This window comes from Uloborus diversus, chromosome 6 (assembly GCF_026930045.1).
Source record: "Uloborus diversus isolate 005 chromosome 6, Udiv.v.3.1, whole genome shotgun sequence".
NCBI classification, from domain to species: Eukaryota; Metazoa; Arthropoda; class Arachnida; order Araneae; family Uloboridae; genus Uloborus; species Uloborus diversus.
Window position 1 is genome coordinate 67,849,315 of NC_072736.1, and position 72,089 is coordinate 67,921,403.

Consider the following 72,089-nt stretch of genomic DNA (forward strand, 5'->3'; position numbering starts at 1 on the left):
TGCAAGGAAGTTCAGATTCAGGGGGGGGGGGGGGTGTCCCTCCATATGGACACCTTTGGTTTGACATGATAATAACAAAGTATAAGCTTGAAAACGTTTGGCTGGGAAATGCAAAGCAAAATAACTTTTTTCAGAGCCGCGTGGGTTTCACCATTTTTGAGAAGCAGTTGGTAACTGCTGCGCCAAGTAGTACAATATAGAAATTTAACCTAGTGTTAAATTCCTTCGTGATATTTCATAAAAGATTTTAAAACTGACCTATTGCTGTTATACCTTAGACTATTCTTGGGTTTCATAATCTGCAGATTGCTGAAAAAGATCCTTCTTCATTGAGTGTGTGTTCACTGAAAAGTTACAACAGAGGAATTGATGGAGTACAACACACCAAATCTCTCTGTTATGTAACCATTCGGTATTGTGCATCAGGAGAAACTATATTTCTTCAATTCTTCTTTGGAGAAATTGCAGCTTTTAAACTTGGCAAGTTTGATCATTGGCTAAATTTTTTTTTTTAAAGGTGTATTTGTATTTTTAAAAAAAAAAACATACACAATTTACATGAAATACATCCCTAGAGGTAGATTTTCTACCTCTAGCTCAGTCACTCCTATGCCGGGCTGATGAGTGCTAATAAGCACGAAACTGCAGTCCTCGGCAGGAATGGACTGAGCTGGCAGTGTATTTCATGTATTTCTGCCTTAGCCCTGGCTTATGAGTGGTAATTTACTGAAACACACAATTTATTACTGAAAAAGCAAAAATCTGGGTCTTGTAAGTTGTAAGAAAGAATCCATGCTTCAACAGGGTTCCTACTCTTGCAGCATATTAAAAATAGGGCCTGTACAAGGCCTTAATCTGGAACACTTTTAACTTCATAGGACCACTTTATGCGAGTGATGAAATAAGTTATTTTTAATGGCATTAAGAGTTTCTTTTATAAATACAGTAAAACCCTTCCTAACGGGCACCCCTCTTATGCGGACAATCTTTAATTCCCCAGTTCCAATGCAAATAACATCATTAAACTCTTGTCCAGCGGACACCTCTCTATTGCGGTCAAAAAAGTTTGTCCTGTTAGTGTCCACATTAGAGGGATTTTACTGTTCATACATAAGACACATATATGGGTATACGGGCGAACCTGGTTAAAAGGTCGTTTTTTGGGACTTCCCAAAAGTGACATTATAAGCCGGGTGTCCTCATAACCAGTTCATATGCATTAGTTAATAGATAGGCTTGTCAAGCATGACTTACAACTTAAACATTAAAAAAATGGGAAATGCAGTCAGAGTTTATGCTCAGATAAATTAGCCAAAAACTACTTAGCACTCATACAAAAAAAAAAAAAAAAAAAAAAAATCATGCCATGCAAAATTGAATACCTTGATACATTTTATAAAACTAAATTGATAAAATCATTTAAAAGATTGCAGCTGCTGTGAAAACTGGGATAATACTAATACAGTTGAAATGAAAGTTGTACAAAACACATCTTGCAACAGATCTTACTGACTTCCAATTTCTTTTCCATCAATACTTTGTTTTTAAGCAGATTTTTTCACACTTTTAAGTATTCAGAAGGTTATAAATCATGTGATGAATTAAGTGCAAGGAATTTGCACTGTTAGTGGTTATGATTTTTGTATGCATCAAGGACAAAATAAAAAAACTTGTCAAGAAATATCGAGTACTGGGTAATATCCTATTCAATTTGTTCTAAAAGCATAAATAACCACTCAAATATACAATAAAAATTTAGGTGGAAGTAATTTATTGACAATTAATGATATAAATGCAAACAGAAACGATACTTTAACTGAAACAACAGCAATTAATTGAATGAAACTTTATTTCTGGGACTTTTTCGCCTAGCATCTTACCTTTAGAAACTGTTAGGCACCACCAACATAAAAAGAAATATTACGAGTTCAGATTGAATGATGTGAGAATTTCACTTCTTCAGGATCTGCAATTTATGAATCAAGAACAAAGAAATCCGTGAACATTTCTTTTAACTAACCAAATTTGTAATTGAGTGTTTCCACGTGGTGTTCTAATAACGTCCGTTGCATCGGTGAGCGATAAAAATTCTTGCTTCTAGGCAGAATGAGCTCTGCTTGTTCCAATAGCGGACCTCATTCAGCAACTCTTGGTTCTTTAGTATGCATTCAGGTTCATTATCGGCATCATTGTTGGTACCTGCTTTCAAAAGTAAGTCATCATACAACTATACATTGAAGTGAGAAATTTTTCTGTTGGACGTTTGACCATCAGCCCAGGAAAAAAAATTACATTAATTTGAAACTCGGAACATTTTGATGGTAAATGAAGCGGCAAATGGACTCGACTGAACAACAAGAATATAATTAGTTGGAACAAGAAGATAGAACACATATAAAATTGAGCAGTAAAACAAATTAAAATTAATGCAATTAATGATATAAAACTTCGTTATTGATCCGGGGGAAAACAAATAAAAACTTGACATGTGCAAATTGGCGAGATATCTTGGCGAGGTTGCCGTAATTTAAAGCATTTCCAAATTCATTTCCTCGAACAATCTTATTTACACAGGAAATGGAAACCGCCAAAAGAAACGGAAAGGGTTACCTTTTTGGCCCTTTATCGCGTTCAAGTAAAATTTGTTTATTTTAAAATAAAGGCTACGGATAAAGTTAAATTCTGTGCAAACGGGTTGCAGTTAAAAAAGTAAGAGAAAAATGTTTTTTCTCGCTAATTTTGTATTATTTTCTGTTCGGTAATTTTTTGAATAATATCGAAGCGGTTTCAAAGAAATATATTGAGTATCCGTACCACCTACTATTTTAGAAAAGATTTATTGAGTTTCCATTCCCACTTCTCCACAAGAACGAGATGCACGTCCTCAAAAGCTAGAGCACCCCTTCCAAAATGAAATGAAGACGACTCATGAATTCCTTAATAATCATGCCCTCATGCCCAGTCTGCATCATAATTTCAATTACCGCGATATTACTTATCAAGAAGTTCGAGGGCTTTTATCACTTGCAGATCTTGATATGCATAGATCAAGTCTCTCTCCCCCCTCAAAAAAGAGATGACCGCTTCAATTTTAACAATCCCCCCCCCCCCCCGAAGAGAAACGTGAACTTTTGTAAAAGAGACCAAAATTCGTTTCAAATAGCTGTATTAAAAATTTCAGTGGTTAAGTCTGTCTCATACCCCTCCCCCCCCCCTCACCATGTATGGGCGCCCTTACTTCAGCTGTTAGTGTTAAAACAAATTGCTGAAATATTTACTGATCAGGATTTCCGTAGGCTTTTTTCTATTGCCGATCTTAATATATAGACAATAAAGCTAGGGCTGCCAACCCCCCTAAGTACGATGCAATCCCCCCCCCCCTCCTCAGTTTTAATTTTACTAAACATCCCACCTCAAAAAAACAAGAATAGAAAGAGACTAAAATCCTTTTAATATTCTCTCATTTCTTTACTTTTACGTTCTCTCATAATTTCAATGGTATTGTCAACTTCACCCCCCCCCCTCAAATTGGTTCCCGGTTCTAGCTTTTATCATTCGACTAAATTGCTGGAATATTTGCTTATCAAGATGTTCGTTGACTTTTCTGTATTTCAGATCCTGTAATGTATCTGATGTAGCTAGGGGTGCCTTTCCGTCTCAAGTGCGGTGACTTCCCTCAATTTTATCACCCCTTCCCAAACAAAAAAACGCCACCATCTATTACAGATATTTAAATCCTTATAAAAAAAAATTCTCTAAAAATTTCAATGGCATTGTCTGCCTCGTGATCCAGCCCCCCTTTTTTACAAGGGCCCCTGCTTTTACTATTATTATTCACATAAATTGTTGAAATAATTACCTTCCAAGATGTTCGAAGGCTTTTCTCTATTGCAGATGCTAATAAACAGATGATACACAGCTATAATTGCTCCCCCCCCCCAAATGGGCACGCCTGCTTTAGCTATTATTATTCGAATAAATCGATTAAATATTTACTTATCAAGATGTCTGATTGCGTTTCCCTGTTGCAGATCCTGGTCTGCAGATGATGTAAATACCCAGGTAGCACAAACCATCGGATTTACGTTGGAGAAAGGTTGAAAATGCATCGCAATGGTTGGAAATATGTTTTGGTTAGATATTGGTTTTTTTCATACGCTCATCCGATCATTCGAAGCATCGGAGGATGGTTTAAAACCAACCTATATCCGACTAAACGCATTCCCAACTTATTTCTAACCTTCAAACCTGTTTCACATTTACGCCCATTTATTGCAAGCTCGTTGCTGATTTGCACGTTCAGCGAAGCGTGCGTAATGCGTTCCATAAGCCCCCCCCCCCCCTCTGCAGTTTTGTTAAGACCCCAGGACTTGAAAGGGGTGAGGGAGGGGTGCGCCGGAGCATAGCCATTTTCTTCTTCATTCCAGGGTCTCATACACATTCACACGTGTCGTACTTGCTAACGGCGAGTGTTGAATCCTCGCTAGTACTCAAGTCTTTCAAAGTAAATCAATTCATTTTTCCAACTATTTTTCTTTCTTTCAATAAATTTAAAACTAAGATAAAACATTGTTTTTTTTTTTTTTGTGTGTGTGTGTGTGTGTGTGATTATTAAATGCATTCTACATTTATTTGTTTTCCAAGCACGACAAATCATTGTGGGTGTGCAGGCCCAGATTTTTTCGTTTTAAACTACTTGAATTTTTTCTACAAATTCGTCTTGGCAGGGGTTTTTAGGGGGAGGTTGTTTCTAGGGGTATTTTCTCTTTTTCGGGGGGGGGGGGGGGGTCTCCGATGAATCAAAATTCTTAAAATTTTTGCGCATATTCAAACTGTTTTTTTTTTTTTTTGATAGATGCTGTAACTAGTTTTCTGGAGAATTTTGTGAATGCTTTGAATTCGTTTCAGAATTTCGTGTTGTTCTTTGTTTATAGCTTCGGTAAATTTAAACGCATAATATTTAAAAATAGTTTCCTCATCATACAAATTACATGTGCAATTTACCATAGAAATAAAATTGTATCTTTGAATGAGCTTTTCTCGTTGATGGATAAAATACATTAAAATTCCTTCCCTAATAATTAAAAAAAAAATCAGTGAACATGAACTTTTGAATGAAATGGGAGAGTATAATAGTTCGGCAAAACAATAAAATCAGTACTTTTCATAATATTCAAGTTTCACCCACGTCATTTTAATTGCTATGAAGATTTACTAACTAAATGTTTACGCGTATGTTTTTTCTTTTTTTTTTTTAAATTTTTATTCTTATTTCAGGTCAAAGCAAAATTGAACCTTCAAACAAGCTAGGTTATTTTTCATGGCAGAATTTTAAAGTCAAAAATTTTATTCTGTCTTAAGAATAACCTTGCTGGTAATTAATATTTCCTGAAAAAGAAAAAAAGAAACTAATGTATGCTTATGAAGATAATTTTGGAGTAATTATTCAGAAAAATAAAAGGTAAGAATTATCAATATCTTAATTTTTGTTCATATTTTTTTAAACGTTTGTAAATGATAGGAAAATGATAAATTGTATTAAATTCAGCCATTTTATCATTTTATATTAATATGACTGAAAATTATTCTTTACACTCGTTCTTCTAAGAGCACCTCGTAATACTTATTTTATTAATGAAATGCTACAGTTAAAGTAGATAACATTGGAAGATAGTTGGTTTAGCGTTGAAATTCATAGTGGAATAACGTTAGAAAATGTAGGTTAAGTGTTGTTTTTTTTACATCGAAATTACGTTTGGAAAGTGTTAGTTTACTGTTGTGTTTTACATTGGAACAACATTAGAAAATGTTGGTTAAGTGTTGCTTTTTACATCGAAATTACGTTTTTAAATGGTTAGTTTACTGTTGTATTTTACATTGGAATAACATTGGTTGAACGTTGTATTTTACATCGAAATTACGTTCGTAAATGATTAGTTTACAGTTGTATTTTACATTAGACTAACGTTGGAAACTAACCAATAACCAACCGTTGGATAACCGTTTTCCGACGTACCGTTTTAAGGTACGTTCCGACGTAAGATGCCGACGCTGGTCCAATGTAATATGATAACGTTGGACCAATGTTCGTGTGCTAGCTGGGTAGGGGTACCCATTCCCCCCCAACTGCGATAGCACCCCTCAATTTTAGCAAGCCCGCATTTTCCCCCAAGAATTGCGACCCACTAATAAAAAGACTTAAATTCTTCTAAAGTAGTTCCTCAAAAAGTTACAATAGTATAATCCTCCTCATGGTCCCACCGGACACACACACGAGCATCCTTTCTGCAGCTATTATTATTAGAATAAATTGTTGAAATATTTATTCACCAAGATTGCCGATGGCTTTTCTCTGTTGCAGACACTAGGCATTGTAATTATGCTTTTCACCCCCTCCCCCAATGAAATGTTGAATTTAACGATCTAAATATATCGATATTAAGAGAACGGTATATCGCGGTATTAAAATTCTGATATCGCCTAGCCCAAATTGCAACACAAAAATCTCTGTTATTTGAATCTCCTTTTACTGGCCTTTTTACTGTCGGGCCCTGGGTATTTGTTTACTGGTTAGTCTTCCTTTTCTTAGCAATAACCTTAGCGTTTATGTGTATCATGACGCCTTTCACCGACCCAAAGAAAAAAATTCGTAAGCCCGCAGGCTGATTTTAGTGCTGCATATTCTACATTTCACTGCTGCATTATACATTTAAGGACTTAATGAGCATCATATTAAATGCTTCATTTAAATAAAATGTTATTCGCAACAATTTTTAATCTAAAAAGTGACCTAATAAAACATACATTTAAGCAATTACTAACAGAGTTAAAAAGAAAAAAATACTAAGCACTTTTCATAATGCACTCAAAAGGGTAAAATAATTTTTTAGGTTAGGAAGGACAATATTTAAGTATTCTGTAGTTTATATTTATTCTTAGAAAATGAATCCACCCTCTCTCTCGACATTATTATTATTTTTTTTTTTTTTGCAATCACATTGCTTATTCTTCTCATTTGAATGTTTGGAATACCTATGATTTTATTCACCGCCCTCCCCCCTCCCTCAGCAGCACCACCGTCTACCGTCTCCTCCCGATGCTGCTCCTCTAGCGAAAACCGTCTCCAGGTTGCGTCCGTATGCTACACACACACACACCTACACATACCTACATGCATGCACACATACATGCCTGCTCACAGACACAAACACACACTTACACATACACACACACACATTCGTGCATTCTTAACTCGAAAATTTCTAAACCTGTATTTGCTAATACTGTTAGCCGTTCTGTTAAAGACTTAGTTTCGAATTCTGATCTGGTTGTTACCAAAGCTGACAAGGGTGGCCAAATTGTTGTTCTTGACAAATCATCTTATGTTGATAAAACTAATGATTTGATTTCTTCTGGGCCATATGCTGAAATTTCTAAAGATCCTAGTGATAAAGAGTTAAAAACTATTGCATCTGCTGTTAAGTCTGTTCAGTCTATTCCTTCAAATGTTAAACGCTCTGTTGTTCCATCTATTGCTAATTGTGCTAGATTTTATGCTTTACCTAAGGTGCATAAAGCTGGTATTCCTTTCAGGCCGATTGTTTCCAATATTGGTACGGCTTCGTACAAACTTGCAAAATATTTAGTCTCTGTGTTTTCTCCCCTTAGGAGTCACAATTTATTTACCATTAAAAATTCTGTTGAGTTTGTTAAAAAAATTCATAGTTTCGTTCCAAATAATTCTTTTATGGCTTCTTTTGATGTTAACTCTTTATTTACGAACGTTCCCGTCGAGGGTTCATTGTTATGCCTTCGTAGAAGACTTTCTGAATTTCATTTCACCAATACGGAAATTGAGGATTTAATTTTCCTTACCCGTACTTGTCTTAAACAATGTTCTTTTGTTTTTAATGGGAATTTTTATATTATGTTAGATGGTCTGGCTATGGGTAACCCACTTAGCCCCATTCTTAGTGATATTTACATGCATTATTTTGAGGTTAAGCTGTTCCAAAAACTGCAGTTCCAATTTTATGTTCGGTATGTTGATGATTGTTTTGTTCTAATGAACCAGAATCAGTTTGAGAGTGATGAGGTTTTATCTATTTTAAACTCCATTGATCCTCATATTCAGTTTTCTTGTGAGAAAGAACGGAATAATTGCATTTCATTTCTTGATGTACTTGTTTCTCGTACAGAAATTGGTTTTGAAACTACTGTTTATCGCAAACCTTTTGCTGTCTCTTTACCTCCTCATAGACTATCGTCTCATCCTCCAAATCAAAAATATTCTGCTTTTAATTCTTTTGTTTATCGCGCAATTAATATTTGTTCTTCGTCGGAACTTCTTAAAGTGGAACTTAATTATCTTAAAGCTGTGGCAATTGATAGAGACTATCCGCCAACTTTGATTGATTCCATTTATAAAAAACTTTCAAATAAATCCCAAATTAATGTTCTTAACCGAACCTTCATCAGAAAGAATTTGGTTGTTTTGCCATTCTTTCCATCTGTAAGCTATCAGGTTGCTAAGATTCTAAAACGTTTCCAATTCCAGGTGGTGTTCTCTCCTATTAATAAACTTTCATTCTCTTCTCTTAAAGATCCTATTCACCCTCTTAATTGTTGTGGAATTTATAGAATTAATTGTAGTTGTAAACTTGCCTATATTGGACAGACTCGGCGTGCTTTAAAAATTCGCTTGAAAGAGCATCAAAATTATGTGAAAAAACAACAATTAAATAAGTCTAGTATTGCTCAACATTGTTGGGATTCGAATCACTCTTTTGATTTTACCTCTTTTCAGATTATCCAAAAATGCCCCAATTCATCAGATCTTGACTTTTGGGAATCCTTTCATATTTTGAGGAATTGTTCTAACTTAGTTAACGATCTTAGTGCAGTTCCATATTTTTCTAACATTTGGCTCCCATATCTTTAATACTGTCCTTTCCCCATTCCCCCCCCCTCTTTTTTTTTTTTTTCCCCCACTCATTTTTATCTATCTTTCTTTGTTTATTTTCGCCTTTTTGTCTTGATTGACACCCCCCCCCCCCCAATTTTCTTCTATTTATCTTTATTTTTCCCCTTTTTTCGAATATTTTTTGTTTCTGTTTATCTTTTTTCATGGTTTTCCATTCTGCTTTTCCTTTCTTGCGGTTCACGGTTACTGACAATTTCTTTTCTTTTTGTTTAAGCTTCGGCTTAATCCTTGTCCAATTGAATTCTTTCTTTCTGGGTTCGTACCTAAGCGAAAGCTCCTGACCTTTGCTTGCATTCCTATTGGTTCCTGAAAGGTTTATAACTTTGTCATTGGTGTTTGGCTAATCCGCTGTTTTTATCTTTTAAGCTGCATGCTTATCTGCTCTTGGCTTTTGTCGGATGTCTTTTCATCCATAAGCTCATTATTTTTGCATTGAAAAAGGCGTTCCCTGTAACGCCGAAACACGTGTCTGCTGTAATTTATAAATTTGTGCTTCTACTTACGTTGTTTGGTCTGACTTTACTATTCAGCACAAAGGTATTTATTTATCTTATTTGTGGCTTAAACGGGCCTTACGTTTACATTTTCCGCCTTTTATGCAATTTGTGTTTTTGTTTTTGTTTTCGGAATTTTTGTCTATTGTTGTATTTTGATCGTGATTTTTTACTTCTTGTTTCTTATTCATTCTGTTATTGTTTGATTTTGTTTATTTTCATTTGTTTCGGTTTTGCTTTTGATTATGTCTCAAATCAATAGGTTTGCCAATCTTCGGATTAAGAAATTTCGTTTTTTGAACCATTTAAAATTTCTTCAAGAGTGTAGGCGCAAGAAAATTATTCCGAAGTTTATTTCTTTGAAATGTAATTTACCACGTTCTGTAAAAATTGACAAAGTAATCTTTCGGTCGAAATTGGCTTTACTCAGAGCTTCGATCCAGGAAACTAGGAAACATTTATCGTTTATTGAACGTGAACTTTATGATTTACATCTTGCGGTTTCTAATTCCATTCCGAACTTTAACATTATTGACAGAAATTCTTGGTCTAGAACCCTTCGTTCCTCTGATAAACATCAAATTGTTTTGAAAAAGAAATTAGCTATGCTTTGTAAATCTTCTCATGTCGTTCCTCTTGATAATTTACCTGTTGTTAATAAGAAGGTTGTTGTTAATCTTTCTAGCGTTCCATTAAGTAATTCTCAAATTGAGGCTCTAAAATGTAATGATAATTTTGCTGTGAGTGTTAATCCTTCTTTTTCAAAGCTTATTGCTCCTGTTGAGAAAGCTTTTAAATTTAGTGCCTTAACTTCCTCTCAAAAAGATTCGATTCGGCATCTTATAGCTTCTAATATTGACTTTAACTCGAAAATTTCTAAACCTGTATTTGCTAATACTGTTAGCCGTTCTGTTAAAGACTTAGTTTCGAATTCTGATCTGGTTGTTACCAAAGCTGACAAGGGTGGCCAAATTGTTGTTCTTGACAAATCATCTTATGTTGATAAAACTAATGATTTGATTTCTTCTGGGCCATATGCTGAAATTTCTAAAGATCCTAGTGATAAAGAGTTAAAAACTATTGCATCTGCTGTTAAGTCTGTTCAGTCTATTCCTTCAAATGTTAAACGCTCTGTTGTTCCATCTATTGCTAATTGTGCTAGATTTTATGCTTTACCTAAGGTGCATAAAGCTGGTATTCCTTTCAGGCCGATTGTTTCCAATATTGGTACGGCTTCGTACAAACTTGCAAAATATTTAGTCTCTGTGTTTTCTCCCCTTAGGAGTCACAATTTATTTACCATTAAAAATTCTGTTGAGTTTGTTAAAAAAATTCATAGTTTCGTTCCAAATAATTCTTTTATGGCTTCTTTTGATGTTAACTCTTTATTTACGAACGTTCCCGTCGAGGGTTCATTGTTATGCCTTCGTAGAAGACTTTCTGAATTTCATTTCACCAATACGGAAATTGAGGATTTAATTTTCCTTACCCGTACTTGTCTTAAACAATGTTCTTTTGTTTTTAATGGGAATTTTTATATTATGTTAGATGGTCTGGCTATGGGTAACCCACTTAGCCCCATTCTTAGTGATATTTACATGCATTATTTTGAGGTTAAGCTGTTCCAAAAACTGCAGTTCCAATTTTATGTTCGGTATGTTGATGATTGTTTTGTTCTAATGAACCAGAATCAGTTTGAGAGTGATGAGGTTTTATCTATTTTAAACTCCATTGATCCTCATATTCAGTTTTCTTGTGAGAAAGAACGGAATAATTGCATTTCATTTCTTGATGTACTTGTTTCTCGTACAGAAATTGGTTTTGAAACTACTGTTTATCGCAAACCTTTTGCTGTCTCTTTACCTCCTCATAGACTATCGTCTCATCCTCCAAATCAAAAATATTCTGCTTTTAATTCTTTTGTTTATCGCGCAATTAATATTTGTTCTTCGTCGGAACTTCTTAAAGTGGAACTTAATTATCTTAAAGCTGTGGCAATTGATAGAGACTATCCGCCAACTTTGATTGATTCCATTTATAAAAAACTTTCAAATAAATCCCAAACTAATGTTCTTAACCGAACCTTCATCAGAAAGAATTTGGTTGTTTTGCCATTCTTTCCATCTGTAAGCTATCAGGTTGCTAAGATTCTAAAACGTTTCCAATTCCAGGTGGTGTTCTCTCCTATTAATAAACTTTCATTCTCTTCTCTTAAAGATCCTATTCACCCTCTTAATTGTTGTGGAATTTATAGAATTAATTGTAGTTGTAAACTTGCCTATATTGGACAGACTCGGCGTGCTTTAAAAATTCGCTTGAAAGAGCATCAAAATTATGTGAAAAAACAACAATTAAATAAGTCTAGTATTGCTCAACATTGTTGGGATTCGAATCACTCTTTTGATTTTACCTCTTTTCAGATTATCCAAAAATGCCCCAATTCATCAGATCTTGACTTTTGGGAATCCTTTCATATTTTGAGGAACAGTTCTAACTTAGTTAACGATCTTAGTGCAGTTCCATATTTTTCTAACATTTGGCTCCCATATCTTTAATACTGTCCTTTCCCCATTCCCCCCCCCCCCCCTCTTTTTTTTTTTTTTTTTTTTTTTTTTTTTTTTTTTTCCCCACTCATTTTTATCTATCTTTCTTTGTTTATTTTCGCCTTTTTGTCTTGATTGACACCCCCCCCCCCAATTTTCTTCTATTTATCTTTATTTTTCCCCTTTTTTCGAATATTTTTTGTTTCTGTTTATCTTTTTTCATGGTTTTCCATTCTGCTTTTCCTTTCTTGCGGTTCACGGTTACTGACAATTTCTTTTCTTTTTGTTTAAGCTTCGGCTTAATCCTTGTCCAATTGAATTCTTTCTTTCTGGGTTCGTACCTAAGCGAAAGCTCCTGACCTTTGCTTGCATTCCTATTGGTTCCTGAAAGGTTTATAACTTAGTCATTGGTGTTTGGCTAATCCGCTGTTTTTATCTTTTAAGCTGCATGCTTATCTGCTCTTGGCTTTTGTCGGATGTCTTTTCATCCATAAGCTCATTATTTTTGCATTGAAAAAGGCGTTCCCTGTAACGCCGAAACACGTGTCTGCTGTAATTTATAAATTTGTGCTTCTACTTACGTTGTTTGGTCTGACTTTACTATTTAGCACAAAGGTATTTATTTATCTTAATTTACCATTGTTTACGTGTATATTAATGTTTCTGTAATACCTTTTTCTTTAACTGTAGCCTATTAATAATATATCTTAGCTGTATCCGTAACATCTCTTTCAGAATTATTTAAAAGTGATATAATGTCGCCAATCTAGCAACCTTCTGGCAACCTTTCTCGTTTCCAACTCCATTTCCACTTCCTGTAATCTGTCACGTTTTTTATGTCGAGGTCTGCATACTAGTGCCTTGCCTCCATTATTTTATATACCGATAGATGGCAGCACCATCACCGGATCGAACAGTTAATGAGAATTTAGAACTAGTCCAAGAGCTAATAGCTACCTGGTACTAGCACCCCCAGAGGTATCGTTTCACTTGGAGGACATTGAGACCACGAGCATATTTAACGTCGCCCAGTCCCCTTTAATGACGACGGTGGGTCTTCGACCAGCGGGGATCGAACCCGAGCCCCTCCGGCCCCGAGTCCAATGCCCTACCGATCAGGCTACCACGGCCTAGAGTCCCTATATGAAAACGTAGTTTTCAGAGTTGCGACAACGCGGCATCATTTTCCTATTGGTCGAAGACCGCCTGAGGCAGTGTTTCTTCTTCTCCCGTAGGATTAACATGGAGCGTATGACAGTGCTGTGGAAAAACCCAGAATCTGGAAAATTAAAGGTGAGTCCAAGATTTTAATGCTCATATTACTGTTCTACAATGTTCAAATTATACGTATGTAGCTTTACTTGAGTGAGTCCATTCCTATTTCTTTACCTAATGCGTAATTATATCAAGAACATGTGTTCCGGTGTGCTAAAATTCCCTTCTGACACTTTATTTCGGTCTTTTATAGTTAGTTTTCCTGTTAAATCGATTATTCCAATCACAACGTTATTGAAAAACAACACTTTAAGACAAGGCAAAAGTTTAAATTGTGTAAATTAAATTTTTTTAACGATAGATCTCTGTATTCGGTTTGGCGCGATCAATTTCGTGCTTGGCGACGAGTGGAAGTAAACAAAACACACACTTGTGATGTACGTGAGGATGTCTTAACATGTGATTTGTATTATAAATGCTGTATGTTGCAGAATTTTTTTTTTTTTTAAATAAATGTGACTTGATATTAAAACCCATTTTAACTTATGTTTTAATGTTAGGGCTTTTATTTTTGCCGATCATTGACAAAAATTGACTTATATATCGTTTTTAATATTCCATCAAGCTATAAAACTCCAAGTTAAATCTTCTCTTTATGCAACGTAAGTATTTACAGTGTCAAATTTTTGTTTTTTGAAAGGAGATGCAGAGGAAATAAAATGCTTATAAATTATAGAACTTCCAATGCTTGCTGGCAGTATCTTGTAATAACATTTAGATTTAAGGAAAAACGATTTGTTATCATTTTCTGCCAAATATTTATTAGTTAAAAATTGTGAAAAAAAAGTCAATTTAATTATGAAATTAATGTCACCACATGAATTTGCCAAAGCGTTTGAGGTGGATATGAAGTAGAACACTTGCTTGACACACGGCAGTTTTTATCGATTTTTTAGTTTGAGCGAGCCAATTTAAAATGTACTATTTTATTAAAAGTTTAATGAATTGTAGGCAGTTTTGGTTATTTTGGTAATTTACTCTTTTTTATTCAACAAGCATGTCACTCTTTGTGTGTTCCATCATAAACAGAAAACTGAGATGTTCTAAGTTCGTTTCAAGTAGTGTGTTGGTACTTTTTATTATGCTTTAATTAGGGTTACTAATTTTTAGGTTGCCTTGTTATTTCCTTTACATGCTACTCTTTCTTTATCACCTGAAGAATAAAGTGCATGCTATCACCCCACTTCAGGTTAGTAAAAATTTCTATTTTTATTGAGAAAATGTTTTTTAAATAATTATGGCCATGATTGATACATAATTAAGTTTTAACAAGGGTTGAATTTCCTTTAAGATCAGGACCGTTATCATGGGCTTTTGAGATTGTAAAAGTCCTCCCAGCCACAGCTCTTGTTTGTCAGAAATTAGGTACATTTAAAGTTTTGCATGTTGAAATATCAATACTTTTATGATAAAATGCTGAATCAAAGATTTTTTAAGTGAAACTTTTTATGCAAGGGCTTTGAAGTTATGATCCAATCTTTTTGTGTGACGAAAAGTGGTGGGGATAAGCAATGTCGGTTAGAAGGAAAGCAGTGGCTTGCTTGCCTTCAGGTATTGGAGAAAAGTGAGACATTACACTCTTCTCGCTTCCTTTCTCATTGTGTGTGGTTGCATGTACTGCGTTCAGGCAGCACGGATATCAATATGTACATTTGTCGTAAACAGATCATTTCTCTTCTTAAGAAGGAAGAAGATGATCATTATCAGTGGACACATGTATATAATTTTATGTAAAAATATGAATAAGAAACACAATCTGTTCAAAAGTGTTTGATGAATAGTTAAAATGTTTCACATCTATCGTGTGTCATTATGACACAACCTGTTTCTTGGAATCAAACTTTAGAAGAATTCTACTCTTCTAGATCAGCAGAAAAATAAAGTACATGAAGCTCTCACCCCACATCAAGTTCGTAAAAATTTCGATATTTGGGGGGAAAATGATTTTTAAATAATCCTATCTCGATTAATGTGGAGTTAAATTTTAATTAGTGTATAATTGCATTTTAAAATAAAGACTCATCGTGGGGTTTTGAGATTATCTGTAAAGATCAGGGTTCGAAAATATTCGATATTTTGATATACAGTCGAGTCCCGACTTACGCGAGGGATGCGTTCTAAGACCCCTCGCCAGGGTTGGGTTTTGGACTGTCCAAAACTGGTTTAGGACCGGACAGGTGGTTTTTACCGTCCAAAACTGTCTTAAACTGTCCAAATCTAAAGTGGTGTAATATAATCAATTTGTTTTGATGCAATATTCGTAATACATAGATATTAATGAAGTTTAATTAATGAGTATTCAATAATATTTTTCTAGAAATGTTCATTTAAAAAATATTTTACTTAAAGAAATGCCATTAACTAGTACATAAAAACTTCCTTAGTTAGTAGAGTTATGAAAAGAAATACACAACACTGCCAAGATAACTAATTTCAGTTCCATTTATTTATAACTCAAAGGAATGCTATTAAATGTGCAATAAATATTGAGGTGAAAAAAAAAAGTTTAATTTTTTTTAGAGACGTACCGAGTAGCACTTTGGCCGAGTACCGAGTACTCGGCCTTTTACTACTCGGCCGAGTACCGAGTTACCGAGTAACTCGGCCTTTCACTACTCGGCCGAGTTTCCCAGTACCAATTTTGTTGAAAGAAGGACCACCGACACACACCGATGAATTTTGAACTTATTGAAATAGTAGAATAGACCTCCTTGTCCATATAATAGTTTTTAAACTAAATTCCTGCTGAAATTTAACTACAAAATTTTGCAAAAATAATATCTTTTAAATTAAAAATGAATAAATAAAAGGTATGACTTATCGAGTTGGAATTAAAACAAATTATACAAATTTATTCATTATAAGTCTAGTTCGCTAAACATAAATAATTTTTAAAAGCAAAAAACAAATGTGCAGGAACACTACAGACACCTTTTTCTGTGTTGCAAGGTTCGTCTTTTCAGTGCATAACATGTGAACTAAAGAATGTAAAGGCATACGTCAAAAAATTCGACTTTTGCCGGATGCCTTTAAATCAACGAGCTCACATTTTGTACATTGAAAAAGAAATTCCTCGTAACGCCAAAACACGTGTCTGCAGTGATCCTGCACTGTGCTTCTAACCCTGTTTTATTTCCTTTTATTTTTAAAGCTAAGGTATTTTTATATATCTTATAACTAATTTTAGTTTGTGTAGCAAAAATTCCATATTTGCACAATTTTTAACAAAAAAGTTTTATTAACTTTCGAGACATTCAAACCAAGATTTATTCCATTGAAGTATTTCAAACTTCATTATTCTCAAAATTTAAATTTGAATTGTAAATGGTAGCAGAAAATTATATATGTTTGAGCTTTTTTGTAAATTTTATTTTATATTCAATTTTTTGCAACTACTCGGTATTGGCCGAGTATCTGATCAAAATTTGGCCGAGTACCGAGTACTCGGCATAGTGGCCGAGTAGGCCGAGTACCGAGTAGTTACTGAGTACTCGGTACGTCTCTAATTTTTTTTAATCGTTTTTGCAAATAATTTTTAAGTAATGTTTTTAAAAAAATCACTTTTTTAATCATAGATTAAAGAACAAGAAATTGATGATTAAACACTTAATTATAAAATTCTTGTGCTATTCTTTTTTTAGTTCATATTTTTAATATAATACATTCTGTAACTACAAAAATTTGTAATTTATTGCATTTAAGTCAATTATTGAACTATATTTTGAACACTTTCTTTTGCACATATGCATAAATGTGGAAAAATTTGGTTAATGAAGAAAAAAACTCCTGCATACAAATTGAAATTTTTATTGAAGAATTTAATTTCTACATAACTAGATTAAAATCAGCTGCATAAATAAGTTAAATATTTATACTTGAATATCCACATTGAATAAATGTATTAAATATTCCAAAAAATAGTTTTGGCACATTTTGTTCTGTTTTTGATATTTTCTCACAAAATAGTTTCTCAAAAAATAGTTTTAGACACTTTCGGACACAAGGGTTTTGAACAGGATGGTTAAAACCTTGCCAATCCTGCATTCATTTGCACACATGCATAAACATAGGGAAATTTGGTTACTATTATCAAAAAATAAAAAATAACATAGACTCATGCATACAAATTGAAATTGTAATCAAGAATTCAACTTTTCACAAAATACAATTTTTCTAAAAACATAGTTTTGGACACTTTTAGACAGTTTTGGACACAAGGGTTTTAGACAGGACGGTAAAAACCAGGGTTTTTACCGTAGTGTCCAAAACCTTGCCAACCCTGCCCCTCGCGTAAGTCGAAATTTCGCGTTGTGGAAAATATGTATGTGTAAAAACTTTTATAAACGTAACCAATCATTTTAGACACGTGTAAACACAACCTTAAACAGTTAAAAACCTTTTCTTAACCATACCTTACTGTTTCTTACATAAAGAACTAAATTTTTATTTGTATTTAAAATAAAAGCCGTTTTATTCAACATAAAATACTGCTATGATGCACAAAAACAATGATCAATGGGAAAGAAAGACATAAAATAAACCAGTACTGTACGTATGGCATGAACAAATGCCCTATAGTTGTACCATACAGTTGATTCAGTAATGATATTTGCAATTTAAAAAAATGTGAAAATGATAATTTATGCTGCAATTATTCTAATACATTTTTTAATACAGTTGTTTCATTGGTTCTTTTATAAAGTTTCCATCTATGGCATTACTCCTCTTCCTGGTTTCTTTAATTTACAATAAAAAACAGCTTCCATTTTCATAATTTTTGCATTTTGCTTGGATACTGTTACTCGGTGAACTTTTATGGATTTCCTTTTCTTGACCTTTAATTGTACGTATGGAAGATTCACTCATACCGTCATACCTAATTGTTGTGCTACCGTTCGAAGCATTTTTTGGTTCAGCTTCAGCTTTTCAAGAAGCTTTACCTTTTCTTTAATTGTCAGAAACGTTCTCTTTTCTTTCTATTTTCACCAACTTTAGATAAAGCAGCGCTCCTAGGTGTCGTTGTATTTCGTTAAATTTCGCATTTAGAATGAAAAAAAAAAAAAAATCGAAAATGAGAAGTTTTTATTTATATAAGCGATAAAAGACTCGTACAGTGTGGGTACTTCTGCTCTCAGTGATTCTAAAGGGATGAAGGTCCGTTTACGAAAATTTTCATGTTGCGGGCGAGGAATTCGCGCTAGCTCAAAAATTCTTTACTGTTGAAAAAATCGTGTTATAGCCATTTCGCGTAAGTCGGATCGCTTTGTAGCGGGAGTCGACTGTATATTGGATATTTTGATATTCATCCGATGTTTTCAACCAATGCAAAATAAAGTGTTTAGTAACTGCTTCCTTAAATCAAAGTTATTTATTTTCTAATAATATTATTATAATGCATCAACTTTAAAAGTAATTTTTCTTTCATTATTTATATTCATTTATGACATGTTCATTATTTTGCCTCACCCACTCAAAAAGTAATTCGATTGCATCCGAGTTCATTTCAACCACTCATAAAAATAAATATATAAATAAATAAATATTCAATTTATCAGAGCTTATCTTAATTTGTTGAAGTCTTTAGAAAATCAATACTTTTGTCACAAAATAGAACATTGAAATAAAGGGGAATTCAAATGCTCTAAAACAGTGGTGGCTTTCAAAACTGATTCATGTGGCCAGCTGAAATATCAGGTACAGATAAATGAATTTACTAAAAAATGTGGCTTTATTTTAAAGAATTTAAATTCAAGCATAAGTATATTGCATTCTCTATATTTTTACTTCACTTAAATTTACATATTAAAAACAAACAAAAACAGTTTATAATTAATTTCTTTAGTATGCACTCACATTTTTTCAATCACAATCACAAGTAAGCGCTTTGATGAGGTAGTGGCATTCACGTAATAGTTTAAGACAGGAGTTCAATTTTTTTTCCCGCAATCTTGACTAAAACCATTAAAAAAATAAATTCATAGTTTTCTGAAAAGTACTCAGGACTGCTGAAATAACACTTTCTGGAATAAAATTTGTTCAATATAACTGTACCATGTGATTTCATTATAGGATTTGTAGGACCATAGGAGCTATTTGTGGATCAAAAAATAAAATAAAAAATATTAATATTATTCAAATAATTGGAACCCGTACAACATGTCCCTTTGTCCAACGTGCCCCACCTCCCTCTACAATTTTGTTGTGAATATTCCTAAGTGAGGTGCAGAAAAAACAAGCAAGTTTTCTCACGTTTCCTAAAAAATTTAGAATCACGAACGTTCATTACTTATTTTAGTCATCATAAACTGATGATTTCTCTTCTTAAAGGCAAAGATGATGCACAGTAACAAATATGTACATAATTTTATATACATAATTAAATGAAAAACAATCTATGCTAGTCAAAAGAGACTGATAAATTATGTAAAATATTCCCCTGTAATATGTGTTTTACTTTTTCAAGTGTTTTTAAAACACATCCTGTTATTTGAAATTAAATTTTACAACACACTTAATGCAAAGTAATTGAAATACAGCTCTATTTCAATTAAAGTGTGTTTATTTATTTTCCAGTTATAATTTTATGAACTAGTTTAAAAAAACATTCCTGCCAATTTGTGTTCAGCTGTATTGATGATTTAGCACATTTGAAGAGTTTTACTTCTGCTTTTAAATTTATTTGCCCTTAATGTTTTTTTTAGTTTCTTCCAGATATTCTGCAACTTGAAGAAAGCTCAACTACTAGCTGAACTATAGCCCTGATGCAGATGTTCTAGAAAACTCATGATAGTATTGTACTGTTCGCTTAAAGAATTGCATAATAGAATGATCTCCAATATTTAGTTTACAAGGATGTCCAGAAATCATTTTCCAAGTTTTCTTAGCATGACAGCTTTATCAAAGCTAATGAAGTTGTTTAAAAATAATAATAAACTTCAATACATAATATGCCATTCATGTTTGTTATGCTTCTTATTATGCTGATGACTTCAGGAAATTTGTTGCTAAAATGGTCTTTGGACTTTCAGCAATGACATGCAAACCAACAAAAATTCTGTGTTTAAATGCTAAATAGTGTAATTAAATGAAATTTTGATCTTCTTCATACAAACAGTGCTGTATTTCTGATTTGTCACGCTTATTATCATATTTATTATCATTCATTTGTATAATAATATTGAAATGTAAAGAGGTAAAACAAACAATAATTTTGCTACAGAAATTGAGAAATAGCTGGAATTCTGTTTTGAGTCTCTAAATTTAGAGTTTTGAATTTGTTTTTTAAAACAAATGCGTTAAGGTTTATGCTTGTTTGTCATGTAAAAATATTGTTTTCAATTTAGATTTTTAATAAATTTTTCGGTATTCAATACAAGGCTAAAAAATTCAGGTATACATAAAATTATGAAAGATGTATTTAGGTTTGTTTATTTCAGCATTAAATGAACAGTTTATTGATGCTTATTCTCTTTGTGTAGTTATCCAGAAATCCCCCCCCCCCTCTCAAGAAGAGATTTTTCTCCCCACTTAAACTACAGGACAGGATTTGAATAGCTGCAAACAACTCCAATTTTGAAAAGGATAGGTAGCAACTGTTATCTTAGTCCACTTCCGACTGTCAATGCACCTTCTCTGTTTCTGACTAAATTCTGGAAGCATTTTTCAGGATGTTGGATGGTTTCATCCATCCATGATACAGGGTAATGAATGGAATTGCAATCTATATGAAAAAATGTGAACAAAAATTCAATTTATTTCAATCAAGGGTTTTTTTTTTCACAAACATTCACTTCACAAATAGTATAAAAGAAAATAAATTACAAGCATCAGTATATTTTGCCCTGTCTAATCGAAACTCCCTAATTGAGTAGATGGGAGTAAAGCCTATAACAAAATTTATTTTCTTTATTTTTCTATGCTTATAAACGACTGAAATTTTTGATTAAACTTGTGTTTTGTCCATAGTTATTAGTTTTAGGAAATGATACTTTGTAGTAAAGAATTTTTAAAAATTTGATAATAATAACCACATTTTGAACATGTGAATATTTTAAAGTTACGTTGCATTTCAGAAAACACAAAGATTAATCTTTGCTTATTTTGTTACTTAAGCAGTTATTGACAATAATAGTTTGCCCCAAAATCTATAAAAACTACAAATTCTGTTTTAGTACCCTGAATTTGATTTTAATTGCCTCATTGAGAAAAATGTCTTTGTTTTCTCTTTTTTTTTTTTTTTTTTTTGTGTGTGTGTGTAAAAATGTTAGAAATTCTATGTTTGTAATAAAGTTTACAGATGTAACCACATCAAAAAATAAATTGAGCATTAGAGACTTTTGTTGTAATCTTTATGTGGTAATGACCTGAACTGTTAGTATGGAATGAATGAGTTTTCTTCATGCTAAGTTGTATTTAAAATCTCTGTCAAAATTAAATGTAAACATTGCTTTTCCACAAACATTGAAAATAAGTACAAGTCCTCTACTGGTGCTGGGAATGATTTTTTTCTTTGTTTCACTAAGAAACTGTCTACTTTCTTTTCTTTATAATATTTTTTTGATTTGAAAATATTGTTCAAAATGTAAGTAATACATGCATGATGTGATGCAGAGAAATAAATAAATAACAATAGATACATTTGTTTCTTATTCATATGAGTTGAAAATAAGTCATGTTTCAAATTACACCCCCTCAACTCCTCAATTTATTTCTGAATATTTCTATCTACATCAAATTAAAGTAATAATTTTCAACTTTATTCAAATTAATATTTTAACCAAGAGTGTGTACTGAACCACTAAAATATTTAGAGGTTCTTGGTATACTTTCTTTCTTTTTTTTTTTTTGGGGGGGGGGGGGGAAGCTGTTACCCTCGTTTTGACCATCTACCTATTTCTAGTATTGAACTTTCAAATTTTCCTTCGCATATTTTTCTTTCAAATTTTTAATTTAATGTTTAACTTAATCACATTTAAATCAGAAAATTGTACAGCGTAAACTTAAACATGCAATTTTAATTAGCATTTTTTTTAATAGCAAACCATTTTAATTAGTGATATTGCTTTTTAGATGGTTACAGGAAATATTTTTAGATTTAAAACTCTTTACAACGTTTGCCTTTCCGAAACAAAAACAAGCAATTTCTAATGTGCATTATCTGTCGTTCATTTATTTATTTTCATTTTCTTACCTTTTTTTTATCTCTTTATTTATTTTGAATCAATTAAATTCTAACACATGGAGGTGAGAATTCACATGCTGCGAACCAAAAAAAAGAAAAATTATTACAAAAAAAAAAAAAAAAACTGTCGGCAGATTTAAATGGATATATTTTTGCTGAAATTAAAAAATAATAAATTATTTCTTTCTTTTAACTGTAAAAGGCATGCGACAGCAAAGTTGCACTTTTTGAAGATTAGCCCATTAGTGACTGAAGTTTTTAATTAAACTAATGTTTTCTTTTTCAAATGAAAATGCTGAAAATTTTGTGTTTTAAATAAAGTTTATAGATACAATAACACCAAAAAGTAAATTGAACAACAGAGATCTATGTTGTTTACAACAACAACAAGATTACAACAATAAGATCATGCTATTGATCAGAAAACTTGCATGAAATAAATGAGTTTTCCTCATGCTAAATTGTTTTCAATTTTTAGTTTTTGCTTTGTCATAAAAATTCAAAATAAGTACAAGTCCTTTTTTGGTGCTCTGAATTGTTTTAATTTTGTTTCATTAAAAAAATGTCTACTATCTAACTACCTTTCATTCTAGTATTGTTTTGGTATAAAAATGTTGTTGAAAATTTTAAATAATAGATAGTGTACTTTCAAGAAATAAATATAAAATAATGGAGACATCTGTTTCTTATGCATATAAGAATGTTGAAAAAATATGTCAAAATACACCCCTCCCCCCTCCTTAACTTCCCAATTTATTTCTGAATATTTCTATCTGCATCTAGTTTCAAATAAAAATGACATCTGATTAATATAATTTCAGTTTTCAACTTTATACAAATTAATCTATTAACTAGGTGTGCCCACTAAACCATTAAAATATTCAGAGGTTCTTAATCTCTTTTTTTTTTTGGAGTGGGTTGGGGCGAGATAGGATCCCCGCAGTGTGGGGTGCCCCACGTCTTAAAGGGGTCCAACGGCCTATGAAATTAAAGAAAAAAATTGAAAAAACCTAGCACTAAGACTTATTTACCTTTACAAGTATACACTGATGGCCTCTGGGGAGGGGCTATACAGATTTTGTTGCAGGGAGGCCTAAAATGTATAGATCCTGGCCTGGATAGGATACCTTGTTTTAAGCTTCTACATATATTTCTTTTATTACTCTTTCAAACTTTCCTTTGCATATACATGGGTGCCACACCCCTAACAGCACCCCCCCCCCCGTAGGTGAGCATCCTAGGCATATATTTCCTTTCGGAATTTTTAAGGTAATGCTAAACTTTGTTCCATTTAAATCAGAAAAGTTTTTTTTTTTTCCTTTTATAGAAAAAAAATAAGTAATGCTTTTGATATCAGTACAAGAAATATTTCTATGTTCAAAAATCTTTATAAAGCTTAATTTAATGTAGCAAAAATAAGCAATTTTTTTATGTTCGTTATTTGTTGCTTATTTATTTATTTTAATTTTCTTAATCAGTTTTTATTCTTTCATTCATTTTGAATCAATTAAAATTATAATATAATTTTCGTTGTCTCGGAATCTTTTGATTAATTTAAAATTGATCGTATTAAGAGAATAAGGTTTAAGAAAAAAAATCTGCTCTTAATTTTGCTAACACAGGGCCATTTTGTCTTTTTTTAATGTTTGAATCAAAATCGAGCGTTTCATTTATTGACTGCATGCATTTTCGCATCCGCGTGCTTACATCCTTCAGAACCCGTTTCAGCCACTCTTCCCGCTCCCGCGTGTGACTATTTTTTGTAACGAAACTCGAAAGCGAACAAGGAGCCAATCTTGCAGCTCGGCGGCAACCCTATCTTCCCCCTGTAACCGGTTGCGTTTTCCGAGCGTAGCTGTTGTCGCAACTCTGAAAACTACGTTTTCATATAGGGACTCTACCACGGCCCTACTTCTGCTTTCCGAGATTGTTATTGCCAAAGTCGATTAAAAAAAATGAATTCATTTGAATTATGGACACACAACTGCAGTGTAAATTTAATACCAACTCGAGACTTTAATTGAGCTTTATTATTTTATGGAAAAAAACTCAGTGGAAATGTTCTCGTATTATTTAATGTTTTTCAACAAAAAGGTGTTTTGTGACAGTTAATCTAATCTTTGCCTGTGACTGTAAATTTGATGTTTGGCTTTGGCACAAAACGTGTGTGTGTTTCTCCACTTCACCGAGTTATCTGAAGGCGCAATTAATTCTATATTTATGTAAAATTAGTTTGCAAAAATGGAAAAAGTTGTGTAAGTACATAGAGTTTCTTTGCAACTCAAAACTGTACATATGTTTAAAGCTTCAGATCCTTTTGGAAATTCGGGAAAAAGATTCCTGTAAAAGTTACGTAGTTCCTTTTTTTTTTTTTCTCTTTTAGCAAACCTAGAACTCGTCCTGGAAAAAGATTTTTGGAAAATCGGGAGCCAAAATTGATTGAAAATGACAAAAGAACTCTCTTCATTCGAGGTGCTAATGCAAATAATAACGTTCTTCAAGCTTTAAAAGATTTTGTAAGTATTATGTTAAGATGTGGTCGAATTGTTTTGCGTCGCTTGCACTCAATTCCCATTTTATTAACAAAGAAGAGTTTATTTTAAATTAAACATTTGTCTCAAATACTGCAAAACGTTTGGGTATATTTGTCTGCAGTAAAAAGTATTTCAACCGTAAATTCCTGCAGCACATCTTATCTATTTTTCCTAAGACATCATATTTTTCCAAATATTTAATTGTTTCCATTTTTGTTCAACATTTTTTTTTTCATAATAAAGTTCAAAAGAAAAAAAAAGTTTCCAAAATCATAAAGGTTTTTAAAACGATTAATTAATTAAAAAACTATTTAATTAACCAGTAACAGTGAAGGTAAAAAATAAGGTCATAATAAGAGATGTGAGGTTTTGGAGATGATGTTACTTTCTTACTTTAAAAATAATGTAACCAAGATACGATTAGCATCTTAATCAACCCCTGTTTAGTGAATGCATTTATTGCTACATTATATTTGTTAAGTAATACAGTTACAGCAAAAAAATCACCCAATTTTTTAAAGTGTGTGTTGAATTTCACATTGGAAAACAATTAAGAAAATATAATATGTGTTATTTAAAAATTTGCTGAGTTGTATATAAAAATATTTTATTTTGTTTTGTAGGCTGCTTTAAAGAAACCAAATGCAGTTTTCTTCAATAGGTAAAGTTATTTTTATCTAATTAATTTCTCTTTTAATTTTTTAACATGTTTCCTCTATACTATTCAGAGCCGTGTCCAGGGGGGGGGGGTTAGGGGTTAAACCTCTCCCATTGAAGAAAAAATAATAAACCATTTACAAGAAAATGTGTAGTTGAGTTTTATGAAGTTTGTGTGAAGCGCCCGGCTTTTAAAAATTTCTCTGAAGGTTTTCTGCAATTTAAGACTGTTAGAGCTTTACCAACTGAAATAACGTTTTAGAAAAACTATTAGGGAAGAACCACTGAATGATTTGTCAGCACAAAACAACCTCAGTTGCTTAAGGAGGTAATGATGAATTCGGTATTGGGTAAGGTAGGGTAGGTTGTACCGTGTGACGCAATGGATCGATTTCAATCATTTTAATGCTATAAATATTTTTTATTTTATTTTATGACCAACAAATAGCACCTATGGTCCTACTAATCCTTTTATGAAATCACATGGTACAGTTATATGGAACAAATTTTATTCCAGAAAGTGTTATTTCAGTAGTCCTGAGTAATTTTCAGAAAACTATAACTATTTTTCTTTAATGGTTTTCATCAAGATTGCGGAAAAAAATTAAACTCCTTTCTTGTTGTAAGTTCTTTTAGTTCATAATAATTGGCAATTTTTTCATTTTCTGTCAAAAAGAGAAACATTTTTACGTCACTTTCCGACCAAGAGGATTGGGTAGGTTGGTCCGCTCTTTGTGGGCCACGTTGAACCCGACCAACCTACCTCACATAATTTTAAAACTTTTTTTTCCATTAAATCTATAATTATAACAATATTCTAAGTGTTTGTATATTTTGTATTCATTTCATTTCATGTTACACATGTTTCAAAATAATTAAAAAACTTAGGGAAAAAAATGACTTATATCCTTTAAAAACCTAGACCAATAAAAGTGCTATTTCCAAAGCTCTGAAAGTAACACTTTTCTGTTCCAAGATATCATTTAACATATCTTTGGTTAATTTTAATCTGCATTAATTGTCTCCTGAGTACTCAATAATTGATTTTTAAAAAATAATTGTGTACTAATGATGAATGCTGATTGCTGTTCTTAATTAAAGATGATTTGTCAATTAAAATCAATTTACTATGTTATATTTTTCACTCTACGCACAAAAGGGAATAAGGTAGTTACAACAATTGATAGTATTTATCACTAAAATTATTACAAATATTGTTTGAGTTATGCAGTCCAAGGTGCCTCACCAGGTGGACCAATGTACCCTACCTGTGGGGCACATTGGTTCCATTAAAAAATTAATGTAAAATAAGTATGAATTCAACATTTCCAAAAAATCTGTGGTGTTGAGAAGTGTTTAGTGAAACTTACTGTAGAAAATGAAACTGCTCATAAAATCTTTTGATGAGATAACAATTGATAAGTAAAAAAGCGGACCAATGTGCCCCCCCCCCCTTATGTTGCAGCTATGAAGAAGCTATGATTGTGTTTGGAAATTGTAATTTGCCTCTACAATAAGCTTTTTTTTTTTTGTTTAGTTTATTAAGCATTAGTTCAGAATATGAAGCCTAATTAATATACACGTGCTACATTTTAAAAGAATCTCTGGGCAATTTTTAATACTTATTGCAATATACGGCATAGTAAACAGACTCGATCAAAAAAGAAAAAATAAGTTTTGATGAAAAAGAAAATATATAAAATTAAGGAATACTGCTGCTATTTGCACAGCCAGAATCATTCTGGGGGGGAGGGGGGTAGTACAGCACAGTTCTTAATGAGGTCTATAAATGCCATGCTGGGATTGGCAATTTAAAGCAAAACGAAAGTTTGGTGGATTAAACTCTCCCCCCCCCGGAAAGCAGGGGCGTAGCTAAGGGGGGGGGGGGTTTGGGGACAAACCCCCCCCCCCCGAAAAGTTAGTCTCAAAAAAAAAGAAAAAGAAGAGAGAAGAGAAAGAAAAAAAAAAGAAGAAAAGGAAAAAATTCCAAGCGATTATATATATATATATATTATATATATATAAAAGAAGTAACCCCCCCCCCCCCCGAAAGTTGGGTCTAGCTACGCCACTGCCGGAAAGGGTGTAGAAGCCCTCCCTTTATGAAAACTTGGACATGGGCCTGATCCTATTATATATAAAAATAGTATGTATGTTCTGCAAGAGCGCCCATATGCAAAATTGTTAGTAGGAGCTCAGATACTTTCCTCATGGTTTAGCTGGATATTTTCCCCATGGAAATCGATTTTAGGATAGATTCAAGTCATAAAAATTTGAAATTTTTAATAACTTATTCATTAATGACTGGAGAAGAAATATTTTTACATTTTTAAAATGAAAAAAGTACTAAAAGCAAGGATGTTCTAATTTCTAAGGGGGGGGGGGGGCTTGTCCCCCCTTGCTCCCCTATATGGACACCCTTGATGTTCTGGGTGGTTCAGAAAAACATCGACAAAATGATACAGCAGACTAGTCTTAAAACAAAAATAAAAGATTGCATAGGAACAGCTGGTTAAAACGCCAAACAAGAGGGCTTTGCAATTCATTCAAGCTGTGAATGTGTTAGGGGTAACATGTGGCTAGTTATAGTTACATGCACTACAAAATGGCTGACATGCATTTAATTTACAGTATGGCCAACTACGTTGGGCAAGACTGTATCGTGAGAAATATCCTGGTAGAAAGTTACCTTGTTGCTCATTGTTTGCTTCTTTGCATTAACAGTTATGTGAAACCGGCTCGTTAGACATTTGGCTTGCATTACTCACCTGTGAGTGAGTAATTGTCAATAAAATTATATGTACTGGTTTTATTTCTTCTCTTTGTGTTATATATTATTTTAGATGTCTCAAGCAACTCTAAATCGTATAGCAGTTGCGACCCTCTGTTCCCATGCAGTTTTTGATTCTTGTTGCATGATTGATCTGCCATGTCATTTGGTCCACATTTTTCCCAATTCACCCTGTATAGAATAGCTAGATGCACGCTGTGTGCACATACATTTGATGCTGTAGCTGTGCAAATGCATTTGCACAGCATTGGCTGAAATATGTGCTTTGGCTGAAAATTGGTATTAAATCCAGATTAAACACCGACTATCTTCAAAATTTGAAGATAAATTAATGAAAAATGTTCATTATTGCTTTTCCGAATGCATGATTGAAAGCAAAAGGCATTTTCTTCCTAAAAATCTTACTTTGCCACTGCTTGTTCATTTTCATTCCTGCGGATAGTTTTGAGCGTTGTGCACAGATACTTAAAATTTTTATCTTACTATGTTGTATAGATATGTATAATTGACAAACATATTAAAAACCCCTATAGGTTAAAAGAAACATTGCTATTAGGCCTTATGTGCACTTGCCAACTTTAAGATGTTGTATGTTCCATTCTTGGCTACATTTTTTGACACTAAAAGAAGAAGAAGAAGAAAAAAAAACACAAGTGTAGTTGTGGGACATCTGTTCTAAGCTAGATAAAGTGTAGGAATGGATAAGACATATGGTAGAGAATATTTTTGTTTCGCATTTACTTAATTGTATGTGTTGGAAAAATTGATTGAATGAATTTTACTGTAATTTCTATTGACTTAAAGCACTATTATTTGTTGCAAAGAACTTTAAATTTTCTTGTTTAAAATTTTTCCACTTCTTTTTAATAGGAAAAATGAAATGAAACCTATTGAAGATTCATCAAAACTGGTTAGTAGAATTCTTGCTGTTAATATTAAAGAAACAAATGAATCATTTATTCAGTCTCTAAAGCAGCTGTTCCCCCAACCTTTTTAGATGTGCGGCACACCAGTTTTTCAGAAAACACCATTAAAGCCCACTAACTAATATATATTACTTGCACTGCAAAAATTAACTTTCTGGGGGGGGGGGGGAGGAGTTAAGTCTGCTCATAACTGTCCTAAAGCGTAAATAATGTAGGGCAATTCCACCTTTACGGACGTAACAAATCAGACTTTAAATACATATCATTCTAATTTGGTTTCATAAAAAGCTACAATTTTTTTCTGTTGTATAGTTTGGTGTTGTTTATGCTATCAAAAATTTGGGTGCAGATTGCTTGATTACAATAAAGTAACAAAAAATTGAAACTGCCTGTTACGGACTTGGAAAACAGCAAAATGTTGCAGCAAACCATTGTCATACGATTGCCAATATTCCTGTGAATAATTCATAGATTTCTAAAAAAAAATTTCAAATACTTGTTTTAGAGATTTCAAGCTTTTTAAAACTAAAGTTTTCATGGATGGTTTGTAAAATATAAGATAGAAATTAATGTATTTGTTACGGACGTAACAAAAATGTGTTACCGATGTAACGTATCTGTTATGCTAATTGCACAAAGCAAAAAAAAACTTACATATATACACATATACTAATAATTTTTGTTAAGAGGAGTGAAATGGTCTAGATTAACACATTCATTTTGACACTTTAAGTTATACCTTAATAGTTTTCCAAGATTTGGGGAGGTATGTAGTAACCCCCTTGCACATACCACCATATAAATAACTATAAAAGATAAATTGATGCTTCGTAAGAAGTAAAAATTATCCAAGGGGAAGTTAAGCAAAAGAAATGTATGGAATTATTCAGTTACCAATAAATTTTTTAAGTGTTTAATATAAACGTGGCGGAGGGGGGGGGGTCTTCTATAAGCCTAACTTTTGCTAAGTTGTTTTTTCCCGTGAATCTGAGTTTTTGGGATACTTTTATAGTTTGAGAATTTTCGCTGATTTTCTCTATCTTTCACCAAACATATCAACTGTCCAATTTCTTTTAAAGTTGAACAGTTGCCTTTGATTTCAATAACTTGTTAATAGAATTGGCACATTTTTGCCAAAGGTGGAAAAAATCGTTCGAAACTGTCATCGGAAAAATATATTTTGGCCAACATTTGAGGAAAGTAAATCTTATTCTTTCTTCAAAAATAGATGTGTTTTATCTGAGGATCAGATGTAGCTAGTTTAATATTTAGTACTTTTAACTCTAATGTAGTTATGTTTTTAAATTTAAGTTTTAACTAAAATATTCAATTTATCAATGAAACAGTAATCCAAATATTAATTTTTTGTAGAGAGTAAATGACAAACAAGTTACTCAGAGTAACTTTGGTTTAAATTATTAAACATGACAAATTCTTATCTCTAAGTAAATTTTTAATCAAGAAGTAACATCAATTTGGCTGTGCTATTGGAATGCTAGAAGTTTGAAGAGAAAATCTATGGTTAATATATGTAACATAAATTTGAAAAAAAAAAAAAAAAACTTTATTAATGAAAATTAAGCAAAAAATGCTTTGGATTTTATCATGTCAAATGATAGAGTAATTTTCACTAAAATCTACTTGGAGAACACAATTTTTTCTGTAATACATATGTATATATATATATATTTACTCTTTAAATAAAGTGCATTGATGAAGCAAAGCTTGAAAAATTAAGAAACTTGCCCTTAAGAATATTTTTATGCAAGTAATTAAGCATTAATTGCTAGTGTAGAATTATTAACACCAATTAAATTTATTGCATGATTTGGAAGACAAAAAATCTTACCTTGAGAAGAACACATGTGTATTTAAATAATTTTAAAAAATACAATTAAATATCCACTTACATTTATTGAAAATCAGAGTATCAGAAGTTTTGTTATATCATATTACATGTCATACCCTATATTTTCAATGCCCATCCTGTACTTTTTTTTTCTATTTAACTGAAAATGTACGTGTGTTACGGACGTAAAAACCATACTGCTTTTTGCTACATCTGAAACAAAAAATGTTACATCTGTAATGCCATTTTTTAAAAAACTAAAGAAATTCTAATGTTTTAAACTATAGTAAACAATTAGTCAAATTGCTTAAAGGACAAAAAAGGATTTCTTTTAATTTTGATTTTTTAGGAAGTGATGACACCTTTTGCTAAATTCTTGTTATGGACCCAGCATTAAACTTAATTTTTTTTTAGTTTAAATTGCCTGATTTCATTTTGCAAAAAAATAATTAATAAATGCATGTTATTATAGTTTCATGTTAATAGTTTAAACTGTATTGCATTTAATTTTGGTTATTTTCATTTTGCTATTAGAAATAAGCGTTTGAAAATGTGATATTTTTTTCTGTTTGTTATGAAGACTCAAATATATCATACTTCTAACAGGGGAAAAAATTTATTATTTAACTTTCTAAAATAAGTAAATATTCTGAAAATACACATTTTAAGCTTTACAATGATACATAATATAGCAGCATAACTGCAATATGAAATTTTGACCTACTGGTTTCACTTTTCATGGAATTGCCCATTACCATATTCAAACTGAAAATGTGTTAAAAACAAGAGCTATGGGAGATGTTAATCCCCTTTTCCCCTCATGATATAGATATTCTGAACGAGAACAATGTTCATAATAATATTTAAGAAAGAAAGTAACTTTATTGCATTCACTTAGCTGGCATAACTGTAAGAGCACTCAAAGAAAAATCATTGAACTTAAAACTTCATGTGAGTTTTGAAGCTGTTATTGAAACTGGATAGTTTTAGTCTCAAATAAGTCTCAATATTCAATGCATTTCCATAACTAGTTTCTTTGGCAGGAGTGTTTGTTTTATTAACTTTCTCTTCTAAAGGGAAAGTTCCTAAGAAATATGAAAAGACTTTATCTTAAAGTTCCTTATTGGCTGTGGGTCAAGAAGAGCTTTTGAGTGACGGCATATCTAATAAGTGAATTTTCGCCAAAAACGAAAATTAAAATGCCCAGATTTGGTTTCGTTCAGATTCTCGAACAGTGTCCATGGCCCAGTAACACGCTGTTAGTGGCCTACTTGTGAGCTCTCAGGGCCCAAGGGTTGAGAACCGCTGCTCTAAAATTACCTGCATTTACTGCATGTGGTGGAGATTATTTTGACTTAAACAAATTTTCCTTCAAATTGTTTTTTAGGAATTCTTTTGCCAGAAAAATGATGCTTCTCTGTTTATGTTTGGTTCACATAACAAAAAGAGACCCAATAATCTCGTTGCTGGGCGGATGTTTGATCACCATATTTTAGATATGTTCGAGCTAGGAATGGAAGACTTTCAACCTTTAAAAGATTTTAAAGTAAGAAAAAATCATTGCATGTTCTTGTGTTAACATTATGATGATGCTTCATAGTTCATGTTTACAATGGCATTTCATTCACGATTATCGTCAATTGTGGGTATGTGTAGTATTACCTACTAGAATATAATTTGTCTAATTTGTAAAAGTCAACAAGTCCAAAACTTATTGTCAATTTAAACCTTCAAATCATTTTGAAAAGTAACGAAACTTATTTTTAAAGAATCCTAAAAGTTTTAAAATTGATTTACATGATAAAATAACTAACTATAAAATTAAATTCATTGCAATGATTCATCATTATTGCAGTGACGCATCCAATAAAATTTTGTCTGGAATTAGATCAGAATGCTTTTTTCCCCCTAAAATGTTAAATCAGCTTACAATTTCTTCAAACCAGTTTTTGTATTCATGTCTCCTCTGCCTTACTGTGTTCAAAATTATTTTATTTTTTTGTTAACTAAATTTATAATTTGTTTTTCTACAATATAATGTACCTTATGTGTCTTCATAATGACGATTTATGCATTAATTCCACCTAGGTGTGAAAAAAAAAAGAAAAAACTTTTGACGCAATTATTTTGCTGATTCTTGTGTAAAATGACCTCCGAAACAAAATATGACCTCTCCGCCATCCTGTCCCACTTTTTGGAAATATCACCTTTTAGTTACAGTCGAATCTCGATAACTTGATGTTTATTACTCGAATATTCCTCTGTCTCGAAGTTTTCATCGGTTCCCAAACTCTTGAGACTGTTGTGGAAACGTTCCATAACTGGAACGTTTTAGCCAGTCCCTCGGGACTTCGAGTTATCCAGAGTTGACTATTTAGGAGAGAAGGGAGCATTATATTTATCATTAACATTCTTCTGAAGGAGTAGAGAAAGATATAGTTCAAAAGCATGAACATTTAGAGCAAGTTAGAGACTCAAAAGATGTCCCCTCCCCCTAAATATTTAAAAAATCATCAAGCCAATCTTTTTTTTCTACAGTTTTGTTTTACCATTTTTTCACTTATTTGGCCCAAAACCAGAGTAGGATTCACTCCTAAGAGCCCCGTGTCTGAAATTTTTTCATATTTAAAAAGAAAAAAAATATTGAAAGCATTGCACAGTCAGAGTTGCATCACAGATCTTCAGTAAAGAACCTTTTGATATTATTCAACTTATATTCACAGATATAGTTCAGATTAAAAAAGAACTTAAGTATGCTTATAATATAGAATTAATGTATTTATATTTCTGGGGATGCGTCGCCTTTACTATGTTTCACTAGATCAAGAAATCATAAACGATGGGAGTGTGGTGCATCCCCAGAAATATAAATACAGTATAACTCCGATTTAACAATTGTCAAGGGAGAAAGGGAATGGTTAAAAAGTGGTGTTAAAAGTTATCTATAATACAAGGATATCGTTAAATCGAGGAGCATAGACATTTAATGCATTAAATTCTGGACCAGTGAAATGTATCATTAAATTGAGGAAAATTTCCTCAATTTAATGATACATTTCACTGGTCCAGAATTGCTTATTATGCCTATTATTTCCGAAATAATAGGCACTTTGAATATCCAAGTGGAAAATATTGTCCATAGTAATTAGGGAAAGGGGATACAAAAGTGTTCCCAAAACACTTTGAGAGAACAATCCCCTACCATGAACTATTTCAAAAAGTAATACAAGGAAAGTACTTACTTGCATTTTAAACATTTTTGTATTTATATATTTAGTGGCTGCACTATGAGGGAGGGGGGGATTCACCCCGGGTGTCACCCATCTAGGGGGTGACACCCTAAGTGAAATTGCAAGTTTAAAAAATATATGAAGTTAGAATGCATTTTTAAGACTACAGATTAAAAATTTTTACGGGGTGTAAACCTCCGGAACCCCACTTTTATCTGTTTTTTGTACATTAGCTGAGTTATAACTTTGTTATAACACAAATGAGGGAGCGAGAAGCAAAGGGATGCAAGTGGACTATTTTAAGTTTCGAGTAAAACACGTTTAAAGATCAGATCCTGGGTAGGCTTTCATTGAAATTTTTTCTAAATCATGCTGTACTGCAGCACCTACCAGGGCTACTAGTACAATCTCTTGCCCCAAGACAGAGGAGAGGTTCACCTACCATTTGTACTGGTTATCTCCTAATTTTTAATTTTGCCACTAGCATCCCTTTGCTTCTCACTACTTCAAATGTAGTTGTTTCTGAATTGCATGAATTTCATGTACACATATTTTTTTTCTTTTATTGTGTCTTTTGGTAGGGTGGGGCGGGGGGGGGGGGGGTGACACCACAAATTTCCGCTCTGGGTGTCACCCATGCTAGGTATGCCACTGATATACTATAAATATTGATTTATTGTACCATTTTGGTAATTTAGCTTGTTTCAAAAACTTTTAACTACTAACATACATTACTCCTTTTAAATAGCTACTGTGATTTTCTATTATGATTTTAGTGTTATCAGTTTGTTAAGGTAAAGAACCTTTCTCCATGTAATCAAATATCCTGCTTAATTGAGTCAGGTTTCGTACGCTCCTTCAATTAGGACATTTTTTTAAAGCATAATCTTCCTATATGACAGTAATTTAAAATACTTGGATCAATAACTTAACTTCGTCACAAGGGCGATTTTAATGTAATAGTAATTTTGTATATTTATTTTTTTCACAAAGATGTGATTTACAAATTGATTATAGAAATCATAAAAGTTGAAGGTGAAAATATTGTTAGGTGACTAAGACATTTCATAAGTGAAGTAAATGTTTTATGATTATTGCTTTTCCCTCCACTATTATTTTTAATATTTAAAAATGCATAAGTAGATGTGATTGTGTTAAAAGAACAATTGTTTAGTAAATTGTAGTTTTGACAATGTAAAAAGGGTCATCCACAACTGATGTCATGCCTTGAGGGGGAGAGGGGTTTGTAAAATTGTGACAAGAGGAGGTGAGAAGGTGATAAAAAGTGAAAGTATGCAGTTATATATGTATAACACTATATTTATGAAAAAATTTGACATGTGACAAGGGAAGGAGTAAGGTGAAGCGTGCACTTTGTGACAAAGGATGAAGTCAGGTTGAATGCGTTGAAAAAAAAGTGATATGTAAGGACAACCCAAAAGTACTCCTTCAAAATCTCATTTAACTCCTTCAAAATTCATTCATTTTATTTCTGAAATTGAGGACAAACCCTGTAAGTACCACATGTTGAAATGGATGGTATTTGTTTAAACTAAAACACATAGTATCTTGATGAAGTTTTTCTTTTATTCAGTTTAGTATAGGGTCATTCCATACAGATCCAACGGATGAGTTTGCTTGACCAATTTTAATTTTTTTAAAACTCATATCCCAAAAAGATGCATATGAATGTTTAAAACCACTTTTATTTTTTCTCTAACCTTAACCCTTGATTTTTTAGAGGTCGTCGAAAGTGATTTTCGCAGTCAAAAATGGGACTTTTAGACCTTTGCATTTTGGCCAAAATCTATTTAAATTACATTTATGGCAGTTAATTTTACGCTTTGATGTTAAAGTGCATAAGATGATAGTCTCACATGCTGAGTTACGTGGCTGTAGCTTAATAATTAAAATAATGGCAGCAGGCCAAAGTTCAAGGTCAAATGTAAAATTTTTACTCATTTCAAAGGGTCATAACTCGCTTAGGAGATAAAAACACAAAGTGAAATATGGCAAAAACTAATCACTGGAGTCACACTAATGAGAAAATATAGCTGTAGTTGTGTGTTTGTTTACCCTTTATAATTTACAGCCCCTCAAAGATCAGAAAATTGAAAAAAAATGACATTTTTAGACCCCTGTAAACCAAAAGGGGATGGAAATAAAAATAAAATTTCTTGGCCAATTGAATATTCCATTCAAGTACTATACATGTTATAGATATTGTTTTGTGTATTTGGTTTTTAAAAAAGATACAGGTCCTTGAAATTGAGCAATTTTGCTAGTTAATTCACACTGTAAAACAGAAAAAAAAAAGGGAAATCTTCATTGCACTTTCTTAAATGGCCTATATAATATATTATACCTGGACGATGCTTGTCCGTTCAATTTAGGTAACGTTTAAACTGATACAGAGAACATCTTATTTAAAATAATTCTTATTTTATTTACATTATGTACAAATGCCGCTTCTTGGCTAGCAAACAACTGAAGATAATATAATGGAATCATTGAGTGAATATAATGCTTTAAATTAAGGTTGTTCATACAAATTCATAGTCCTTGGACGTTATAAAGAGTAAATGAAAGGGTTACTTTCCGGTGGTTCCAGTCCATGGTATGAAGAATACTGTTGAGGTTGACTTTTCCCGAACTAAAGTAGAAGGGCCGGTTATGCTCCAGCGACCTATGGATTATGCGCAAACCGCGGCTTGTAGGAAATACCTCGAAACAGTCCACTCGAATACTGCCTGGGCTATGAACGAACTGAAGACGACCACACACAGCGCAACTCGCGCTTTTATCCAATTCACAGCGTATGACGTTGAATCTCCTAATTTGCATTTCGGGGCGGAGACTCTCCATGCTCCCCCGCGTTGGATGACAATCCAAAATTAAATTCTTCATACGGCAAGGCCACTATTTTCGTAATTGATCGTTTGTAGACAGCCGATGAGGTTTTCACGTCGACGACTCGCACTAAACCATCATCTCCAGGGTAGACTTTAGTTATCCGGGCGAGACACCAATGCAGAGGCGGCCGGTTGTCCTCCCTCAGCAGCACCAGTTGACCCACTTTGACGTTTGAAGTCGCCTTACGCCACTTGCATCTCTCTTGCATCTCTGTTAGGAACTCTTGAGACCATCTGTTCCAGAACCTGTTACGAATACATTGCACTACTTTCCATCTACAAGAAAAAGCAGAATTAGTTTCAGCAGAATATTGTTCAGGAAAAGACAGAAGGGGTGCACCTATTAAAAAGTGCCCTGGTGTAAGAGGCTGTAAGTCCATCGGGTCAGCAGACAAAGGGGTTAAAGGCCTGCTATTTAAACATGCTTCTATTTGAATCAATAAGGTTGAAAGTTCTTCGAAATTAAGAATAGCAGAATTAGACGCCTTGATTAAATGCTTTTTCACAGTCTTAATGTTAGATTCCCATAATCCCCCAAAGTGAGGAGTAATGGGAGGGATGAAATGCCAGTTTATGTTTTCTTCTGTGGCATAGTTTTGAACATCTTCTGAAGAACAAATAATAGCTTGAGCATTTAAATAATTTCTTGCGCCCTTGAAATTTGTCGCATTGTCACTAAAAATATCAGAAGGCTTTCCTCTTCTTCCAATGAATCTGCGAAGGCAAGCCAAAAAGGCTCCCGTGCTTAAATCCGATACAACTTCTAGATGTATTGCTTTAGTAGTAAAGCACACGAATAATGCGATATAGCTTTTCAAAGTTACTTTTGACCGCTTAAGATTCGGTTTTGTAATTACTGGACCAGCGAAATCTAATCCACATTTTGAGAAGGCTCGAGAAGGAATTACCTTTTCTTTGGGTAAGTTTCCCATTAGCTGCTTTGAATTTAAAGAATTAGCTTTTAAGCATACGATACACTTTCGAATAATATTTCGAACAGCATTCCGACCTGATATAATCCAAAAATTTTCTCGAATCAAGAATAGAGTTGTTTGAACACCAGCATGCATAGCTTTTTGATGAAAGTACTCGATTAAAAGTTTTGAAAAATGATGATTTCTTGGAAGCAAAATTTGATGTTTTTGATCTTCACGCAAATTTGAATGTTTCAGTCTGCCCCCAACTCTTAGAATTAAATTTTCATCAAGAAAAGGACTGAGTGATAAAAGTTTGTGTGTTGAAGGTAGTGACTGGTTGTTTTTCAATTTACGTATTTCTAATTTGAATTCTTCATCTTGTACAATTTTAATCACCCGAGAAATAGCTTCCGATTTTTCTTCAGATGTTAAAAACCCAAACTTGCGCTTTTCTGCAATAGTTTTACAGTTCTTTATGAACCTCAAACACCAAGCCGTAATTCTAATTAGCTTAACATAACTTGAATAATTTTGAATGAATGGACTTGACTCTACTTTCAAACAACCGAGTACGCTCTCCGATTCTTCTTGTTCTTGATCCGATTCTTTAACGGGGTGAAAAAACGCGCTTGAATTAATGCTAAAATTTGGGTCAGAAAGCCAAACTGGACCTTTCCACCAAAGTTTATGTTCTTTTAACTTAGATGGCAGAATCCCTCTGCTGGCGCAATCCCCTGGGTTATCTTCACTTCTTACGTGAAACCAATTTTCAACCGGGGTTAGTTTTTGAATTTCTGATACTCGATTTGCGACAAATACTTTCCATCTACGCGATTCCGATTTTATCCAGTCTAAAACGATTTGCGAGTCTGTATAAAAGTAATCGAAATCGGTTACAATCAAAAGTCTATTCTTAATACTTTTATACAAACGACTCAATAATACTGCAGAACAAAGTTCTAATCTTGGTAAAGTAATTTTCCTTAAAGGAGCAACTCTAGTTTTCGCTACTAGAAAACCGACTTTAATTTCACCGTTTTCCAAACGGAAGCGTAAATAAATTACTGCCGAGTAAGCTTTTTGAGACGCATCACAAAATGCATGAATTCCAACGGATTTTGAAATTGAACATTTATCTTTCAAACTTCGCGGAATTTTAATTTCTTTCAAATGCATAAGTTCCGATGCGAATTTTTGCCATTTGCTCATAATCTCTTCTGGTAAATTTTCATCCCAGCCTATTTTCTCGGACCACAGTTCTTGAATTAAAAGTTTTGCTAGTAGGGTTGTTGGTGCTAGAAATCCTAGTGGATCATAAATTTTAGCGATATTGGAAAGTAATTGACGTTTATTCTTTACTTCGCTTGGTGACTTGATTTGTATTCTAAAGTAATCTGTGATAGGATCCCACTCAATACCCAGTACCTTAATAGAGTGTTCTTCCCCCAGTTCTTTAGGATAAATAGTCGCTTTTAAGTCTTCGGGCAAGAATTCTATTACCTTCGGGTCATTTGATAACCACTTACGCAAAGTAAACCCACCTTTTTTCATTAATTCATTCATTTCAAGGACGATATTTCGAGCCTCTGATGTTGAATCCGCGCCTGTAAGTAGATCATCCATATAGAAATCTGTTTTTACGATTTCTGCAGCTTTAGGGAATAAAGATTGCTCATCTGCAGCAAGTTGCTGAATAGTCTTTACTGCTAAATAAGGTGCACATGCAGTGCCGTATGTGACTGTTAAAAGCCTGTAATCTTTGATTTCACTAGTTGAATCGGTTCGCCAAATAATTCTTTGGAAGTCACAATCTTCCTTAGACACTGTTATCATTCTAAACATTTTCTCAATATCCGCGGTTAGTGCGATTGAATGAGTTCTGAAATTCATTAGAATAAAACTTAAATCTAACTGAAGTTTAGGACCCTTGTGTAGAATATCGTTTAGGGATATGTTTTCTGACGATTTTGCAGAAGCATCGAATACTACTCTAAGTTTAGTAGTTGTGCTTTGCTCTCGAATCACACCATGATGAGGCATGTAAAAGGATTTAGAATTTAGCTTTTCATTTTCGGGTACTAACTCCATGTGATTTAAAGCTATGTATTCTTGCATAAAACCCTTGTAACGTTCAGCAAGAATTTTGTCTTTTTCAAATTTCTTTTCTTGAGATAGAAACCTCGAAACGGCTTTAGTCCTGGACTCGCCCAAGTCAATTTCCCTTTTAAAAGGTAACTTTACTGTATATTTTCCACTAATATCCCGTTTAGTTGTGTTTTCGTAGAATTGTTCGCATGTAATTTCCTCGCTGTTTAAATTGTCCTTGTCTTCGTTTGGAATTGAATCCAACTCCCAGAACTTTTGGAGGGTTAAATCCAATTCTTGATTTACATCATGAAGAAATGTGTAACTTTTAGATTTTGGAGAATATGATGAAATCTTTCCCATCAGCAACCAACCCAATTTAGAATCTAATGCGCCCGGAGCATTATGTTTATTTTTTATTTGTTCACCTTCTATCAGGTCTAGAAAAACATCAGCACCGATTATTATGTCCACTGGTCTGGAAGTGTGGAACTGCGGATCTGCTAGTTTTAAACTTTTAAGATGAGGCCAATTTACATTGGTCATATTGCAGTTGGGTAAATCAATAGTAAGGTTTTTAACAACCAATGCATCCATAAAGAATTTATTTGAATTGAAATAGGGTGTGAATTCTAATTTTACCATTTTACTTGATTGACTTGTGATTGAATTTCCTATTCCCTTTATGGTGCAATTACAAGTAGCTGAATTAAGACCCAACTGCTGAAAACAATCTTCCGATATTAGAGAATTTTGAGACCCACAGTCGATAAGAGCTCTACAGTCCTGATAACCACCCATACCATCTTTTACTTTAATCATGGCTGTGGTTAATAGTGTTTTCTCAGAGTTATTGGTACCCGAAAGAGATACCGCATTAGAATCATGTTGCACAGTTTGTGATAAATCAGAATTGGAATTTTCCTTCTTCGAGTTTAATTCCGTTTCATGAGTACTAGATTTATTCGACTGACAATGCAGTAAAGTATGATGCTTTCTTGAACATACCCTGCAATGCATTGTTACTTTACAATTGTAAACATCATGATTTTCTCTTAAACAATTAAAACACAGTTTGCGTTTTTTAACGAATTCTAGTCAATCCCGGAAGTTCAATCCCGAAAACTTTGGACATCTAAATATCGTATGATTAGAATTGCAGTATGTGCAATTAATGGCTTTTGCAAATGCAGCTTTATTAGATGTTGTGTTAGTATAAGTAAGCGTTTGAGCTTTAGATTTTTCTTCCTTCGCGTAATCTTTTGATGAGTGTAAACTTCTAGCATTTAATTCTAAGAATTGCATGAATTTCTGATAAGAAGGAAACTCGTCGCTTTCTAAAGTTAACTCCCACTGTCTTCTTATGTTTTCGTCTAGGCGTTTCTGAAGGAAATGTATTAGTATAATTTCCGATAGTTTGTTCAGTTTCAAACCTAACGTGTTCAAATTGCGCACCGATTCATTGCAACAGTCAATCATTTCATGCAGAAATTTTGAAGACATTTTACCCGACTTAATATTGAATATCTTTGTGCATAAGGAATATGCGAGTTCTCGCTTATTATCATAGCGGTTTGAAAGTGTTTCCCATGCTTGAGCGTAATTTGCTTCAACAACAGGAAAACCTTTAATTAATCTGTGTGCGTTTCCCGATACAGCAGCATTTAAATATTGCAATTTTTGACAATTGGTTAATGCTTTGTTTGAATCTATAGCTGAGGTAAAAACTTGCTTAAAACTTATCCAGTTTTGAATATCCCCGTCAAATGTGGGCAAATTGAATTTCGGCAGTTTTAGATTAGGTTCGGGCTCTACCGTTTGACTAACTGTTCGACTAGCACTTTCTTCCGTTGGTTTAAGATCTGAAAGTATTCTTTGAATTTGACTTTTAATGCTATGAATTGATTTCTTAGCTTTACTAAAATTCTCGTAATCATCGGTCTCTTCATCGGTTTCATTTACCATTACTTCTAATATTACGTTATTTAAAATATCTTCCATGTCTTCTAATTCCGACAATAAATTTTCGTATAGCAAGATATCTGTATTTGGTTTAGCAATAAAGTCATTTAGCATTGATTCGAATCTACCCACTTCTTTTAAATGTAACTTAAACTTAGCTTGAGCTACTTGCAGTTTTTTGGCCATATTAACAGATTAAAGCAATTTTAATACTTGAATTTTCAAAAAATCAGTTTGCTACTAACCAAGAAGGGCCTCCGGCTCGACGGACCATTTGATGGACGATGCTTGTCCGTTCAATTTAGGTAACGTTTAAACTGATACAGAGAACATCTTATTTAAAATAATTCTTATTTTATTTACATTATGTACAAATGCCGCTTCTTGGCTAGCAAACAACTGAAGATAATATAATGGAATCATTGAGTGAATATAATGCTTTAAATTAAGGTTGTTCATACAAATTCATAGTCCTTGGACGTTATAAAGAGTAAATGAAAGGGTTACTTTCCGGTGGTTCCAGTCCGTGGTATGAAGAATACTGTTGAGGTTGACTTTTCCCGAACTAAAGTAGAAGGGCCGGTTATGCTCCAGCGACCTATGGATTATGCGCAAACCGCGGCTTGTAGGAAATACCTCGAAACAGTCCACTCGAATACTGCCTGGGCTATGAACGAACTGAAGACGACCACACACAGCGCAACTCGCGCTTTTATCCAATTCACAGCGTATGACGTTGAATCTCCTAATTTGCATTTCGGGGCGGAGACTCTCCAATACCGAAAAAACATATTTCAAGTATAAAAAAAACTTTTTTAATTTCATAACTTAAAAATATTTGGGTATGAATTAGTAGTTCATACTTGATTAACAGCTTAAGTAGTTAATTTATAGACTATCTACACACACAAATTTTCAATACACACTAACATATGCTCTGTACATTAACGTATCTAAATTGACTTAAATATAGGCAAAAACATTATCTATACAAAATTTAAATTTTAAAAAGTGCGTTTTTTATTTCTTGTTTGAGTGTAGTATTGAAAAAAAAACTCACCTAGTAGTCACCTAGCAAGTTGTAATGGTGACTCAAGTATATGGCATTTTGGAATGCTTTACCAAGGCACATTCATAATTTGATACTTTGAAAATGTACTATGAGCAAGACAGTGACAGGGGTTCTAAATTTAGTGATCAACACAAGCTATGTAATAACTTTTCTGACAATAATGGGTATTTTCTTTTGATAGTCTTTTTAGTAACACACCATTCTTCATACCTATTGCTAGGAAACAATAATTTTGCAGTGATAATATTTAATACGGTGGCATAAAGCAGTGATTAAATGTTGTATTGGGAATTTTATTTGCAGATTTAAACATTTCTTGCAGCATTTTTTCAGCTAGTTTAATATACTGAATGCTCACAAGGATACATGCAATGTTTAGTAGCAAAAATGCAGAAGGTATACATTTCTGTATGAATTAAAATGTGACTTCTAGTAGTTCTTTGCAAGATAGTCTTAGTAGTATCAATTCTTTTTACGGTTCTTCTTATTCTGCTACAATGTCCATTACCGTGTGATATTGCATAGAAATGTCATTCAGCTCTCAAATTGACATCCGTTTCGTGATTACATAAATTAAGAAAGTTCTTTCTATTTTTGTTGTATATTTGAGTAAAGTAATTCAGTATGCCGCGTGCTGGTTCACCACCAGAATTATAGTACTACTGTGTGAATTTATTTTCTTAAAACTATACACTGAAGCAAGAAATGAAAAACGCACCTTTTTTTCCTTTCAACTATGTAGGTAATGCTTTTGCACGTGTTTAGGCAAGTAACATAAGTTAATGTACAGAGCAAATGTTTGTATGTATTGAAAATTTGTGTGCGTAGATAGTCTATAAATTATCTACTTAAGCTGTAAATCATGTATGAACTATTCATTTATGTCCAAATATTTCTAAGTTATCAAAATAAAATAATTATTTTTATACTTAAAATATCTTTTTCCAGTGTAATATATTACATAGAGCACACTATACGTAATTTAAGAAAGTGCAATGAAGTTTTCACACTTTTTATTTCTGTTTAAATATAACTGTTTTCTGTTTTTCTGTTAAAATTAACTAGCAAAATTGCTCAATTTCAAGGACCTGTATCTTTTTTAAAAACCAAATACACAAAACAATATATATATAACATGTATAGTACTTGAATGGAATATTCAATTGGCATAGAAATTTTATTTTTTTCCATCCCCTTTTGGTTTACAGGGGTCTAAAAATGTCATTTTTCCCAATTTTCTGATCTTTGAGGGGCTGTAATTTATAAAGGGTAAACACACACACAATTACAGCTATATTTTCTCATTAGTGTGACTCCAGTGATTAGTTTTTGCCATATTTCACTTTGTGTTTTTATCCCCTAAGCGAGTTATGACCCTTTGAAATGAGTAAAAATTTTACATTTGACCTTGAACTTTGGCCTGCTGCCATTATTTTAATTATTAAGCTACAGCCACGTAACTCAGCATGTGAGACTATCATCTTATGCACTTTAACATCAAAGCGTAAAATTAACTGCCATAAATGTAATTCAAATAGATTTTGGCCAAAATGCAAAGGTCTAAAAGTCCCATTTTTGATTGCGAAAATCACTTTCGACGACCTCTAAAAATCAAGGGTTAAGGTTAGAGAAAAAATAAAAGTGGTTTTAAACGTCATTCATATGCATCTTTTTGGGATATGAGTTTCAAAAAAAATTAAAAATGGTCGAGCGAACTCATCTGTTGGATCTGTATCAGGGTTGCCAGATTTAAGAACAGTAAATACGGGACAGGCTTCTAAGAGTGAAAGTTGGGAGGGGATATTTTTGAAATTGAGTGCAATTATTGGTTATTGTGTATTTTTAAGGAGTGATAAACAACAATTGTTTTATATCATTCCTAAGATTCCTCTCAGTATGTTTATGGGTGAGCACAATTTTGGACTGAAAGAGAATAAAGCGAGCAATAGAACGATGTTCAGTGTACAGATCGACGTTGATAGGAACAGGTGCTAATTAGTTTTTTACTAGTGTTTGCTATAAGGGAAACAGTGCAATCGAAAACATTTCTTGTTAAATGTGACTACTTTATCAAAAATAGTAATGGAAGGAATCGTGGAGCAAAAATTATTTTTTAATGCCATATCAGCCAATGTGGAAATCTGAATGAGTAAGCCTCATGGCCTGTCGCCAAAACAAAACGAACGAACCAAATAAAAACAATAACAATTTTTGCATTTGCCACCAAATTATTTTCTTTTTTCTCTTTTTTTCACATGTTTTGTTATTTTTTTCTCTGAAAATAATGTCACGTTTTGTAAAATACTGTTATTAACCAGAATACGGGACTTTAGCCGTCCCGTATGGATGTTCCCCGGGACGCGGGACAACTTTTCAAAATAAGGGACTGTCCCTTGAAATCCGGGACGTCTGGCAACCCTAATCTGTATGGAATGACCCTATATTGATATACAGGTTTGCTACAGTTGTTTACTAAAATTTTTGCAGTTTTTATTTAGAATTTGTTTTTGTGTTTAGACCGCAAAGATTGCATATTCAACAAAACCTATGCTTTTGTTCACTGAAGGTTTTGAAGGTACTCCAGAACTCCAAAGAATAAAGAACTTTTTTATTGGTACGTATATTCTGCTTGTGTATTTTATGAATCAATTTCAAAAAAACTTTTTATATTTTTTTTGAAAAACGGATTTTTCTTCCTCACACAAACTCAATGATGAGTAATTAGTCCATGCAGTATACAGGGTGTTCCATTTTAAACTGCAAGACCATTATTTTTGCAATCGTTTGTCCTAGATGCATACTTCCAAATGCAAAAATGTTCAAACTCAGATGCAGAGATAAGATATTGAAAATTTGAAGTTAAAATAAAAATGAATAAAAAAATACAAAATGTAACTTTTTATACAAGCCCTAGGTCCCCTAACTTATATTTAGGGAAATAATCTCCATCAAAAAATAATTCTAACACAAAAAGTTTGAAATCAGTATGACCAATATTCACCTGGATATGAAACGCAGCGTTTTATGACTTACCCCACTTTACATTCCCCGTCAATGACATCTTTTAGAGGAAAATATAGTGGTTAACAAGTGTTTAAAATTATATGTGTGCATAGAGTGATTTTGCAATTTTTTCGAGGTTTTGTATTGTGTTTTTGCATATCACGGCATAACAATTGCATTTCTTTTTGAATTGTGATGAAAAATATAAATACTTTGTTGTTTTTTTTTACTTGGACAGCCTGTCATTCTTCTGAAAGAGTGATAAGTTCCAATCTCATCTTTTGTATGGTCCCTTAAAACTGGAATATCTCCTTGAATTTTGGTCGCACAGATGTCATGTTTTTCTGTTAGTAATAGTTTTCAATGGAGATTATTTCTCTAAATATAAGTTAGGGACCTAAGGGCTGTATAAAAAGTTATGACTAATTTTAATTTTTGTCAATTCAAACTTTCAATGTCTTAACTCTGCATAAGATTTTGAACATTTTTGCAATTGGAAGTATGCATCTAGGACTAACGATTGTGAAAATAAAGGTCTTGCAAGTTAAAGTGGAACACTCTATATAATTTATTTTTAAATCTAACTAGATGCAACTTGATTCTATCTCACTAATGCATAAAGATGATCTACCTATATTAAATGAATTTTTGTCTTGATCTTCAAATAACGGGATTTTACATACATTAGGGAAATCTTGTAATAAATCTCACTTTTATTTCTTGTTCTAAGAAGCAGCAGTTGCACTCATTGCTTTTTCAAAAAAATCTTATGAAAAATGTTCATAACAGAGTATTTAATAACCAAAAATGGAAAATAGGAATTAAATGCGGAAAATTTCCACAAAATACTGGAAGGTTGGCTAGTCAACTTTAGCCTTAAAATAAACTTAAAGAAATATAAAACCTAATCAATCAAATAACTAATGATTACAGTAATTTCCTGAAAAAATGCGGCATCGGCATAATCGTCGCACCCCAAAAAAGTTGAAAATGCTCAGAAAGGCCGCATCGCGTAAACGGCGACCTTAAAAACGATGATTAACTCATCCATGGTATATCAAAGTAAAAAATACCTATCGAAAAGCATATTAAAAAGAAAAAAAATTATAGTATACACTTGCATATAGCTCTATCCCCCAACTTTTAAAGAAAACAACAAACCCTATTTGTGGTGAAAAATTGGGAATGTTTTGCCAAGTTTTTTTTTTTTTTTTTGCAAATGAACTTTTTACAAAAAAGTGAAATGAAATTCTATTCTCGTATTTACGATTTAGAATTAACAAATATCACATTCCTGTATGAAAAAGGTTCGTTTTTGCGAATTTCTGTCATCTGTCGCTTTTATTCTGTCCTAAAATCAATAAAATATGTACAGGATTTTCATTTTTTGCTTATGTTCCTTTAAGGTTTTACATTATCTTTTGTTTGAAAAACAAGCTCCATTTTTTTGTAATCAATTATGCAAAAAATTTGCGGATATCAAAATGGGATTTTCCCCCACTTTTCAAACGGTTGACCGTTTACTGTTATTAAAGCTATTAATGAATAGATAATATATAATAGTATCAGACTTGGTCAGTATCTATTTCTTTATTGTTTCGTTGAAACGAACTAAAATCGGGGCAATAAAAAGTCCATCATAAACGCCGCATCCGCAGAAGGGCCACGATTCCGAAATTTTAACATTTAAACACGTAAACACAGCGGTGTTTTTTCCAGAAATTAATGTAATTAGAGTACAGAAAGTGTTTGGAAGTGGAAGAAAAATAACAAGTTAGTGGATAGATAGACAATGATCATTAATGGTGTGTTTATACCATGACCCAAGGAAAAAATGACCCTTTTTACTCTGAATTTTAGAGCCATCCACTCCGACTTCTTTACCTCAAAATCGGTTTGACTCCAACTCCGCAAGCACAGTCTGAGTTGCTAACATTGAGGAAAAATGACGGACTCTGACCCTTGAAATTTAAAACCTTCGACTCCTGACTCTGACTCCAACTCCTTTGCCCCAAAATCAGTGCAATTCTGACTTCGTAGCCTTGGTTTACATAGCTGTCATTATCTTGTAGTTGAAAATTTAAATTAAAAAAGAAATCCAATGGTGAGGCGAAGCACATTTAAAAATTCAGATCTCGAAACATCACAATGTTGTCCATATCATTGTCCAAGACCGTGGTGATCAACCTTTTTGGAAAAAGTGTCACTTTCTGGAGAAAAAACATTCTGCTTACCGTTTTAAATTTTTTCAACATGCTTGGAAAATGTTTTTTATAGGCTGATTACATGATTCTTACTTAAATGGCATATTTTCCTTTTAAGTCTGAGTAGTAGAGCTGTTCAGTGCAGGAAAAGATTGCCTCTTTAGAACTCAAACAAAATACGAGTTTGAGCTCATATTTGTAAAGAGAGTGCACTACAGGGTCAGCATCAGAAGACAAATTTGGGCATTGATTGCAAAGTCTCTGGATATTTATTATAGAAATAAAAATGTCTAATATTGACTTAGTCAATATAAAGCAGCGGTCAGCAACAGGCGAACCGGGATGGGTCAAAAATCAGACATAACAATACCTTTGGGTGCTTAAATTATTTTTAAATATTCTTCTGTAGAAAAAAAATGCCTCTGCACGCCACCCTCACCATTATTTTTAATTTAGCTGAAGCAAATGTAACTTAGCAGCATTGTAAAAGCAACACAGATCCTAATAATATTATGGCTCAGCTAGGTTAGGTTTACCCCAACTATAGTTTTAAAGTTCATCATGTTTTTAAATTATTAATTGACTGATTTGAGCCATTTACTTGGCACATACAAAGGCACATAATGTATGCCACATAACCATCGAACCAGAATGTATGGCACATAAAAGTGCACATACATTCTGGAAACTTTTGAAAAACAAATATTGCTCAAAAGTTAAGCCACCAAATTTAAACATTCTTTGCACAAAAAAAAAAAAAAATGCTACTTGCATGAACCTCACCTGCAGAAACTCCTGACTGTTAATGTAATTTCTTCTGTTGATTTTTGAATACAAATGTGCCTACTAATTGTATTTTATATTAATTTGGGAGTGAAAATTGAAATTAATATATTGTAAGGCATATAATTTTTTCCCCTGGATCTCGATGAAAAATTTTCAGAAGTAGACAGACCACACTTAAAATTACTTGTTTACTTGTTTCAGATTTTGATCCTTCTGCATACTGTAAATTGTTCAGATTTTTTTTTACATAATGGAAATATTTTTATTGTATCCTAGCTTAGAATGGCTTTTTAATAACCTAACCATTTTTTAATTACTTATTTTACTAATTGATGAATCATTAGTAGTTACATTGCATTTTATTATTTCAGAAATATTTTTTTTTTAAATTTTTAAAGTGATACTTCACAGCAATAAAGAATAAAACTATCCTTTTTAAAAAACATTTTGATCTATTTTGCTTCAATATTTTGTTGGCAACAGAAGAATATAAGGTTTCAATTGAGCTTAATAGGACACTATTTATGAAAGTTTTTAAATAGGTGATTTCCAAGATACCAATTTAAACAACTGACTTGGTTTTGCATGAGATCTTGCACCTTTTTACGGTAGAAGCAAGACATGCATTTTTGTATATTTTATTTTTGATGGGATTCACCTTTTATTAGAAATAAAAAAGAGTGATGTTATCCTTATAGCCTTTGTAAGCTCTCTCTTTTAACTCTATCCTTTTTTTTTACTGCTTTACCAAAATACCAAACAGTAAATAAATAATCATTTATTTTGAAACATCAACTTGTTAACGAATAAACACCTTTGTGCTGAAAATTAAATGAATCAATTTACCAACTTTTGAAGCACACTTAGTCAGAAAATAAAAGATGCTTTGGAAAAAGACAGATTCTCTCTGTGGTCTTCATTGACCTAAAGTCTGCTTACGACCTTGTTTGGAAAGAGAACCTCCTTGCGAAATTGTCTGACATCGGAATACGTTCCAATATGCTCAGATGGTTCGATGGTTTTATGAAAACTCGATTATGTAAAGCACGATACAACTATTCCTTGTCGAGATACAGAGCTCTTAAGACCGGCTTACCGCAGGGTGCAGTCTCCAGCTGTATACTTTTTAACATATACATCAATGATTTAATCAGTGAATTGAAAAAGATTGACGAATTGCAATGCCTGCTTTATGCTGATGACCTTGTCATTTGGTCTACAGCCCCTAAGAACAAAGCCAAATTCACCATAGAAGGGATTTTAGGAAAGGCTTTGTTAGTTCTTGAAAGATGGACAGATTCGAATAATATGAAGGTAAATCTTGATAAGACTTTTGTTGAGTCTTTTTCATTGACACATCAACCTTTTTACCCTCAAATTTTCTAAAAAGGGTGTCAAATACCACTGACTGAAAACTTTAAATACCTGAGCGTCAGTTTTGATAGAAAACTTACATGGGGGTCCCATGTGGAAGACATCACCCAACGTGCCATAAAAAGACTTATCTCCTAAAAATATTAGCGGGTTCTAAATGGGGTTGTTCAAGAGACACGCTAAATTTTACATACAAAACTTATATTCTACCCATCCTTACTTACTGCTGTGAGCCGCTGATCACAGGATCAGAGCAAGTCATTCAACAATGTGAGACTTTTCAAAATCAGGCTCTACGACTGATTACCGGAGCAGTGTAGACAACACCCATTGACTGCATGTTACTCAGCACTGATAATAGACCTCTAAAGATGATCTTTGAAGAAAGAGCTGTTCTCCTATGGGAAAGAATACTTAGAATCCCTGGGTGTCTGTCCCTGTGGAACCAGGACTCTCTGATCGCCGGGAGAAACTTAAAATCACAAAAAGGTTTTCTCCAGGGAGTAGCTGATATTTCTTCTAAACTAGATTTAAAATATGAGACTGAACAATTTCCTCCCTCCATAAACCCCATTACTGAAAAAGGTTTCTCCATTCACCTTAATTTGATCAAGAATGTGTTCAAAGCGGAGACAAAGGATGTAGTGTTAAGAGCTCTTGCTCTCGAAACAATATAATCCTGTTACCCCAGTGAGAAATGTGGTTGAGAATATATACTGACGGCTCTAAAGTGAATGGATGTGTTAATACTGGTGCTGGTGTTTACTGTGAACTTTTTTCCTTTTACACCCCCATTGGCAACCATAGATCAGCTTTCGATGGCGAGATTGCTGCCATTTGCCAGGCCCTGTCACAGCTCCAGCCACATTTAGACTCTTTTTCAAAAGCAGTTGTATTAACGGACTCAAAGGCTGCACTCCAAGCTATCGATACATCTAGCCACTCCCGAACTTTAATTACCGATAATTGTTTGAAGCTGCTTTACCGGCTTGCAAGAAATAATAAGACAGTTGTTCTTCAATGGATTCCGGCCCACTGTGGAATCCAAGGTAATGAGATGGCCGATTTTTTTGGCCAAAAAGGGAGCATCGGTTCTTCAGAGAACCAATCCTAAGCTTCCATTTAGTAACATCAAAAGCTTAATAAAGAAAATCTTCAAAGACACTTTTCACGAAGAACTCAAAAATCGCAACAGCAATAAACCATGGTTTGAGCTGATTCTGAATGTCCCTAATTGACCTAGGATGAAATCTGTCGCCATGTTTCGTTTTTAACTGGCCATGATTGCCTACGAAAACATTTCTGTCGTATCAACCTGGTTCCTGCCCCTTTCTGCACTTTGTGTGATCTCCACGAAGTAATGGACATGCCTCATTTGTCCAGATGTCCTGCTCTTCCTCGGACATCCATCTGGGAACGCTATTGGATTGCTCGTTTTCATTTATAGTTTTGTTGTTATCCTTTTGATATTCAACTGTCTTTAAATGTGCCATTGGAAATTTAAAAAAAAAAAAAAAACTTTTGAAGCACAAAAACTGCAATTTTTTGCTTCAAAACGTTGCTTAATTGATTCCTTTAACATCAACTTGGTCAATTTGTTTTAGAAACAAATAGAATAAGTTGAACTTCTGGTGTTCCATTGTCTTTTCTCTTTAGAAATTTTCATAGGTATTACAAACTTACTTGTAGTAATAGATTACTAGCATATTGATGGACAATTCATCATTAACTAGAGTAAATTTTGAGTATAAAATGAAACAAATTTTTTCAAAACGGTAAAAGAATTGTTATAATTTTTGAACTGTTAACTTTTGTAAGACATAAAAACTTGCTTATTTAATATTTAATTTCAGATTTCTTTCGTGGGCCAATTGTTGAATATGTGAATCTCCAAGGGTTGGAACATCTTATAGCATTTTCTGTTGTAAATAACAAGATTTTATTAAGAAGTTACAGGTAAATTTTGTATAACTTTTTATCTAGTTTTTTAGGTCCAGTTTATTTTATACCCAAATTTGTAGCTAATATTTCGGCTGATTTATTTTTCCTTAACGACTAAATATTTCTAAATTAAATATATATTTTACTGGGTGTCCTTGAAAGACATGGAGAATGATGGATTTCAACTATGATCGAATTTGGTACTGAAAGATCAGGATTTTCAGAAAAAAAATGCCCCAAAAGTGTTATATCAAAGATTTTTCTGGGAAAAATCTTGACATTAAACATTGCATACATTTAAATTTTTAACTGTTATATACATTTAAATTTTTACCTGATAAAACTTTTTTCCTGGGAAAAAAGGAAAATTCACGATAATTTCTTTTTTACAAAAATAAAGAAAATTCACAAAAATATTTTGCTTTTTCACAAAATGGGGACTTAAAAAGCAATACATTGATCAATCCCTGCATCACACAATAAGAAATTTTATCACAAAGTGTTGATCTTGTTTCTTTAGTGTTCTTTAAATGAGTTTGACTAAAGTCTGGAAAATGTTTTATATAGACTTTGTTTTCAAGAATTGTGTGTTTGCGAAAGTTTTCGTTAAATTTTCCTCACTTATACATCTTGGCCCCTGCTGTGAGTGGCCCTGCTTACATATCATGCAACCATGATGTGTCTTTATTGAAGTATCATTGCATTAGTATGACATAAATGTTATTTTAAAAATAGGGGAGACTATTTTAGAAACTATTTTCTGCACCTGACAACTTTTTCATATTTCAAGCTACTAAAGCAATTTTTTAGTTGTGAAACTCAGTAATAGCCCTGAAACTTTGTTTCAGTTCATTGAAAAATTTGTATTTAGGGGGTCAGGGATTTGTGTTAGAGGCTCCCCCCCCCCCCTTTGAGAAATTGATGTATTTCTATGCGTGTGGGCGAATTTTAAATAATTTTTTGGAAAAATGCACATTGAGTTTTAGCCCCAGAAGGGTTTCCTTTCCATGACTTCCAAAACTTGTGCTACTATAAATTACTTTTCAATAAAAAAAAAAAAAAAAAAAAAAGCCTTCAAAAATACCCAGGAACTAAAAAGCAAAAAATAACTGATTAATAACCTTTTGAAGTCGGGGGCCTCCTATAAACAGCTACATAACATAACTGACAACCCACCGAATCCTAAATTAAACACTAATTTAAGTATACGCGAAATTAGTCTTTAAAACTAAACCTACTCAGTTACGTTGGGTAGTAGTTTGTAGGAGGCCCAGACTTCAAATAAGGTATTTAAAATAATTCAGCGTATAGTAATTTAAATCTGTTTATTTCATAATTCGGTGTTCAGTTTAGTTGATTTTTGTACTGGAATTGTAAAATAAATTTCATTTCTATGTTTGGGTAGGAAATAGAATGTAAGTGTAATCAGTTATTTTTTGCTTTTTAGTTCCTATGTATTTTTTGAAGGCGTTTTTTTTTTTTTTAATTATTATTGAAAAGTAATTTATTTTTGCTTTTTAGTGGTGTAAATAACACGGCGAGCGTCTCGGAGACTTCCGACGACTGTGAAGAAAGGCTTTTTCAAATGCGTAACTATGTACAAAAAAAATTGTCTTCATCATTTGTTCAACTTCATCAAAGTTTGCTTTCGAAAAACCAAATGCACGAGTCACTAAAAAAAAAAAAAAAAACGAAATCGCTTTAAGTTTAAATTTGTAAAATTGTAAATTTTAGAATTGTAATATTGTAAATTGTAATTTATGTTTCGCAATTAGTGTCATGTAACTTGTGATAAAAGTCGCATGTTTCTTCACATGGCCCCAGTATAGATGAAGATTAAAAATTCCACTAGAATGAATTTTTGTTTGCTTCATAGAATCCTTAATTCAAAATTTTCATTATCATTACTCTTAATAATATTTATTTTTGGTACTTTCTTTAACTATAGGTAAAAAAAGTATAAACCTTTGTTTTATGGCCTTTGTTTATCAATGGGTTTTATATTTAATCGTTTGTGAGGAAAATTGCATGAAATTTATTGTTTTACCCTTAACTTTTTCCTAAAGAACAAATGGGGTAAGTCAAAGATTTGGAACCTAAGTTAGACCACCATCCCTAAACAAAACCACCACTAAACAAAAAAAAAAAAAACATAAAAACCGGTTCACTAAGTAAGACGATAAACAAAGTTAATAAAGTACAAATCGATGTAAATGTGAGTATGATATTTGAAGAGTTCCCTCAATTTCATCAAACCTGAACTTGATTAACTTTAGACCGCCGAGGAACTATGCTGTTTCAAACAAAAAAAAAAGACTTTTCCTTATCGGTACAGGCAGGGGCGTGCACAGAAATTTTGGAGCCCATCACAAATGACTTTTCTGGGCCCCTCTCCATATTGTTTACCCCCAAATTTCACCCTTAGTTATAAAAATATTGGGCCCCCTTCAGGCTCGGGCCCGTGCGAACAGGTGTCCCTCCCCCTCCCTGTGCATGCCCCTAGGTTTCAGTAGTTTTCAAGTATTTATGGAACATTGTACAAAGAAAAACAAATATGAGAAGTTCAGAACCTGCTCCTCTATTTGAAGCCTGCTAATTAATATAACCCTAATTTCAAATTGAATTGGCGGCATCGTGAAATAGTAAATCTAGAATATTGGTCAAACTTCAGAAATGGGGGAGGGGTGTTCTGTATTCAATTCCCTCTCAATCGAACACTAAATATATTTTAAAATTGGAATATTAAATAAAGAACTTTATATTTTAGTGCCTAAATAATGTTATTTATTAGTAAATAAAATATTAAGGTAATTGGTTCAACTATTAAAGTAGCAAAATATATTTAATTTACTGCTTTGCTACGCAGTAATAAATACATTAGTAACACCTATAATAAAAAATTACCATGCGGCGCAGTGTTGAGAAAATTAATCATCCATGTGCCGCGAGAATTAAATATCGTTCAAGAGAAAGCCAAAAGCTTAGGTGTGAAAATACACCGATCATTGCAAAAGCACGTGACCGTGACGCATGAAATTTAAAGTTTCTTGGATTTCTCTGGGACCCTTTATGAGATCCAGACCAAATTACAATGGGTATCTGGTATGTATACCCTTCCAAACAAAAAAAAAAAAAAATTCAAATCGGTCCAATAGTGTTGGAATAATTCGAAAACACACATAAAAAGCCGCAATACGAAATAATAACCTCCTCCTTTTTTGAAGTTGGTTAAAAATTTTTGCAGTATCAAATCCTAATGACCATTGAAGCAGGACTGAACATTTATTTCAACATATTAGATAGTTCAACCTATTAATATTATATGTAATGATATTTTTCTGTTCATATATGTGTGTGAGTGTTTGATTTAATTTTAAAAAATGCTTTCATTCTTTGAAAAGGAATAAAAACTTTAGAATATACCTGCTCTTATTACTTTTCCTACATATCGTTCTTTTTTTGAATGGCAAAATTTGGTGCTTAAAATTTTACTTTTAGCAGTGCTTGCTTACACTATACTAAAATGCAAAAGTATTTTGCAATAAAAGTTCAACTTCAATGTACTTTTAATGTTTTCTTGTCTTTTCTAAACAATCTTATTTTATTTTAGAGTTACTGTTAATAAATCAAGTTCAAAGACTCATGGTGTGGAGTTAGAAGAAATCGGTCCTCATATGAATTTTGTTATTCGCAGGACAAAATTAGCATCAGAAGATTTATTTAAACGTGCTTGTAAGAAGCCGAAGGAATTAAAAGTATGTGTTATACTTTATATGTTATTTAAATTATCAGTATTCTTTGTCTCTTATGTTTCTTGTGAAAAACCATTTTGATTTTCCTGTAAAAGATATTCTCTATATTTTTCCACAATTATCTTAGTTTCTAGTTTTTTGGTTATCTTAACTCTGCTTTTTACTTGCTTATAAAACTTTTATAATGCTTTTCATTGAAATTTCTTGCAGTAAACTTGTTCTATCTATCACAGTTTAGCAACAAAATAGGAAGCTATCAATAGTTTTTATTTTTTTAAAATTAGTTTAACAAACTTTTGATTTTGATTGAGATTTTCTCATCTGTGCCTTTATTCTATTTAAGATTTAAAGTTTAAAAGAATTGTATTGTACAATTGATCATATTGCATTTATATTGGAGAGCACTGCAGAGAGCAAGTAAAGAGCAGTAACTGCAAAATTTGATTTTTTGGCATTTTTGTCATCTATTGCATGTTAGCTTTATGGTACAAGCTTGCTTGCTTATTTGGTTTCTGCGGAAAAAAAGGTGTGACAAAAACTTCTGATTCGAACACTTCCCTATTGCTAAAATGTGTCTTCAAATATCTCTAACTCATTTCTGCAAATGCTGTTGTTTACCTGTTCACAGCAGAGCCTTTCCCAACCCTCCTGCTGATAAGGAAAAAATGGTGAATATAGTAACAGCACAATTAGTTTAAGATGTTTACATTAGTAATATGTCATAAACTTAAACATGCACCCTTTCTCATGGACGTTTTCCCCCTGATCCACCTATTGATGTAGAGAAACAATGTTAGTTCATATTTTCTCACTAACGCATATTGCTTCTCACTGATGCATGTCAAACAACATTTTCAGTTCAAAGTTTAGGTTCCCCGAGTTGCTTATTATGTTATTTCACATTTTTTCGTCTGCTTTTTAGGAATATATACCCCTTCCCCTTGTTCAGACCCAAGGAACACATTTCTCTACCTTATGAAGGGATTGAATTTAGAGATTCTGACCTCATTAAAAGTCCTGTTTGTACAGCAGACGATAAGAGAAGAAAACTATAAGAGAAGACCCCCTTAATGGTTTCTCCTTAACTTTAAAGTGGACGTTTTCCAAAAATGTGACTGTAATCATTTCACCTCTGAAGTAGCATTAGCAAAACATTTTAATCTTCCAGAATCAACACTGAGAAATATTTTGAAAAATCAAGATGCGATACTAGTAGCTACTCCAGAATGTGGAATTCAGTCCAGTAAAATTAAAAAAAATCCAGATAGTTCAAAGAGTTGGAGAAAGTTTTGTTGCTATGATTAAAGAGCTCTTGGTGTCCTCAACATTAGCGTTAATGTTGAGCTTAGAGGGCAGAAGGACATACAATTGTCGAATGTTGTTAAATGGGAAACTTTTCTAAATTACGTTGATGGATTGAAAAATTCCAAAAAATAAAGAAAAGAAGGAAAGAAAATGGCATAGTTTTTGCAACTTGTGTCCTTTTTCAGGAAGAGCAAGTGTCAATGAAGGTACTGTTGAACAATGAAAATTAGGCTTGGCTGTTTTAATAAAAAGAATGAGCCTAAAACATCTCTAAGTGTGAGAAAACTGGATGGTTTTATAAACTAGTGGTCAGAAGAATGTTAACACTCACTACCTTGCGGCATTGCATAGGATGGCTCAGAAAAATTCTCCCAGTTGGTCTTCTTGTGACTAGGTACCCTGTGACTGCACTAGCAGCAAAACTAGCTAAGTTTGCTGATAGTCTTGAATTTCTTGCATAAGTTCTACAAGGAATTGGAAAAATAAAAGCCAAAAGTTCTGTAATTGATGGATCAGTATTTTCCAAGTTCACAAGATCATCAAGTTTTCAACAGCACAAAAGTTATGTACAAATATTTCATGTGATATATTTTTGCTGTTTTTTTTTTTTTTTTTTGGAGGCCCCTATAAATTTATCAAAAAGTACTTAAAGTGCGGATTTTTCGGAAAATAGTGCCTGGTAAATAAAAACATTATGGATTCGTTATTTTCAGCCAGGAATATGCAAGACGCAGTTATTTTCATTAAAAAAAAACTTTTCATTCTGTGCAGTCTTATTGTTTAAATTTAGATTCCATTTCCAAGTCCGTTGTTTACTTTTAATCAATTAAAAAATTTTCTTCAAAAAGATGAAAAACTACATATCTATGGAAACATTTTGTAAAATGCCAAGTGCTGTATTATTATTACAGTAAAATCCCTCTAATGCAAACACTTATTGGACAAAAATTTTCCGTAATAGAGGGGTGTCCATAGGACAGGTGTTTAATAATGTTATTTGCCTTGGAATCGGGGAATAAAAAATTGTCCGCATAAGATGGGTGTCCTTTAGGAGGGTTTTTACTGGTAATTATTTCTTTTCTATGCTCTCCAAATGTTAAATATTTCTTTGTTTACATGAATTTATTGAAGTATATTTCTAGGAAGAATTGTGGGAAGAAGCATTTATTTAACTTTTAATGTTATGGTGCCATAAATAATAATTTTGTTTTTGGATTTTAGCCGAAGAAGAAGAAGAACATCCAAAAAGATGTTTTTGGTTCTACTCATGGACGTGTACATATGGAAAGACAAGATTATAATCGTTTGCAAACAAGAAAATTGAAGGGCTTAAAGAAGAGGAAATCAGAAATTATGGAGCAAACAAAAAATGAGCCTAATGTAAAAAAAATGAAGATGGAAGAATCACATTAAATATCTTATAAAATCAGAAGCTGTTGCAGTGTTATTTTGTAAACTTAAAATTTTTGTGTAGAAAGTTAAGTTGATAATCAGTCTGAGTAATCTCAATTTTAATTGCTGTTAGTTTGTTTTCTCATTACTTGGGGGAGATTAATTTGCTGTCTGATTTAGTTTGGGAAGATTTAAATCATCTGCTAGGAATAATCAGATTAAAATGTATGTTATAGTTTTAACAAAATGAAACTCCTGCTGTACCTTTTGTAGAAAATAGAACTTAATTAAAGAACTTATTTTAATTAGAACAATGTGGAAATCCTGTTCCCACCAGAAGAAAAAAGAAAATACACATAAGAAATTTATTTAAAAAAAAATGCTTTAAGGAGGATTCTTTTCTCAAGATACAAACTAACTTGTACCAAATTTCACAACTATGGATGCTAAGGGGGCTCCAAAGCAAAACTCCTTTTGTACATTTGAAAAGTAGTTTTCTATTTTAATTTGTGGTCTCCAGTAAATTTTTGCTCTTTTGCTTCAAGCTTGAATGAAGTTTAGCCGAAAATTTTCACCAAATTAAAAAACATTATTTTTCCCATTCTTTAATTAATTGAGAAAATTAGGAAACTTGGTCTCGTGCAGGAAAAATAACTTTTTGATTGATGTGGAATGTTAAGGGATGTCAGAAATCTTTCATCCCTCTTAATAGGCTATTTATGTGATATTTTAGCTTAAAAAAATATAACAAAACTAATTCAAAATTTAAAAAAAAAACCCTGGGGCCCAAGCTAATGTACCAAATTTTAATCCTGTAAGTGCAGTGGGGTCTCCTAAGCGGGGTGAGCCACAGAGAGTTTCAAAATTTTTTGACAAATCTTTTTTTAACAAAAAGGGATTATTTCTTTAAATATGTCATCAGTCTGAAATAACTGTTTAACTAAGAATAGTTTTGAAGGAAAAAGATATTTTTGATAAATATTTTCCAAATTTTTTTCAAGAAAATTGCTAGAAATTTGTTTTCTTCAAAACTTCATATTTCGTTTTTCTGAACAGTTGTGAAATGCATGTTATATTACTCATGCACACTTTCTGAGTCGCTATGATGCAGAAATGTGTTATTGTAGTGTTCTCAAGGGTCCTTGAAAGTGCTTCATTTCAGTGACTTGCTACAAAGGACCCTTTGAGATGCTTGATTTTGAACAGAAACTTTTAACTATTTGGACAAGGTACTTTATTTTTGATATTTTTAAGCAAGTTCTTAAAAAATTAAATATTGTGTTTCTGTCCTTTTCTTCTCAATCATATATCTCTCTAATTTCAATGAATCTCAAAGGAAAACTGCCTATCTTTGTTACATTTTAAAAATTTATTTTTTCAAATTTAATATTTATTAAATATTTTTAAAAAGCATTTTTTGCTCCCAGGAGAGCGTGCATGGACGGGCTGTGAAAGTAAAAGGGGGAACATTGAGTTGAGATAAAATGGAGGGAGTGAAGACATTCATTCATGAAACCAAGACCCTAAGCCACGTGATAGATTTTAAAGCAAAACATTGGAATAAATCAAGTTTCTTTTGCGGTTTCACGCAAAACGTGCCAACCATTCGTCATTGTTGAGTCACGTGATTTGGGGTCTTTGGATCAGCTTTTGCTGAGCCAATGATTAGACTTGCTCCCTCAATTTTAATTCCTGCTCTAAGAGAGGGAGGGTGTGGATGAACGAACGGAAGCTGTGACAGTTAACTTAGGAACACTGAGAGTGCAGATTGCCTGCTGCATGAGTGCGTTTCGTTGACTGCGCTCAAAAAGTGGGAGATATGAAAAGGAGCAGCTTTTATGCTGGAGGTGCTACGCCGCTTGAGGGACCGAATTGCCAGTTGATCAAGGGCGATTGGATTTTCCACAACGGCAACATGCCCACTCACATGTTGAGCACCGCCGACAAAGTTTTGGACTTGGCTCCAAGTGACTTTTTCCTCTTCCCCGAATCAAGACAGGCCTAACAGGGAAGCAATTCGACGACATCTATCAGCTTTCAATGAGAGCAGTTGACAACATGTCACCTGTGGACTCCCAGAGAAGGACTATGAACAATGAAAGACAAGCTGGCAGCGCTGTGTTGATGCTGAAGGATTATATTTTGAAGTATTTTAGTCCACTGTACTTAAATGGCCAATAAATTTCTAATTCTGAGATCAGTCTTGGAAACTTTTGAATCATACCCTGTAATTCTGTCTTTTCTATTCTTATTAGATTTTGTTATTTAAAGTTATACAGAAGAATGCGTTTTAGCTGCTGAGCTGTAAAATGCACTTCTCGTTCAGTGGAGGAGGGAGGGGGAGCATTGACCCTCCCCTTGTATCCGCTTTAAATCAAAACTTTTACAGGAGAATTGTGTTCACAGTCAGGGCCCGATAAAGATATCGGCGGGAGGCCAAACACTTTTGCAGCACCCACTTGCAGTCAATCCTTACAATTTTAGTTATTTGGGGGCCCTTAAATGTCGCGGGCGTCAGAGGCAACGGCTTAGTTGGCCGTTTCGGTAATCAGACCCTCTTTTGTTCACAGAAGAAAAAATTTCAGGTTACTCTTGGATATTGCAGCTACTATGCAAACAAGTGCGGGATAATGGGCTTTTTTTATAATGAAACATACATATTTTTTAAGGATAACTAAATGGCATAATGGGCTTAATGGATAATGGGCTTTTTTTTTATAATGAAACATACATATTTTTTAAGGATAACTAAATGGCATAATTTGAGCATTAATATTCATTGCAGGAAAAACTTGTCCTTTTTGCAAATATAGTGACACATTCTGAGCATTATTTAATCAATTATTTGAAATGTTCTGTATAATCCCAAAACCTATATACAATCGACTCGCGCTATAACGCGATTCGACTTACGCGAAACGGCTATAACGCAAGTTTTTCACGAGTAAAGAATTTTAGAGCTAACGGGAATTCCTCGCCGCATCTCGAAAATTTCCGTTAAGGAATCGTTGGGCTTATTGTCTTTGGTACTTGCTACTAAATACTGGTTTCGTGAATGGACTTCATCCCTTTAGCACAGAGACGTAGCGTTACCAAAAATTTTGGGAGGGCACCCGGGCTCTTGCCGAGAAAGGTGTTGCCCCCCATCATCCCCCCCCCCCGTTTTTCAGAATCGAGTCACCAATTTCGTGATTGAAAAAAAGGAAACCTTTGCGATCTTAAGAAAATGGAATCGAAATAATAAGTGAAGAAATAGAAAAAAGGTTTTTTTTCGGCGAAATTTTGAAAGCAAATGCAATCTTTGAATATTATTTAGGAACATCCAAGGTTGTACATATGGTTTACCTAACTGAGGGCCGCTGAAACGAATGCAGGGGCGTAGCTAAGGGGGGGGGTTTGGGGACAAACCCCCCCCCGAAAAGTTAGTCTCAAAAAAAAAAAAGAAGAGAGAAGAGAAAGAAAAAAAAAGGAAGAAAAGGAAAAAATTCCAAGCGATTATACATACATATATATATATATTAATATTATATATATATATATATATATATATATATATATATATATATATATATATATATATATATATATACTATATATATAATATATTATATATAATATATAAATATATATATATAATATATATATATATATATATATATATATATATATATATATATATATATATATATATATAAAAGAAGTAACCCCCCCCCCCGAAAGTCGGGTCTAGCTACGCCACTGAACGAATGTTTCGAACATTTGTTTAACCATGCTTCAGTCATATGAAAAAGGAATTGTTGGATAAACATATTTTCATAGGAGCCACTGATAAAATTTCATTTTCCATCTTTTCATTTTAATTTTTCCTTTTTTTAATAAAAATATTGTTGAAATCGCTGTTTAATGAAAAAAAAATTTCTGTGCCGCCAAAATACGTTTTAAATAGAGAAAAGTTGAAACAGAGTTTAAAAATGTCATGACTAGTCACACCACAGTAGTTCTAAGTGTTTAAAAATAAAAAGAAAAACAAATAAGAATGGGGTTATTTCCTTCAGTCAAAAACTGTACCTTTAGTCACTGAAATTGATAGAATAAGCAAAAAATAATGACATGGACCCGGAAAATTCTTTCATTTTCCCAACAGTTATTTTTTTAATTATATTTTTAAAACGTCCAATTTTTCAAACAAGGCGTGGTCTTGATGACGTCACAAATGATGCTCTTTGGCGCATCTTTGTACCGCGTTTCCACGTTATGATAATAAAGAAGCGAATTAAAATTGCGCTCTACGCTTGCTATCAACCATATCGTTGCCAATACACATGAATAAAAATGCGAATTAAATATTTTGCTCTGTGAATGGCAACACAGAATGGCATTTCACATTAGTGATGTCATCGGCAAGAAATGTAATCAATGAAAGCGCGTCGATTTAAGTAATTTTTTAAAAATATTAAACTTAAACAAATTATTTAAAAAATGGTTAGATCCTACCTTTTTAAGCATGTTCTTTCAGAAAAAAAAAATACTTCTAAAACTTTGGAAACGACTCCATTGTACAGCGATGTTCAGGAGGTTTGACCAAAAGAAAGTGAAAAGGTATTGCTAAAAAGAATCATATCAGTTCTAAATCTTGAAAGGTTTTTTTTTGGGGCGTCGCAAACGCTTGTATTTCAAACAAATAAAAATATATAAGGATGGAAATTTAAAATTTTATTATGAAAAAATCAAAGCAGTCAAATAATTTTGGAAAAGAAAAACTGATGGAGAGTTTTTCAGAACGTTTTTATCTATAATTTAATCAAATAAAAAAGATGGAGACATTGCCAAAAAAAAAGGAGGAAGAGAGGTCCCGAACTTTTTCCCTTCAACTCACGCTATCAAACCTAAACTAGAAGAGCAATTTTGAAACTTTGACTTTGAAAAAGTCGCCGAACCCCAGGTCTTCTTCTATTGCCATCAAAGATGATCTAGAATTGCGTAAGGCTTCGATTTGAAGATGCATCTAAGAGTACGCTCCAGCCCAAATTGTCGAAAAATTCCGAAGGTCCCCGAACCTTTCCTACCTCTAATCACCAAGGACTGTCTAAAATTTCGCATTTATGGCTTAGATTCTGATATAACTTCTGCGAAGAGTCTCTGAATATACCCTGATAATATCATTGAACATCATATATATGATTCCTCTAGCCTGTTTTTCTGTCACTACAGGAGATTTCATTTATTCCTTTATCTAATTCCATGATTTAATACTAATTTTAAAGCTTATCGTGTCTGCTAATAACGAAAAATTAATCCTCGATCGAAATATTGCCTTTTTTTTTGTCAAAAGAATGTTCTTTTCCCTATTTTTTACACATTACTTCACAGCCGTAATACAACTCACAGCCATAAAATATTAAGGTAATTGATTTCAACTATTAAAGTAGCAAAATATATTTAATTTACTGCTTTGCTACGCAGTAATAAATACATTAGTAACACCTATAGTAAAAAATTACCATGCGGCGCAGCGTTGAGAAAATTAATCATCCACGTGCCGAGAGAATTAAATATCGTTCAGGAGAAAGCTTAGGTGTGAAAATACACCGATCACAGCAGCACCACGTGACCATGACGTACGAAATTTAAAGTTTCTTGGATTTCTCCGGGACCCCTTATCAGATTCAGATCAAATTACAATGGGACCATCTGGGAAGTATACCGTTTCAAACAAAAATAAAAAAATTTTCAAATCGGTATAGTAGTGTTGGAATAATTTGAAAACACACATAAAAAGTCGCAATACGAAATCATAACCTCCTTTTTTGAAGTCGGTTTAAAAAATAGCCTTAAATTTCGTTTAAAGGCTTGAATTTCGATTAATTACAGGAGTAAAGCTTCCGAAATTCTCCCTCTAGCATTAATGAAAGTCGAATAAAGTTGTTTCTGGATTTCCAATTTCGTACAATCGTCGGTCCTCATAACGATATAAAACAGGGCCCACAATTGCATATTTTAGATTGTTTATTTTCAAAAATTTCTGGGAGTGGGCCCCCCCGGATCTTTTTTTCCCTAAACATCTTTTAAGATCGTTCTAAAACTGTTTTTGAACTACAGTTTTGAAAAATTTTCGGAGGAGAACCCCCAAAGCCCCTACTCCTTAATGTAATTAGAGAAAAAAATATAACAATTGTGTTTTTCAAGTTTCAATCTAGAGAAAATGGCCAGTGTAACGCCCCCAGACCGCTTTTCCCACCCTAACATTAGCAAAGATCATCAAACTGCATTTTTAAGGCCATACAAATTAGAAAAATTAGATACTTTTCTTGATTTTTGTGCTCATTTCTTTATAGTTCTGGGGATAAAGGTTAAGTGTCCAGCAAGTTAAGGGGGGGGGGGTGGCATGTGCCCCCTCGTGCCCTCCCCCCCGACACTACGCCTCTGCCCCTCTCTTGTCTAATATCTCCAAAGAGATCTTTAAACTGTGCTTTTAAGATTTGTGCTTTTAGCGTTACAGAAACTTTCTGCCTACTATCCCCGAAAATTGCTTAAAATTGCGTTTTCAGACCCTAAATTCCGAAGGGAGCCATTGAACCATCTCGATTTCAAAATTTCAAAACAATTGTACCCACTTACTTCCCCAGCTTCTCAACATTCGAGGGAAAGTCTCCGAACCACCACTCTTTACCTAAAAATAATACTAAAGATAGCCTGCGTCTTAAAGATTTCAGTGTCTAACATTTTATGAAGCAAATCCGTGCCCCCCCCCCCCCTCCCTCGGATAACGTCTCCAGTGATAATCTAAAATCGCGATTTGAAAATTCAAGTCAGAAATTTTTTCTGGGGGACTTCAGCCCCTCGTCCCTTTCGCTTAACTTCCCACATTGCTTGAAATTTTGTTTTCAGCTAGACTTTAGGTCGATTCCTCAAACCCTTTTCCTCCCAAAGATAGCCTGAAATTGACATCAGTTTTGAACACAATTTCAGGAAAGATCCATCTTCTTTCCTCTATTGTTATAAAACAACCCTAAATTTGCCTTTTTTAGGCTTGAATAGATGAAAAATTTTAGGAATGATCCATAAATCCCTTAAATTTCCTAAAATACCTCAAAATTGACTTAAATTTCGGAAAAAAAATCCTGGAGATTTTTCTTAAACCCATTCTCCTAATATTACCAAACATTGCCTAAAACTGTAGTTTTTAGGTCAGCTTTGAAAATAACTCCTAATACTAAGAAAGATTAACTAAAATTGCGTTTTTAAGACTTCAATTAAGAAATTTCTGGAAGTCATTCAGCGATCCCCCTCCTCCCCTTCGTGATTCCTCTAACGTGACTACAGATATTGTTACTTCAAAGCTACTGATGTCTAGATGAGCTAACGGACACACATGTGGAGTGCTAAGGTAGAGAGTGTTCTCAATCTTTGTCAGCTAGAAGGCTCCTAACGTCTCCAAATGATGCAAGAAGCCCCCCCCCCCCACCGTTCCTTCCTGCACTGACGATACTGGTCAGCATGGAAAATCTGTTTCAATATTTATTTCAAAAATATTCAAATGATTAGTAATTTTGCAATATGTTTGACCCAAATGTAGCCAGTAAATAGGGAAGGAGGGAGCACTGTATTCATTATGTGTGTGACAATATACGGCTTTATATATAATACTAGCTTAGTACCCGGCGTTGCCCGGGTGCTTCTCAATGCAACATATCATTTAGATAATTAAATGGATAAATTCTATCTAAATGACAGTAAAAAACTGCATTCACACCATTCTAGGCTCAAATTTTCAAAAGAATGTAAAGTAGCACAGAAAGTTGAGCATTTGCAGGAAAAATCGCATCAAATAAAAACGAAAAAACATGAGGCATGTTATCGGGGTTCTGTCAACGATATTCCTTGGTTCTGTCGCGTCTACTGGCACGTTGTCTGCGGTTGAATCAGACGGGCGGTACATATAATGTCTTAATGCAGAGACAAATGATTGTCTTGCATATCTTGTGGGATAACTTTTTGCGTGGTATTTCGAATACGAAAACCGTTGTGCTGCCTTTGACGGTTTTGTATACCTCAAGACATTAAAGCATGTTATAGTACTCTTCACATACATTTTATTCTGGAAAAAAAAATCTTGGAGTGTTTTCCTAGAAAGAGTCGTTTATAAATTCAATGGCTGTTATCAGTTACAAATATATGCAAATTATGCCACCCTTACAATATTTTCAGATATGAAAATCATCTTCAATGACCCAAAAGCTAAACAGATAGTCCACTGTACAGAAAATAAGGAATTCGGTCATTGTTATTAACAGCCGTTAACATTCCGTTTTACGGATAATTGGCGGTGTTTTTACTTTCAAGGTTTCGCGTGTTAGGTAGACTCATTTTATTATTTTTTGTAAGTGTTCAGGAATGTAAGCACATTCCGTAGAAAACGTTCACTTAGTACAATAACTTTACAAAATGTGTCTGTTTGCCCTTTCCGTGACGATTTAGTAGCATGCCGTGGAATAATATTAGATAAGTGTAAATTGCATAAAAAGACGTACGTCAACTACATTTTTTTTCCCTATATTTATGTCAAATTTCTATTTTCGTAGGTAAAAATGACAATTAGATATTAATATTGGTGTCTTGCAACGATTCAAAATTTGTCTAAATTAAAATTTTATTTCAAATTTTTAAAACCTCACACTTGCCGTAAATGTTGTACATGATAACTCAAACTGATGCAGGCAGTAAGAGCACTTATTTAAGTTTGCTGCTCTGAAGTATTCCTTTGAGAAAATCGAAATTTTAATTTGCAGAGGCACAGTCGTCAATAGGGGTAAGAATGGTTCCACAGAATAATAGTTGCCATAGAAACAGTTACAGTTATTATTTTAAGATACATAAAGCATTAAAAATGGAGTACGTGGACGCGAAATTATGGAACGAACTATATAAAACCCGTCAATTGAACTGCCTTGTAGAAAAAGAAATAGACGTGCACATTTTGGTCACTATCCGCGTCATTTTTTAAAAATTACTTGCAGGCTATGAAATTAAAAGAAAAGAAAAAAAATCTTGTTTCTACTTACAACTGTATAATAGACAATTCTTTTGTTTATGTTTTACAAAAGCTTGTTGCACATTCTGTTCCCCATATCCACAGCTTCAAAACGAAGGAATGTTATTTCCACGTTTAGAAACATAATCCAAATACTAAAAAGTTAAATTATTCAAAATTTTCTAAATTTAACTCAAATCTTGCTCCTAAATACAATTCTTAGTCCCTCTTCCAGCAGCAAAATGAAATACATTTTTTTAATGAACCCAACCTTAAGCATGCAACATAAAAATTATCTATTTGGGAAATAGGTAAATTTCACATGCATTTAAAGTACTTAATCGCCTGCCCTTCTGACTTATTGATCGCGATACAGAACTTAAGACTCACTGGAGATTTTAATTTCTTGAAGTTTAAAGAATGATGTATTGCGATTAGCAGATACACGTGAGATACAAATTGTTTCACTTTATCCCTCCAATGTGAACAGAGTTGCTTCTATAACACGTATGCGTATCCATTTTTATCTTACAGCATTTTTTCAATGACGGTAGAATTACTTTGCGGTAGTTACAAACAGTAATATTTTTCGATTGTTTACAACACAAGTTATCGATCTGAGAGTCTTGTAACTGGAAATGGATTTTTGCTCAACTAATTTCATGATGAAGACTAAAAAGAAAAAACTTTATAATGTGGCGTAATATTTCATCATGCCCATTTCAGTAGCAATCTCTTCGTGTGAAAAATTGCCTCATACCCGCTAACTGGTTTAAAATTATTGCAAGTCAGCGAAGATGCTCCTTCAAGTGTACTATTGCTTCGAGCGTTAAAGTAATATAAAATTTTAAACGATTAAGAAATTTGTTTACGTAAAAAATGGAGACATTTTAAGCATTTTTAAAGTTTAAATTCAAATTAATATTTCTTTACATTTTTCAAACTTTAAACTTTTACCCTTCTAAAACTATGAATTCTGTCGTATTAAATTTTCGTGTGGTTTCGAGTCTAAAGGTGCACAGCCTTTTATTCTACCACACATTAGCAATCCTAGTATGATAGTTTATGTACATGTAATGAACCCCATGACTATCCTCCCCCCTCGAAAGGTAAATTCAATCTACGCTACTATGCACAAAAATGATTTACAATTCATTAGCCATATTAGTATTTTTACCCCTGATCTTTGACAACCTGGAGCGGTTTCTGTGAAACTTAGGTGAACTGAATTAGGTAAATCATGGAATAGTATAAATAACATATACATATCGATTTGTTTAAGGATAATACAATACTAAATTATATTTCCGATGCAATGATGTCGTTTTAATATAAATTTAGTACTCTAATTATAAAACTGTTGCAGGTTGTACTTCGATAATACCTATCTCATTTTGTTATTTTCTGTGGAGTTTATGTACAGAAAATAGTGATCAAAATTTCGTTTACTGTTACGGTATTATTAATTGAAAACTTATTAGCGAAATGCGCAAGCAAATTGAAGAAGAACCACCGATGGTGATTTCAATGCATTCATGTGTCTTTGCAGGGTGCAATTTATCGCCGCAAAACTTTTAAAATGCTGATGTGAAACTAAACAATTATGTAGCATCACCTGCGATGGGAATTAGAAACCCTTCGTCTGTCCTGCTTTTTATGAACAACAAAAAAGGCTAAATCAAGATTCGAAACACGAAAACTGTGTTAGGACGAAATTTATAGCCTTCATACTAATTATCCATTTCATTTTAATTAAATTTATTTATTGCAATTCATTTATGTTATAAATTTCATTGCAGTGATGATGATACACAGGAACCTTTTGACATTCGCAACAATTATGATAGTGCTAGAATTATGAATGAAGATTATCTTCTTGTTCCGCTTGTAGAAATGCGGTCAAGTGAACAAATTGTGCAAAGTATGCGCACCACATTGAATAATTTTCGAGCAAGAGCATACTCAAATCAAAATCTTTAAATGAGAAGCAAGTTAACCATATATTTGCTATTCTAAATTATTTTAAAATTTAAATAGACCACGAAACTAAATTTGAGGACTTTTTTGAAGAACTTGTTTTCTACTGTGAATTTGAACTACACTCTGTTAGAAATATTTTAAAATGAAACCACAACTCTACCTGAAGCAAATTTTAATGGCATGAAAAGACTTTTATAATGAAAGTGATGCATCTTCCTAAAGAGGAGCGGTTCTTCTCCTGCGGCGCCTCACCTATCGTCTGCCGAGAAATTTTCGTCTGCCAAAAAGTCGACTAGTCTACGGCTTTCACAATGACTTATAAACAAAGATACGCATCTCCTTTTGGCTCTCTTGCCTCCTTCTCTAGCCAGAAAGGAGTCAGCGCTTCAGTGATTTCTTCCAAGAACAACTTCAGCCTGGATCGTCTGCGGCCCCCAGATAACTCACAGATTATATCTTGCCTTGAACGATGAATTTATAAATGAAGATAAGCTTCTCCTTTTGGCTCTCTTGCCTCCTTCTCTAGCCAGAAAGGAGTCAGTGCTTCATTGACTTTTTCCTAGAACAACTTCAGACTGGATCGTCTGCGGCCCCCAGATAACACACAGATTCCATCTTGCCTTGAACGATGGACTTTAAATAAAGATCAGCATCTCCTTTTGGCTCTCTTGCCTCCCTCTCCAGCCAGGAAGGAGTCAGCAATTCATTAACTTTTCCAAGAATTTCTTCAGCTTGGATCGTCTGCGACACCCAGATCACTTACAGATTCCAGATTGCTATCACCGATGGACTATAAATGAAGATCCGCATCTCCGTTTGGCTATCTTGTCTCCTTCTCTAGCCAAGAAGGAGTCAGCGCTTCATCTATTTTCCAAAAACATCTTCAAATTAGATTGTCTGTGACCCCAAGATCATAATACTGCTTGCGTCTTCATCACAAGACGTCCGTTGCTTTTCGGGGAACTTGCCTGTTTATTTCCGTTAATTAAAGACTTACAAGAGAGACACTGCTAAAAGTCTGAGCGCTGCCTCGAAAGCGCATTTTTATTTATATTACACAGAAATATTTTTAGAAAGAATAATATTAGTGACAGAGTTTTTTGAATTTTTCAATAATGAAAAAAGTTTTTTTTTAACCTTCTCTGTAGTTTTGTTTTCTTTTAATTCTTCACACGTCTAGAGCAGTTATTAATTTTCATGTACTACACGTGGTTATCTTCAAAAGACAAACTACGCAGCCGAGTCGTACCTTAGACAGACAGCACTAACTAGAGATTGAATCCTGCTGTTTGGTTAAATAAGGCTTCGATCGACAACTGGTACTTTCCTCGACTGGTGAAAATAGCCGTTCAAGATGCGGCGAACACTGATTTTAAAATTGGGAATTAAATTATGCCACAGGTGCTACGTAAAATAGCCTTAAATTTCGTTTAAAGGCTAGAATATTTTTACATAAAAATGAGAAAATTTTTCCTTCGAAACTCAAAGAAGGGGGCCCTAGGGGCACGTGTTACTATTCATGGATTGACTTAAAATTTTGCAAGGATCATTTATTTGTATAATGGAACAAATTAAGGGGGCGTCGCGTAAAATATCTGCAACTTCAAAAATAAGGACCACCCTAATATATATATATATATATATATATATATATATATATATATATATATATATATATATATATATATATATATATATATATATATATATATATATATATATATATATATATGTATGTATATACATATGTTTATGTTACGGTAAATGTGATAAATCCTGCGATTTTGTATAATCCCATGTGATTCTTCACAATCCCCACTGAAATTGGTAAATGTGATAACTTTTTGAATATTTAGCTATATTTATCACATTTACCGGTTAGTTTATATAATCCCCGACCCGTAATGGGG

General features: G+C 33.1%; 1 protein-coding gene across 1 annotated transcript; it reads left to right on the plus strand.

The window, feature by feature from the left end:
• The first annotated feature begins 24,627 nt into the window (after positions 1-24,627).
• Positions 24,628-59,208, plus strand: LOC129223957 (ribosome production factor 2 homolog). Its single transcript, XM_054858341.1, has 9 exons — positions 24,628-24,731; positions 24,860-24,992; positions 25,634-25,671; positions 29,329-29,368; positions 32,621-32,779; positions 45,929-46,025; positions 52,632-52,734; positions 56,330-56,474; positions 58,998-59,208. Exons 1-9 carry the CDS (start codon positions 24,718-24,720, stop codon positions 59,187-59,189), a joined length of 921 nt encoding a protein of 306 aa, XP_054714316.1. The 5' UTR covers positions 24,628-24,717; the 3' UTR covers positions 59,190-59,208.
• The last annotated feature ends 12,881 nt before the right edge of the window (positions 59,209-72,089 follow it).

What these genes read in the sequence shown, in the direction of transcription:
- LOC129223957 (XM_054858341.1), top strand. An exon ending in AATGCAGTTTTCTTCAATAG is followed by an intron (nt 25,672 to 29,328) that starts GTAAAGTTATTT and finishes TCTTTTTAATAG; the next exon opens with GAAAAATGAAATGAAACCTA. An exon ending in AATAAAGAACTTTTTTATTG is followed by an intron (nt 46,026 to 52,631) that starts GTACGTATATTC and finishes ATTTAATTTCAG; the next exon opens with ATTTCTTTCGTGGGCCAATT.